Source organism: Calypte anna, chromosome 28 (assembly GCF_003957555.1).
Source record: "Calypte anna isolate BGI_N300 chromosome 28, bCalAnn1_v1.p, whole genome shotgun sequence".
NCBI classification, from domain to species: Eukaryota; Metazoa; Chordata; class Aves; order Apodiformes; family Trochilidae; genus Calypte; species Calypte anna.
In genome coordinates, this window is record NC_044273.1 from 4,006,492 (window position 1) to 4,071,875 (window position 65,384).

The following is a 65,384-nucleotide window of genomic DNA, read 5'->3' on the forward strand; positions in this document are numbered from 1 at the left end:
ATACCAGAAATGTCACGGTGGTGTCGTGTGACAGGTGGTATTGATTGAGCTCAGGCAGTTTAATGTCACTCCCGTTCAGCGGGAGCACACGGCGAGCGCGCACCAAACCTCAGCAATGTGGCAGATCAGGACAAGAGCTCCCAGCCAGCCCTGCACTGGGCTGTGGGACTCTGGAATGGCATCAGCACTCTGCTGTTGACCAAGGAATTGGGTATTATCATGGCTAAGGTTTTTTTAATTTTATGATTGTCAGTATTAGTTGTCAGACTTGGGTTTTGGGGTTTCAGGTCAGATTTATAGCAGAGTCAGAGAGAACGGAGGTGACTCGTCTGGGATCAGAGAGGGAACTGTGAGCAGCAGAACCCAGGTCTGTCCACCCCATTGCTTTTACACTTTTAAGATACCCCTTTTTGGCAGGAAAACTGCCAGTTTTGGAAAATCTCTCACAGCCTATTAAGTGATACACAGAGGCTCTGCAAACTAAAGCCAGGGGAACATTTGCCCAAAAAGAGCTGATACCACCCAACCACTGTATTCAGTGTTCTGCTCCTGCCATTCACACATCCTTACAACTTATTGACTGAAAAAAAATCCTTCCAAAACAACAAATCCAGCTGTGATTAAGGACACTGCTTAAACATTAAGTATTATATTATAAGGAGCCTCTGTCACCAAGGATGCTTGCCAGAAAAGCTTAGAACAACCCATAGTTACTGTTGCTGTTGCTGCCAGGCTTGGAAACAGTGCATTCTCTGACCTGACGTGACCCAGGTCTCTAAAAGATTTTTTTATTTATTTTTTACTTGCTGTCTGAAAGTAGGTAGTCTGCCAAGAGGCCAACCAAAGCCCAGCCCCACGTCTGATAAACATCTCTCCATCTGGATTGCCCAAGCTTTGGGGAAAGTTAAGCAACTCTTACAGAAAGCTATTTCTATATATAACATTATTCTGTAGAAAGAAGCACATCAGAGTCCTGGGCTAGGAAATGGAGCTGAGGGCTAAACAAGCAGAACATACAATCACCACTACCACCCATACAAGAGTCCAAAATAAAAACTGTCACTCTGCCTACGAAATGTCACAAAGCCTCAAGTGACTGTTCATTCTAAATACTACTGACACTGATCTTCAAAGTGTTTTTGAATGACTATAATTACTAAATGAACTCCAGAAAAGCAAAGACTGCAATTGCCAATTGACAAAAACAGTCATTGTGTGTAGGGAGACTGCTGGCCACTGAGGCAATTAATCCCTTTGGTTTGCCAAGGCAGAAGGTAACATTCTTCCAGCAGGTCAGAGGTAACCAGGAGCTGGAGGCACTGTGCTCAACGGTCATGGAAATATCACACAAGGTGTTGGTAGTTACAGGATTCAGTCTCAGTTCTGGCAGTTCAAACTAACAAACACCCATGAAACAGCAAAGAGTCAAAAGTTAAATGGCATGTGTTTCTAAACTGATTGCCTAGCAGGCTTCTTTGTAAAGGAATCACTGTGGACTTGGAAGGGTGGGTATTTTCTTGGGGGCAAGCTATCACTAGTAGTTCCCTTTTAAGTCATATCCAATGCAACTTCTAATTTATAAGTGCCAAAAAGGTACAGGCAACCTGTGGCTAACAGCAAAATTCAGCTTTAGATTGGTTTGCAGCATGCACCAGGTCTCCTGCAAGCTGTAAAAACATTTTATTCCAAGTCATAAAGGGGAAAATGTGATAGATGATAAAGAATGAATGTTGCATCAATCCAGTATCTCACACAAAAAACCTCAAAACAATCCAGCACTATATTCATCCTCTGCTCTAAGAGGAGAAGCACTGAAATGCCTGCAGAGAAAGTAGTAAACAGTAAGAGTTTAAAAATAATCTGGTGACACAGCATTCACTAATGAAACACAACAAAATGGCAAACATTACAGCTGAGGAAAAATTCCTGGGAAAAGTAGAAATGTTCATAAATGGATTGCTACAACTGTAAATTTCTATAAAGTTCCAGGTAAGTAAAAAAATTTGCTCAAATACAACAAGAATGTTGCATAGATGAGTAGCTAGAAGAAAAACCTGTACTTCCTACTGTAATTACTCAATTGATCCATAAGTGAATGGCATACTAGCTTGCAAACATCCTGTTGCATGAGAATACTTTAAGTAAAAAAATGTTAACTGCCTTCATAACACAGCTGCTTTTGTAAATAAAGAACAAAGAACAATTCTGAAACAGAGCCCCTTACTTTGGGGTGTGCTCAAACCAGCAGTGGCATTTTCATAAGAACTAAACTGCTGGGAAAAGCTTTTCCCCGGCCACCTTCCTCTCGCACAGGGCTGCAACAGATCAGCTGAACACACCCCATCTAGCGGTACCCACCAGCAACACAAACAGCAAAGGAGCACTTGGGAGTCACCGGCTGCTCCTCACCCTGCCGGTGAAACCCTGCACACACCCCAACACCAGCATTTCATAGAATCATAGAATTGGCTGGGTTGGAAGGGACCTCAGAGATCATCAAGTCCAACCCTTGATCCACTCCTGCTGCAGTTCCCAGCCCATGGCACTCAGTGCCACATCCAGGCTCTTTGGAAAGATCTCCAGACACGGAGAATCCACTACTTCCCTGGGCAGCCCATTCCAATGCCTGATCACCCTCTCCAGAAAGAAATTCTTTCTCATCTCCAACCTAAACCTCCCCTGGCACAACTTGAGACCTTTTGTGCCCTCTTGTCTTGCTGAGAGTTGCCTGGGAAAAGAGCCCAACCCCCCCCTGGCTCCAACCTCCTTTCAGGGAGTTGCAGAGAGTGATGAGGTCTCCCCTGAGCCTCCTCTTCTCCAGCCTCAACACCCCCAGCTCCCTCAGCCCTTCCTCACAGGAATTCTGCTGGATCCCTTCACAGCCTCCTTGCTCTTCTCTGGACCTGCTCCAGCACCTCAATCTCCTTCCTGAGCTGAGGGGCCCAGAACTGGACACAGGATTCAAGCTGTGGCCTCCCCAGAGCTGAGCACAGGGGCAGAATCCCTTCCCTGGACCTGCTGGCCACGCTGTTCCTGATCCAGCCCAGGATGCCATTGGCCTTCTTGGACACCTGGGCACACTGTTGGCTCATGTTCAGCTTCCTGGCAATCTCCAGAAACCACAGCACTGATGTGGGATGGTTTGTTTTTAGCTTATCACAAGCTTAAAAATGGTTCTTATGTTGCCACAACAAACCTTGCTTTACTGCAGGCTCTGCATTTTTCTAGCAGTGGTAATGTTTTAAAATACTCATCCTCAGAATTCATTCTGCTTTACTGCAGTGACCTGTTAATACACGTTTAACACAAACACTCTGTGACCAGAATAACTTGTCTCAAAAGGTAAAAGGACGAATTTTTAAAATTATTATTATTTCTGCCTTGAAGACAGACACCACTTTGCTTTGCCCTCATATAACAGTGAAAAAAAATGTTTATTCAGGTGAGGTCTCTACCATACAGAGAGCTCTGTGTGTACAGTTCTGCCATGCCAGGGTCACAGTGTTTTCTTGACACAACAGCATCAACAGAAAGACAATGAGTGAGAACAATTATGCATACAAAAAGGGAAGCAAACACTGCAAGAGCAAACAACTTCAGCCTTTTTATAAGTCCAAACTGTGGAATATTGCCAAGTCCAAAGGCCCAAATACCCATCAGGGAACAAGGTGAGCCCGAGAATAGTTTTACCTGTTGATATTCTGAATCTGAGCCAGGCAAGCACCTCAATGGCAGCATTCTCTTTCTACACCCTACAGCTGCATATGCACAGATCTTTGTAATTAAATATCCTGTTGGCAGCAAGGTCCTACTTCAGTACAGTAAAGCTGTAAAGACAGGAAAAATTGTAAGACTTCAACAGTTGTATTTATATTGAATTAACACCTTTTAGGAGTCATTAATAGCAGAACTGTATCTATCCACTAAGTAACTTGTTAGCAACTCCATGGTATATATCTTTATCCCAGTTCTCCCCTCTATAAACAATATTCACTAAGTGAAAAAAGTAACCCAGTATCCAAATGGATACTTTCTCCAAGTGGAGAAAGCCTTCCCCATGAAACCCTGCACTGAATGCAGTGATCCCACAAGAATGAGATGCAAGGGGAGGCTGCAGGCAGCCTCTTTAAGGGCATGATAGGTGGCAAAGAAATTGATTGCTGACAGTCACCACACCTGCTAAAAATCATTTTAGTTTGGGGAAAATTCTGATAAAGAGAATCATGCTGATGAATATAAAACAAACTACAATTAACATTATCCATAACAGCCAGTTGACTGATTTCTTTGCATGCTGTTCAAGGCGGTCAGATTCATCCCTGAGCTTCTCAAAGTTCTGGTCTGCCATCCTCAGGGAATGTGACAGTGTCTGGGGAACAAAGAGAACAAACAATTTCAAACTCAGACATGAAAGCTCTCAGCACGAATTTCTTCCAACACAGAAAAGGTTTGATTGCACTACAGAAGCAGACAGGTATTGCCTCCAAGTCTCCCCACTCTGTTCTCACTTGGAATCAAGTTATAGCTATAGTATTTATAAGGTTAGTACTTATAGAGATAGTACTTTTAGGGGTAGTGCTTTTAGGGGTAGTATTTAACATTCTAGGCACTTTAACCCTCTGGGTTGCAAAACTGAGGTGAACACTTCAACATGTGCTACCTGGTTATCTTGTTTTATCACGTTCTGTGCAGCCAGAGTGTTGTTTTTCAGACTGCGAGCCAAACTTAGCATTTCTTCAGCTAACTTCTCCTGCATCTCCTGATGGTGCTGTAACACAGCATCCAGCTCAACTGCTGACTGCTTCCCATCAGATGAAAGGCCTCTGCAAGAGGATAAAAGGAAATCAAATAAATGGGATTTTTACTTTCTTGTGGGTTGATCTCCCAAAGGTCTGCCCAGACTTGGTAACTCAGACAAGACAACAAGAGCAGTTAAATTAGTTGAAGTCATTATATTTAGGTTTCTATCAGCAGGCACTTCACCCAAATAAGTACATGATTTAAGCTTACATTAAAGCTATGATTTAAAGGTCATTGGGAAAGCAGCTCCCAAAACACTGAGCATCAGAAGGAGAAATTCTGACTTACTTCCGTTTCCTTATATTTAGCTCCTCAGCATCTGCAAAAAGAATTAAATTTGTGTTTTAGCACGTTACAAATTCCCATGCAATCACTGCCTGAAGAAAAGAGTTTTCTCTAAGAGATTTTCAGATGTCCAAACCCTACTTGTCCCTCTAGCCTAGGGAACACAGACTTCAAATGCCTACCTGCTTTTCACAGGGAAAAGATAACAGGTAATATCAAACATATGGTGGACAGAAAAAACCAGATGAATCATACCCCTGAGGGCATGGTTTAAGCCTGTGTGTCTTGGTGTTCTCTTTCAGGACACGTTAGTTTGGCCTGGCTCCAGCCACTCTAACAGTAGCTATGGAAACAGCAAATTAATTCCTACCAGCTCCCTACATGAATAACATGGCTGTATAGTTAAGAGGAATTGAACAACGCCTACACTAAGTGCCTGAAATCAAATGATTTGCTCAGAGCAGAAGAGAACAGGAGCAACAATAAAAGGTAAATTGTCCTTGCTCGTTCTATAATTAGAATGTCTGTTTCTGTACAAATTCAAGAAAAATAGGTTCCTGCAAGTCCCCACTGTCATACTGATAACAGCATTTAGGCTTTTATCAATTAAGGTTCTGGGTTTTGTTTGGTTTTTAAATCTCCACTAAATTAAAGGTACCTCTTGACTGATCTCATTACCTGACCTTCCTCTTTCTCTCCCTGTAAGACTCAGGTTAACTGAAGTTAGAGAAAACAACAGATTAAACTCACCACTGATAGCCAAAGGATCCAAAGGGTCCTGGGAAAGCAAAAGAGAAACAAAACAAAATATTACAAAGAGACAAAAGACAGTCCCCTCCAGGCCTAGCACAGTGCCTGTGCCCAGTATTGAGACTGCCCAACCCACAAAAAGGTGACTTCCCCACCACTTCCGAGGCACAACCACCAAAGGTGGCTAAATGCAAGAAAAGAAAATCTATACAATAACAGGAAAGAAGGAACAGCACCAAAACATACTGTACCAAGCAGCTCACTCCTCATCTTGCCCGTGCAGCGAGCCTTTGTCTGCAGGTGAACTGTTTTAGTAGCTGGGGTTCTCTCTTTGGTTGTTGTAGGGGTACGTCCAGGGGCCAAGAACTGATTTGCCAGAGCCTTTTCTGTTGATGAAGACTGTGAGCAGGCAAAAGCAATGAAAAGTCATGAATATCAAATTCTGCAGTGTGAGGACACCTGGATGTGTGACCAACAGGGCTGCAGGGAGCACTTCCACAGTTGCTTCCCACAGAACAAAGTCAGTCCAAACAACAGCACTGATTGTACCTGCACTAATCCTGGTACAGTACACAATTCTGAAGTTGGCATTTCATAGCTCTCCAGAGACACGTGGTACTGTCCCAGAGAGGTGTTAGACTTAACAGACAGTACCTGCCTCTGTAACTCACAGCAAAGTGAGAAAGCTGTAGGCAAGATGCACTTGGCTTTTGAAGATGAGGAAAGAAGATTCAGATTTCACATATTACAAAAAACCCAATGTAGTTTTTCACAGTTTTACAAGTTCTGCCTGAGAAGATTTTAACCAGTGTGATTTTGAGACATACAATAAAGGCAAAAGTAGGAACCAGGCAATGGCATGAACACAAATGAATAATACTTAAGTCTTTTCAAGCTGAACTAATAGATCTTACCAATTTTTCAGCTTCTAAAAGCCCCTTTAGGAACTCCACTTTGCGAGAGTATTCATTCAGCAGCTCTGGGGCAGGCTTGCTATTGGGATTAAGTAATAATATGAAAAAACAGAAGTTATCAATATTTTCTATTGTTCAGGTGATTTTCTACATAAAATATGCAATAATCCCAACACCCAACTCTTTAAAGAAGCCTCTTTTAACAGAAATCACCTCGGGCTAGGAATATGCTTACAAAACTCAGCAAATCACCTTTTGATAGAATTGTCAGGGCTGGAAGGGACCTTGAAATTCCTCGAGTTCCACCCCCCCTGCCATGGGCAGGGACACCTCCCACAGCTCAGGTTGCTCAGAGCCCCATCCATCCTTGCTTTAAAAACTTCCAGGGATGGATGGGGATCCCACCACCTCTCTGGGCAACCTGTGCCAGAGTCTCACCACCCTCATGGGGAAGAACTTCTTCCTAATATCTCATCTAAATCTCCCCTCCTCTAGTTTGAATCCATTCCCCACGTCCCACCAGAGATCCCCAAGAGTCCCTTCCCTGCTGTCCCCTTTGGGATCCTGTAAGGCCCCAAAAAGGTCCCCTCAGAGCCTTCTCCAGACAGAACCCCCCCAACTCCCTCAGTTTCTCCCCAGAACGTTTCCAGCTCTCTGATCCCATTCCTCAGGACAGGATCCTGGCCCAGCCTGGCCTTAAAAACTTCCAGGGATGGATGGGGATCCCACCACCTCTCTGGGCAACCTGTGCCAGTGTCTCACCACCCTCACGGGGAAGAACGTCTTCCTAATATCTCATCTAAATCTCCCCTCCTCTAGTTTGAATCTATTCCCCCATGTCCTACCAGAGATCTCCAAAAGTCCCTTCCCTGCTGCCTTGTAGCCCCCTTTAGGATCCTGGAAGGCCACAAAAAGGTCTCCTCAGAGCTTTCTCCAGACCAAACCACCCCAACCCTCTTCGTGTCTTAAAGGAGAGGTGCTCCAGCCCTCTGAGCATCCCTGTAGCCCTTCCCTGGACACACTCCAGCTCCTCCATGTCTTTCTTGTGACAGGGCCCAGGGCCAAGGCTGAGGTGCAGGGAAAGGTGTGTGAGGCCATGACAGCCCCACACAGCTCCTCACAGGGCAGTTCCTCCTTCCCCAGGAGACATCTCCTCAGGGAAGCGTACCCAGTGCTGTGCTGCTGCCAAGCTGTGTCTGTCTTACGGACAAAAGACCAAGGACAGCACAAAAGCCGCAGGGTTACAGAGAGGACTCACCTGGACTGCTTCTTCAGCTCGCAGAGCATGTCCTCAAGAGCGGCCACATACTGAGGAGAAAAAAAAAGCTTCTAAGCGACCGGATCAAGGAGACACATTCTGTCAAGCAGAGGCTGATGCAGGACGGAGCGCGGGGTTGGAATTTAATGCCCCGCAGCACTCGCTGCCTCAGTTTCTGCCGTGGAGCCGAACCGCTCTGCTGAGAGGGTACAGAGGGAGCTGGCTCCCGCGCTTTCCCCATCCCGTCTCGCCCCGACAGCGCGGGTTGCGCCTCACCTTCTCCAGCCGCCACTCCTCAGGGTCCCGCCGCTCAGCTGCCAGCGCTTCGCAGCGGCTCAACAACCGCATCAGGTTCAGCTCCAGTCGCGTCGCGGCCATTGCGAACGCCCCGGTCCCGCCGGATGTTGCCTCAGGGACACTTCCGAGCGGCGGCCGCCATCTTAGGGCGGGGCGGAAAGAGGCGGGGGAGATGCGGTACTGAAGCCCGCGCTCTTTCATTTAAATAAAAAAACCTCCGTCAAATCACAACAAAAACACCAACAGACATCCGCAGAGGTGGCTGCTGCTCGAAGCCACAGGGACAGCGCTGTGGTGGCATCGCCAGAGCTCCGGAAGCAGGCATTGCGCTTGCCCGAGCTGCGCTCGTCCCTCAGAGCGCGGAGCAAGGAGTGCAGGAGCGGTTGTGTGAAGGGTTGGGGCAGTGCCTGCTGCTCCGGAACGTGGAACTGATCCTCACCCTCAGGGTTTCACCTCACAGATGTGAAGCCTGGGGAGGATGAAGCAGCAGGGGCCAGGACAAAGACCCGAGCTGGGGTGTGTGTTTGCTCCGAGGTGACAGCCCAGCTTGCCAGCTTTTCTCAGCACTTGGTGAGGTACTGACAATGATACTCGATGCCAGTCACATATTTCCTTCCAGAGGAACTGATCACTAAGCCAGGCAGACAGTGATAAAGAAACACATGTATTTTTAAAAAGTGCAATGTATTAATAAACGTTTTTATATATTTTGGTCTCAGTTAAGGCTATTACAACATGAACAGTTCTGTAAACCACACAGAAAATTGTCATAAAAACATTAAAAAAACCAAACTTTAAGGCAACACACACTGACCCACACTCACTGTTGGTCCCACGAAAGTCCATTGTAAGGCAGATGGGAAAAGGCACGGCAGCAGAATTAGGGGACGTGGTTGTGTTTTTCCTGGACACTCAACCCAGGTTATTTTAATCAGTGTAAGTTTCATATTCTACTCTCTTTGCAGGGTTTTAATTTAAAGTGAAGAATATTCATTTTAAACAGCCTTGCTTAACCCTTACAGTACTGTACACATTTCCAGAATAAAGAACATGAACAAGTTCACAGCCTTCAGAGAGTTAAAGCCAAAGCTACAGTCAATGTCAAAAAAGTCCAGACAGCTGATGTACTTCACTTCTCCATGCAGGGGATGTGAGAAAAAGGGTCCGAAAACCTCCTTTTTATTTTTGCTGTGGGTCCATATTCTTCCAAGAGTTCCTGAGCATGGGCCATTGCAGACCCTTGTGCAATGTACACTGAGTGGATTTTATCAGTTCGCCTTGCTGGCTGCTCCCTTCTTCTCACCATTATTTGAGACTTAGCTGAAATTCTTCCTGGGGAATCTGTACATCTGAAAATCCCAGGAGGAAGTTTTATATTTGCTGTTGGCATCACTGGAGTACGACGGGGCACTTTAATCTTGGACAGTGTTAAAGACGATCTGTGTCTTGAAGCCAGGGATGCAGAGGAAGAACTCAAAGAGGTTTGCAAAAGAGAAGGCACTTTGCAGATGTCTTTGGCAGGCATACTGGAGCTCTGAGCACGGCAGTGTAATCCAATAATTGCTTTAAAGAAACAAGATACTTAGATACTGAATGCGTGCATAAAAAACATAACATGATACAAGCAGCTGTGACCAGATAGCATCTGGTCACCTGGCTGTATGCAGTGGAAGATGTAGAATAATAAAAAAAAAGCACACACTACCTTAATACTGACCTTCGGTATCCCCCCGTCCTGTTCTATCTTCAAGCAGGCTCTCTGTGCTTGCTGAGGTCTCAGAGTCCACATTTTCCTCATCAGAGCCTCGCTGATCAAGCTCAGGTAACCGGTAAGTTATATCCTCCCTACATCAAAACAGAAACTGTAGTACCCTAGCAAGACAATGTGATGTGAGCAACTTCATGCAGCTCAGACTCAGAGCTAAACCTTCCTGCATGCAGTCATAAAATATTAAAGCTCATGCTACTTTCTCTCACGTAGTCCTCTACATTTTCCTCTTCACCTTCATAAAGGCCTACAGAATGTAATTAACTAGAAATTTTGGAAAATAAGTAAATTTCTTTACTATCTGTATCACCTCTACCTGCAGAGAGAGGGTGGCTTGCTTACTTTTCCTCTTTTATGGACTGGATGCGATCAATGAGAATCTCCTTTTCCCGGTTATCAGCTTCAGAAACTTCCTCTTCTTCATGCAGTGAGTCCAGTTCTGAGTTGCCACTGTCATTCCCTTTGACCTGTGAGCTTTTATTCTGCAAGACAAATGTATGTGTAACACTTCCCAGCCTTAAGCAGCTACCCAAGTCTTAACTGTCCACTAGATGCAAAGTGGAAGACAAACAAATAGACCAAATGAAGGGCTGATGGAATTGATGAAGAGCTGTTAGTTATCCATACAAATGTTTCAAAAGGTAACAAATTTCCCTGTTCAGCTGAATTCTGGGGGTTTGTTACCTTTTTTTGAAGTGTAGTAATTTGATTTGTCAGCCTCAGCTTAATTTTAGTAGTCACTTGTAAGTAATATTATTACATCCAATATGGTGTCAGAATCTCTATAAAATATCAGTCGTGACAAAACAGGTCAGAGGCCCTGCATGCAGACTGGGGAGAAAGTTGCACCAATACATGCAGTCCTGATTGTTCCAACAAGTATTTAAACCCAAGTTACAATATATATAGTAAGTATTTTACTCATGCAATAGTATCAGAAGAGAAAAAAACCCCAAACATGCACTCTGAACACAGGCAATGTACATACCAGCATCCCCTCATAAGGGGAAGAAAACCCAAGTTTTACAGGCCAGAGCTACAGAGAGAGATGAAGACCAAATTCACTATATATGCATCTTGATCAGACAGAATTTGATTTGCTTTAAGCAGAACAACACAAACAAAACAAAAAGTGAATGCAGCATATTTTTGTCAACAATCCATCTCTGGAGTGATGGAGCTCCCTTGCCATGCCTCTTTGGCATGGAATCTTTGGGAGTCATGAGCTTGTATCTCATCTTAACTACTGTTATGTGAATTGTTGCATAAACTAACAGTGTTCTGTGAGTGTTTTTCAGGATGATTTTGTGATGATGAAACCAGAATTAGGTTCATTGGCTGGCATCCAGTAACTTCCTTGAAGTTACCATCTACAATCTGCAACTTGTGGACCATGGACATGGACTTTGAAAATTGCTCCTTGTTTTGAGAATCTGCTACAATAGATGAACATCTGCTACAATAGATGAACATCTGCAATCATAGACTGAATTACTTAGTGAATTTTAGCACATAGAGATAGTAATAATTTGTGTACAGATATGTTTAGGGATAAGAGATAATAATGATTGGAGCATGACACAAATGGTATGGAATAAGGGGTGGAATGTCCTGGTTTGGGCCAGGATAGAGGTGATTTTCTGCCATGCCTCAGCAATCTTAGCTCTACTAATTGAATAACCTGCAAATAGATTTTGACCACAAGTGCAGATCCCCTCCCCACCCCCTTCATCACACTGAGAGTTCAATATAGCTGTGTATGTAACTCCTACCTACAGATTTGGGCAACTCTAAGTCTCTTCTTATCCTGTAATGATCTTTTGACTTACTGGATGGGATGGACAGGATAAATGAGTAGTACATCCCTTCCCAAGAAACTGGTGGGATGCTTCCTGCTGGACTGTGTGGTTCTGTGGTTCAACACTCACCGTGTTCTGCCGAAGCAACGAGAGTCGTCGGAAAGCAATGCTCTCAGCTGCTTCCAGCTGATTTATTTCATCCATTTTAATCTTGTACTTCCTTATCTGCTCCTTTATGAGCATCTCTACACACCTGGACAAAAAGACAAGAGTTTGAGCTGCCTCATATTACAGAATGCCAGAATTTAGCAACTCGACCCTCATTTTCTCAGCTGATACAGGTATTGGTACTGGCCTTCCATCATATTTCAAAGTACTGCATGTTTGCAAAGACTGCTAAAACTTACATGGTTGTTTTTGAAACATCCTTCATGCTGGTTAAAGGGTCAGAGGTATCAGGACAACGCAAGAGGCATGGAGCAAAAACAATGGCCAAGGCATTGGGTGACATACGGTTGACATCTTCTATCAAAGCCACCCTGAAATTCAGGGAAAAAATGAAAGATTTGAAGCAAACTATGCTAGAATACAAGCAATCTGATCAAACTTTGCCAAAGTTCCCAAATAACACTTCAGGAGGCCTCTAGGGTACTAAGTAGGTACAGAAGCTCAAAGATGTTTTGAAGCTATTTCATGCTTACTAAGCAAAGTTTCCCACATCAGGAAAAGGAGCAGGAAGATGCCCTGGTTAAGCTAGTTTGGTAGCCTCTCCAAGTACATCTGGTGAGCCAGTACCTCCTCTTTAAAGACCCCTTTTATTCTGTGTTCAGAGGGCCACTTGGAAAATTCTCAAGTTCTTATCCCTGCTCCTAATAGTAGCATATGTACAAGCATTTATAGTCCTTACACAGTCCCTACCAAGTACAGTGACACCCTCAGCTCACTGTGTGTCCCTCTGGGGAAGCCCTGGTGCTCAGCTAACTCACTACCTTGTCTTTAAAGTTGTTCTTGCCTGATTTGATACCAAGACACGAGATGGTAGAAGTAAGCTTGTGTCTGCTTTTAAGCACAGCTATCAACTTCAATTTGTTCCTTTCAAAACCAGCAGCACAATCCCTGCATACTGACACTCAGGGGGTTTAAGATTTTAGAAAGCTTCCAAGAGGGACTCAAAGTCACATGGAGTTTCTCTCCAGATGACATAAATAAACTCATTACTTGACCAGATGGAAGATGAGTCGCTCCAAGGTGTTATGATTTGCTTGAGGAAGCTGTTCAAGGACACTGTAAATGGCACAAAGTTGCTCCTGTTTTTCTGGAAGTTCTGCACAAGAGGAGAAAGCACAAAATCATTATGGCCATGCAATGCTTGCAGAAAGTCATCAAGCACTTTCTAACATTGTTTCAAACTGTCTGCAATAGGCAGAGATTAGATTTTTAGAAGTCACACTGTCATTTCATTTATCAGTTGTTGTAATTGGGTATTAAGGTACCCCTCATGGCACTCCAAATTTCCTGCTTTTTGAGGTGCTGCTGCTATCAGCAACCACCAACTGACCCATCAAAACCTCCAATAAAATGTAGAGTGCTTTAATCCCCCTGAAGCTTAATGAATCTAAAGATGTGAGATATCTGGATAGCTAGATCTGGTTCAGAACACCAAGGAGAAGAAAAAGCCCCGCACAGAAGGAAACTGCTCACTGTTTCTAGAAAGAGCAGCTGCATAGTGACATGTGCTACACAAAAAAGGAATCCTGAAGCAAGGCCAAGTAAAGCTAGAGGAGAAATTCCTTGAGAGTGTTCAGTGTAAAATGTCTAAAATAATTGCTGGAAGCAAAAACTGGAAAAAAAGCTGTTTAGCCAGCATGAATATCTTGGAGTTTCTTTCCCCAAGGACATAAAGAGTTAAAACCATGGCTTTGAATTTCTAAAAACCTACCCACAGCTCGGAGAAAATCGTTGTACTGTGCAGACGTCATCAGTGGATCAGGCAGTTCCCTCAGCCACTGCTTGAGGATGCCTGTGATGGTGTGAATAGGGTAGTTCTCCAGCTTCACTGAGTTTGGATCTGAAAAGAAATGTTTTATTTAGAACAGTTTGTTCCTTTGACACACACAATAGGACCCCAAAGAACTAGGATTAGAAACGCTCAAAATTTCCTGCTTGCAGAATCCAAGTGGCAATTGGGAAGAAAGAAGAAGAAAAAAAAAAGTTTGCTGGTAGTCAATTATGTACTAAGCAGCTTTTTCCAGCCAACAAAAATAATGCAGCCTGCCTGGCCACCAAAAAGCTGGTTTTAAAGCACAAAAAAGTGCCAGATTCTTGCAGAGAAAGAAAAAAACCTGATGTCATGCAAAGAAATCAAAAGGACAGACAGCATTGCCTGACCTGCTTGCAGCAGCTGTTTCAGCTCCTTCATACGATTTGCTGAGCCTGATTTCCTGTAAATGCCTTCTGTGTAGAGGCCGTGCATCTCCACATACTCTAGCAACTTCTCCATGACAATGGGGACTGAATTTCTCTCACTGGTCAGGGAACTCACACACACTCCAAAATGCCGTGGTTCTGCATCCTGTTCGTTCTGGAATTGATACAAGTCAAGCACTGTCAATACCTGTTCCCCAAAATTCCATTGTTTCATGTTACAATTAGTTTATGCTTCCAGCTGAGTGTTTTATTCTAGCTTGCTACAAGCCTTTCATCATAAGGAAGATTTTCTGAGCTTCAGAAATGAAGAAGTTTTATGGCACACATTGAAAGATTTCTTTAACAGTTTATCCAAGACAGCATACATGCTCTAAAGGAAGGGTTTCCAAATTAGCTCAGATATCACCTCTTTTACAAGAACGTGCTGTTTCTGCAACTGCAGGGCCTGACTGTCTATATGCAGAGAGAGAAGGGAACATAACTGTTTAAGCAATTTTTATTCAGTGCCTGGACATCCATTGTTCATTTGGTGAGAAAAAAGGCACCAGTGTGCTGCACTGCTCATGGGATCACATCCCAGATCTCCAGTTCTTACCTTTTTGCCACAGGATGTACAGCTGCTCTGGATTTTCGACATGCATTTCTTGTGACAAGTCAACTTGCAAACTAGAGAGAGGAGGAATTGTTACAAACATTCCAAATCATGTGGAAATGCTGAGTATCTGTGCATACTGTTCACTACATCCCATCTGTACCAGCCAAAGTGAGAAGCAACCTGCACAGACTGGAAAGGATGTGGCAAGAAGGAGGTGTCCTGACTTACCACTGCAGAGACAGGCTTTCTCCATGGGCCAGATGTAGGATGAGCAGTGTTCACACGACTGCCTGATGCTCACTTGGTAGTTTGTGAATACATGGCCATTGTGTTCTTGAATCTGGTGGGAGACAGGAAGAAACTGATGACCTTTTCTTGCTTTTCCTATTATTTTCAATATCTACCCTTAGATTTTCCACTGTTATTTTAAAATGACAGCTGGGGGGGTTTGACCTTGAAACCAGATTTCTCCCTGTCTTAAGGCAGTTGGGTTTGCTGGATCATTTCATAATTGACTTGCCACCTTGGTTCAACTTCATCAGTGTAAAGCATAAGGTCTAGTTATTAATATTTAGTAGTTGCTTTCATTTAAACAGTCCTGTGATTAAAAAGCCATTAGGTTCTAAAAGATGCTACTGACAATCAAGAAAACTCTTGAGTACCACTTATCACCACGTAAGCAAGATCTTTGATTTAAGAAAGATAGTTCTGTATTGTGTCATATCTTCACTACAAGTGATCTGGAATGCCAAATTAAGTGTGTCTTTGTGTTCTGTGATTGCAGCTAAGAACTTGATTATTGCAAAAAGAAAATACTTACTGCACGGTCTTGTTTTCGTTTCTTCTTCTGAGCCTTGGTTTGCTGCAGAGAAATACAAAACTGGCATTAGTCTTTGAAATTCAGACATTCCATTCCCCTTTTTTTCCCTCTGCTTTATCTCCAGACATTTGAGACACAATACTGTAGCTGCAGCTTGGTATGAGGGTTGCTTGAGCTCACACTGCAAACTTCCTAAAAACAAACCAAGCTCACTGCCTGATGACAAAGCAATTCCCTCTCTAAAGCCTCCAACTCTTAAGGTTTCAAAGAAAATGTGCAATGAACAATTCCAAAAAGGTTTTTCATTCAGAACATGATTCATGTGTGGGAAGTGTTTCCCAAGTAATGAAGAATGCTACAGAAAAAGTTTGAGGTAACACAGGTTCCTTATCCTGAGGGGAGAAACATCATTTAATCATCATGTAAGCCAGTAACCAAGTAATTTCTCTACCTTGGGCTGTTCAGTTTCCTCTTTTTTTGTATATCCTCTGATGAATTCATCCAGAAGGGATTGGAAGAGATTCAAAACCAGCTTGACTTCTTTCTCTTCCCTTTTTTTGGCCAGATTTGTAACAAGAAGCTGGTAATTTTCCACCAGATCTTTGTAACCAACATGGATTTGTCCATTCTAGAGAAGAAAAAAAAATATTATTAAGAAGACTGTTTGGATACCACTGAGACAGCTTCATATTTTTCTGTGCTCAAGTTCAGAGGTGAGAAAGCATGCTCATGATTAAAGTAAAAGATAACAGCTCATGACAGAAACAAGTCAGCACAATTCCCTGCTACACTGTAGAAGGGCACTTGGCTCAGACAAGGCAGAAGAACACTGGAAAAGCTGTTGGCACCTCTCTTTGGTGTTTAAACACAGCAACATGAAGAGGCTGAAGGCAGCAAAATCTATCCATTTCTAAAAATAAGCTACAGCTGAGTGAATGGGAAAGGGGAAACAAACCAGCCTGCTTAAGACAACAACAGAACTGTGATGTGTTGTTTTCCAAGTCTAACGTTCAGCTTTGAATTCTATGCTAAGAATTGCTTCCTTGAGGAGCTGTAGGTCAGGCAATTAAACCACATACTCAATTTTATTTATTACCTATGAACTTTTCAATTAATTGAGACTTGCTACTTACAGGAGCAGAGTACATGGTCTTAATGTTTCCTCTGAACTTCTCTGTGGCTTCAAAAAACAAACATTCAACACCAGACTTTTGGGAACGCAAGTCATTGATCTAGAAGGCAATACATCTCCATCAAATTTCATTTAAACATGAACATCCAACTCATATGAATTTAAAACAACATTTCTTAATATACTGTGATGATACAAAACAGGTGAGTGAGGTGGCTCTAGAGAATTCTATTTCCTTACTACTTGTGCTTTGTTTTTTTAAGTACAGCTTTTGTGGCTCCCTTGTTTGTAAACTAATGAACTAACATGAATGCCACAAGTACTTCAGTGGTGTAATAATGCCTTCAGAGACTTAAAGGAAGGAATAGGAAAGGCCTTAACACTGACCTAATTCACTGAAGCTCTCAAATCAATTCCCCTTTCCTTTAAGTCCTAATATAAACTTGCAGCTAGGAAAGTAGTCTTTAAAATTCCATATAGTGAAGACCTGAATTTCATCCTAGGTGAGGGGCTTTTACCTTGTTTAAGAGGAACTCATCAAGATGTTTCAGTTCATTGGCATTTGCAATCTCACGGATCATGGAAGCTCTCCAGTTCTGGGAGACACTTGAGATCTTGCTGATCTTTATAGTGCGGTTCTTCTTGGTTTTACTGCTCTCCTTCACATGGCGCTCCCCGCCCTGGAGGCGACTTGGCTGTCCAGAAGAAGCTGGGAAATAAATGAGAGTATTAAGGCAGGATGACTGAATTCTGTTGTGTTTGTTTCCATGCAAAACATTACAGAAAAGATGGGGATTAAGCTGGGGATTAAGTCACAGAAACTCACCTTCTGAAACTTTCTGGGTTCCTCCCGTGTCTGAGAAGAGGACACAGGATACAAGGGAGAGGCCATCTCCTTCATCAATCACATCAGGACTCTCCTTTGGAATTTTCTTGTCTGGCTTTTTCCCCAAAAGTCTTCGCAAAGGACTTTTAAAAGCAGACCTGAAGACAAAAGCAGAGAAATTTGTCACATTAGTAATGGAAGCTGGGAAGCTGGCTCTGCTACAGGAAAAGGCTCTTTATAACAATAACCCACAATAGGATTAACCTCTCCTTTGCATATTTAAGGTCCAACCTGCAGAAAAACTGAGCAGAAAAAGGGCAAGACTGTGTGAGAGCACACCTGGGCATTCTGTTATTTACCAGATTAGAGCACTATCTGCAGCTGGAGGAGCTGAACAACAGCATTGCCTGCTTGCTGGGTTCTTAAACCTCTCAGTGTCTAATTATTCTCAGTCTGGATGACAGCACACTCACAGACCTTTGATCTCAACCCGTATGGTGGTTCTTAGGTTAAAAAGAACCAGTTCAAAGACAAGTGTTATGCAAGAAGAATGTGTTCCTCAAAAGGGTCACATATCTTGCTTACATCCATGTGAAGATCAAGTCAAGGAGCAACACAGCCACTCAGAGAGCTGATGTCAACACGTGTCTCTCCACACTAACAGTCTCAAGATGCCCAACTCAAACACCAGTAGGAATTTTTTTTTTTCCATTTTGATAAAGACAGACCAGTCCCACACTGAATACATACTTGGCATCTATTTGCTGACTTGCTGACTGCAGGGAAATGGCTGCATCTGAGGTAGGTAAGAGATCACTGGGCTTTTTCTGCACAGGATATTTCTTGTTGCCTTTCTCTTCTTCTATTGTATCTGATGATTGCTAGAGGAGAGGAGTAAAAAAGCCTAGATATTGAAACAGTTCTTTAAACTGTTTTTAAAACTAGGATGGTGGAAAAAGTTTGCTTCATCCAGACAAAACAACTCACCCAATAGATATTAGCTCACTAATATAAGACCCAAGTGTATTTAATGCTTTGATCAAGTGCTCATTTAAGTTTTCAAATTGGTGCATCTTTGTTAGTGATTTTTTTTTAACATTTTTTACAGTAAAAAAAAATAATCCTGGAAGGAGCATAGGTTTACAGAACACACTACAGCCAATTATTCACAAATTTCAACCTTCATAAACAAGGCTAATTAAGTATCAATATGCATGACAACATCCATACCTGATTCATAGCAACAGACTGTGCAAGTGCTGAGAGATCACTTAGTGAAGATGAATTCCCCTTCCTTCTGCAATGTTACAAGATTAGTTTCAGATTATGTGTTTTATAGAAGTCTGTAGCTTCTAACTATTTACCAATTTTTAAACAACCTGCAAATCAAAGCTGCATCTAAGAAATAACCCTGCTCAATTCTTACAACTAACTTTTAAATGCAAACTGTACTGGAGAGAAAAAAAAAAAAGGTCTAAGTCAGATTTCCTGCTATATCAGAGGGATGATGCTTGCAAACTGCAGGTCACTAAAACTTTTTTTTTTCAGTGGACAAAAAGCAGATGAAAATAGACTCCAGACACTACTTTAATTGAAGCCCTGACTCTTCCTTTTCATTATGCAAGGCAGGCATTGCATCTCTGGTTAACTTCTGAAAACCTTCTACCCATACAGACTCAACTGCAGGACTGGGAGCCAAGAAAAAGCACTCGTTCATAGTTCTGTTTTCTCCCATTATGTGGCCAGATGTACAGGCTATCCAGAGTCCCCCTTCTATTTTTAAATATTGCAGATACCTGTTTTCTGAACAAGTCAAAAGAATTAGGAAGATGCCCTTACTCTAGCTGGTCCTGAGGAGACTTATCCGTTCGTGTCCTTTCATCCAAGGACTGACTCAGCATATCATTCTGACCAGTATCATTCTGCCTCTTTCCTTTCCACTTCTCTCTCTTGTACTTTAGTTTCCCTGGGTCATCCACATATCTCTGAATTAGGGAAGAAGTGGGGCTCTCCAGGTCATTGCTTGTCTTCTGAACAGGACGTTTGTTTTTATCTGCCCAGCACTCAGATGGAATTTGAAAGCTCCTAGAAGCAGACAGTGTATTATGAAGATTCAGTGCAAGATTTGTTGGCCTTTCAGGGCAGTTAAAGCTTTGGCTGCCTCTTATTTGGTTATTTTGATTCCCTTGTGTTTTCATTCTATCAAATGCCTTATCTATTTCTGATCCAGGTGGCTGCTCAGGAACACAGATACTTTCTTGTCTCTTCCCTGATGGTGCCACATCTGAAAAACCTTTTTCTCCACTTGGACTTTTCTCTCTCTCGTTGCTTCCTTGAAGAACAGCATCTTGTGCTGGGGATTTCTCTGGCACTGGAACAGTTTCCAGGGACTCTTTAGGAGAGGTTTGTTCCTCGTGGCAGAGTAAAGATGGGCCTTCGAAGGAAAACAGGACATGCTTATTCTGTAACTCGTTATGTTCCAGCCCCCTCTGTCGGCGGGATTCACGTTTCTCCCGGCTGTTTCCTACTTTCTCAGAGCCCTCTGATACATTGGTCTGGGGTAATATGGCTTTTTCAGGTGAGCTCAGGTTTTCAGGTTGCTCATTTGGAGTCTGATCTCTGTCCTCAACAGCTCGATCCAGCTCTGATTTGTGTTTCACAGGCGACTGATCTGTTGCAGGTTCCCTGAGCTCGTCCGTGCTCTCATCCTTTGCTGGGTCTTGATCCTCCTGCATTTCTCTCTGCTTCTCTTCAGCTTTCTGCTTTTCTAGAGCCATTTTCTGAAATCTGGTAATTTGAAAGATGAGAATACAAACACCATACAGCAGCCAAGAAAATGACCAGACTATTTAAATGCAGTTTAAACAGCAATACAGACACAAAGTATAAATACAGTCCCAGTATGTCTGCACTGGGGTCTGTTTCTAACAACTGGCAGGCAGCTCAGCTCAGCTGAATAATGCTCAGGCACCAATTTGCACACACCACCAGCCCTTTGAGACTGACTGCAGCATCCTATGGCAATCACTACCTTTAACTTGTTTACTGTCAATGTAACACACCGAAACTGAGCTTGGGAGGTGAAGCCAAGGCACGAAGTGGCTAGAACACATGGTTTCACATCATATTACTCCTCTTTCTTTACCTCTTACGTTGCAGATGCCCTCTGACCATGGCCTGCACCAGACAAATTCTCCTCTTCTGCTGCAGGAAGCATTTTCGTGCCCTGTACCTTCGCCATGCTGACTGAATATAAATGGCAGCATTGCTCCTCTGCAGCGCCAGCCTGACACGGCGGGACCGCCAGCAAGCCTAGGGAGGGAGATTTCTCAAGGAAGGGAAAGTGGAATTCCCCACTTGAAGGTAGGGAATGTTACTTGAGGTGGTTGGTTTGATTGTTAAGAAAAGAGAATAGGCAAGTCTCAAAGTTACCTGTAACACAATGGCTGCCTGCCTTGTTCTGAGAAAGCGTTTCCTCTCCAAAACCATCCTGAGCCAGCTCTGAAGGAGAATGATTTTCTTGATCACTTCTTTGTGTAGTGTATCCTGGAGTACCTGTCGTTCAGCCTCCTTCATAAAAACCTGTTCAGTTAAAGACAAGATCATCAATAAATAGAAGCCTTTCAGCCCCCTCTGGAAGGTATCTTCACAAGTCAAAAATGAGAAGGATTTACTGAACCAAACCTTGAAAACTGGCAGCAATTAGCATGCCCAAAAAGTAAAAATCCTTTTGTTTTTCCGAATCTTAATGTTTGAGTTCTAAAACATGAAACTCCTAGAACCCTTCTAAAAATAAAAAAATTGACCTGTGTAATAAATGTCAATACCAACAGTTTCATTCAAGTATTATCCTTCTCATACAGAACTTTACCACATTGCCATACTACAGGTCTGCACCAAACCCAATAAAACAGGCAACTACTAAAGTCTGTGTCAACATTTCAAGAGTGAAAATGCCTAATTTAAATACAAAATGTAGAAAAGATTAACATCTGCAAATGAACTGCACTAAATTCTGCAGTGTACATCAGTATTTCTTATTGGCTTATGGAGAATTTCACACAGACCTTGGTCATCCCTATTTGATAGTAGTTTTCATCCAGTTTTAGTTTATTCAAATAAACACAAATGTCTTCCTTAGAGGCTTTGGCATTTTTGGGCAGTAACACTTGAAACTGGTCTATGAATTCCTGTGAAAAGCAGAGACAGCAAGAGGTCAAAGTTAAAAGGCATCTCAAAAGTTCAGAGCTTTAACTAGATTTCTAAAATTCAGCTAAAACACATAGGGGCTTGAAAGTTCTTATTTCTCATTCCAAATTGAGCTCTTTTTTTCTGCTGTCTAAAACACAGGCTTCATTCAACCTCCAGTTAATGGTAAGGATCACCTACCTGGAATGTGTATTTGGCACTGTAGCCAGATCTTCTGATCCTTACAGTTTCCAGCATGCCAGTGTACCTTAACTGTTGAAGCACCAAACCCTCATCAAAAAGCATCTCTTTCTGAAAAAGATCAGCAGTCAACAGCTAGTAAATGCCTCAAGAGTCCTATTTCTGCCCAGTAGAGAAAGTACATTGTTTTCTCACTTAGCTTTCACCTCATACAGAGTGACAGTGAACAAGTTGGAAGATCTCTTACAGGGCCAGGAGCCTTTGGTCCTCAGCACTCAGCTCAGTTCCAAGGCAGCTCTTACCTTCTCAGCATTGGAGCGGATGCAGCGGATGAAGAACGGCTCAGCTTTACCCAGGGTCTCCAATAACTTATTAAGTGAAGTCTGAAATGAAATAATCAGAAGTATTTTTTTTCCTCCCTCAGGTCTCAGTGTTTTGAACTGCATTTGACAGCAGTATAGCTTCTTCTTCAGAAAGAAGAGTGACCTACTCCAAATGCAGTCAAACTTCAATCAAGTAGTAAACCTACTTCAAACAAATCCCAAGAGGAAAAAACATTTTGTTTTTCAAGAAGATCAGCCCAAATCAGACCAAGGAGGTCTGTTCCCATGAGGCCAGGGTACACCCAGAAGTCTGTCCATCAGTCACTTACCTGGAACTGTGCACTTATGCTAGGAGGTTTCTTCTTTTTGTGCAAGTGCAAGAGGGATTTTGTAGTTCTATCATGCAGAGTCATGCTTACTATGAGCTTCAGTGATTTGGAATCCAGCAAGTTCTAGAAGAAAGGTTTCACAATCAGAGTCTTTTAACTGAAGAAGCATTTCCATTTGTATCAAAATAATTGAGATTGAAACAAACTATCTAGAGCTTGACCTGCAATGACATGTTATACTTCATGACTATCTATATCTTGGACCAAAGCATCCTCTTAAGAGTGAATTTTTTCCATTGCCCCATCCCAAGAGAATAAGGTGAACAAGGTGAATGACAACCACTGTGGTTGCCTTCTATGACTTCATTAAAAATGGCTTTATGTATTTATGACATCCCAGATGCCAATGCAAAACTTTTTCCTGTCAGCTCTTCTTAAAGGTGAACACCAACCTGTCCTTTAGGTGGTCAATAGGATGTTCTAAGGAATAAATCATACAACTTCCCCTATATCATGAAACTGTATTTTCTGTAGAGAGTTTTGTCAGTCAAGATGAATGCTCACAGTGCCAAAAACCCCCAAAAGACAAGAGAAATATAAATTTACTGAATCACTTTACCTTGGGAATGATCTGCTTTTGTTTGATACCTCTACTTTTCCTGTTAAAATATTAAAGAGCATTTAAGAAAAATAAACACATCTGATTTTTGGTTATTTCAGCAAGCCATAAGTTGGTGTGATTTATGAGGCAAGACAAAGGACAGAGGAAAATCAGCACAACAGCATCAGAGTGTGTTCATGCACGTCTCTAACAAGTGACCAAGGAGTGCAAACTGCTTTGCAACAAGAATTATTGGTTTTTATTTAAATCAACTCTGTAGGTATTGGAAGCTTTCAAAAGTGAAACATTTCCTAGAAAGGTAAAGCTATTAAAAACTGCACTGTTGTATAGACTATTTTTGTGCCATTTCTCATTATATTTCTAACTGTACAGTCACTGAACATCTGTCATACCACTAAAGCACTACTAAATCAAAATACTTGATTCAGAAGTCATTACTGCTTGTGCCAGAACCCCTGTGAAAGCACTTAACTGCTCACAGAAGGACACCACACACCCTAACACTCCACCTGGGAATTCTGATAAGTTTGAGATCATCCTCAGAACCTCCTGGGGCACTACTCAAACCTCAGGCACAACCCCCATCTGCATACAAACAAGGAACTGGAAGGGGAAGCTCTCAGAAACAAGGTTGGAGTTCATGTCCTCCTTGTTCTAAGCGTGTTAACTCCATGATGTGAAGTATTACTCCAAATCCATGCCACCCAGTTTACAGTTCCTCATTATGCAACAGATTACAGATTGATTTTCTTGCACAAACATAGCTATGCCCATGAAAAGAGTCTTCATTTAGGAAGATACACAGAGCACTGGCACCATGAATTTCAGGAAACCATTAGATGTAATCAGCAAGAGATTTCACTGTCAAATGTTTTGCAACAAGCAGCTTTTACTTTTACTACTTATTTGGTTTTAAGGCAAGTATGCATGAAAAGTAGGCAATGCCATCAAGTAATAAAGCACTCTCTACAGCCTTTATATTTGTAGAAGGAATTACTGTGATCTTAGCTGCCTTGTTTAGTATTTTTGATCTTAACTGCCTTCTTTAGTACTTTTGCAGAAGACAAACAAGGGAGAGGTGTAGTTCCTATGGCTTAGAACTGCTTGGGTTTTGTTGCACTCCCAAAGCAACACCTAAAGCACCAGAACTCACATGAAGTGGGAGCGGTGTTGAAGTCGACTGAGGGACCGAAGCAGCTTACAGGGATCCCCACCCTGCCAGGGAAGTCCTTTTATACTGGCGATGATTTGTTCATGCATGTCTCTAAAATGGTTCACAGCAGATGGCAAACAGAGAGAGACAGCCAAGAGACAGGGGGGGGAAAAAAAGGAGTTAAAAAACTCAAAAGATCCCATCACCACAGTGTGCTCCAAACAGCGACAGGTCAATCCCAGATTACTTTTTCATCAGCATACATGGTTCTGATGTCAAGCCAGCACTTTCTACTCTGTTAGTGCCCTAAATTTTAAATACCAAGGTCTTATATTAAAGTTATCCTCCAATTCTATCTTTTCCTGTAAATTCTTGAGCTATCAACTCAGAAAACAGAGGAAAATTTAGCGAAATGTACTTCATGTGTAAGGAGCATTTTTGTTAAGCTAAGTAGATATAAACTTATCAAACTTCTTTAAAATCAAGCAGTGAATGTTTTTATAGGCAGATTTGCCTACTAAAATGAGGCTGCTTAGGCAGATTGACATCAGAAAAGTTATTACTAGTATTAAAGTTAAATACTAGTTACTAAAAGAATACTTGATGAAATTCTGGTTTTCATTTCCATTTCAAACTTGTTTACATGTTTAGCTTTTCAAAGTAAGCCTGGGATGGTCCCTAATTCATGGCAGATTCCAATGCTTTAAGCATGCACCATGCTTGTGGAGCATTGTGTCTTGGCACAGAACTTACCTTCTTTACTCTCCAGAGAGGCACAAACCAAAAAGAACAGAAGTGTGAGAATCACTTCTGACTGTTAGATGCTATCACCATTCTGAGCTGCTCACTGAGGCAGCAACCTTACAGACAGCTGCCTGCTTCCCCTTGCTACCTCTGAACATTTTTGAACATTGATTTTGTTTGAAGGTGTGACAAGGAACAGGTATGTTAAGCTCAGGCCAACCCTTTCACTTGAAGTGTAATTTTCAGTTGCAACAAGTGACAGAGACTGCAGAACGAAGTAATTATGAAGCAGCATGGAATTACTGATTTATGTGTGTGTATTTTTACACAGAGCATGCTCAGAAGGTCAGTCTATCCAGGAATGTGCCTCCCTGGCCTGTAACTGCAGGCCTGTTTCTACTTACTTCTTATTTTCATAAGAAGAAATGATGTCCTCAAAAGCATTTATGTCAAAATCCTCAGAACAATCAAATGAGAAATCAAGCATTGAGCAGCTGCAAAAGGAACATGTATAAAACCTAAACACTCCATAGAAAGGCAACTATGCCTACACAGAGCAATGTGAGGAAGCAGCTCTGTAGGACTTCCCCTGCCTCCTAATCATGACATAAGGCTGCAAAAACCACGTGTGCTCCTGCAAATCCTTCAGTGACACAGACTGGCTGCAGAGGAACACATGATGCTGAAAGTAACATGCACAAAGGAGAGAGAACTCAGAACCCAGTGGTAAATGGAACTGAGCCCAGGACACTAGCATCTGGTAACACTGGGTCTAATATAAAATAAGCCAGAGTATTGTTTTGATAGTATTAAAAAGGCCAAGCAAAACAAGACAGAAGAAGTAAGATTCTATCCTTCTGGAAAGATCTAATTGACATTTGATATCATGCAATTCAAGTCTTTTATCTGATATTAAGTAAGTGTTTCTCACCGATAAACTTTTTCTACTGCTGTATTTGATCTCTGGAGTTCTCCAAGAGGAACTCTGGGTCCTTGGGGTATCACTCCTGTTATGAAATAATCAACAGGTTGAATTTTGACAAAGGTGTGAGCAGAAGAGACAAAAAATCCCCGCACCAACTATAACAAATAAAATATCCATCCAAGGGCCTGGAGGTTTTCTCTAGTTCATTTTAGCTATCAAGCTAGATCACTTTGTGTTTCAAACTCCCTACTATTAGAAAGTAAATTTCAGCTGCTCAGAAAAGCTTTTCAGAATCAGAATTTAATCCTGAATACTCATTTGAAAGTTCAGGGAGGTCTGAGAAGAGCAAAACCAGTGAGAAGATGACCCTACACAATATAACTAGTAGTATCTTCCCAAGATTTTACAAACAGACCTTGAAATTTGGCTCAGCCTGTTAGAAATGGAGAAAGAAGTTTGGATGATCTCAGATAAACCAGCAACAACTTCTTCAGTCTGTGAACATTAAACCATTTCCAGCAATCAGTTTCGTCCCGAGTACTAAAGCCAGATCACACCTGGACGACGATGCTTTGTTGTCAGAGGGTTCTGCCAACGAGCACTCTCTGATTGTACAGGATTTGAAAGTGGTTTCCAGGGTTTTCTTTCACATCATACCTGCAGTCTTCTGAGCTCTCTGGCGTCCAGCTTCTGCAAAGACAGCCATGGCCCGGATGGCCGCCCGCAGAACCGCCCAGCGGAACACGGCCACAGGGTCCATTCCTATCAGCTCCCGAACATAAGCACTGTCACTGCTTCGGAGTAAAGCAACAATATCTGGTCTCATGTAATCCATGTTTTTCTCTCTGAAATCCTACAAAATAGGAACACTCAACCACGAGCTCTCAGGAAAGCTGTGTTTTGACCCAAGAGGTTAATCCCTGCTCAGAGTAATTCATTAAACATTTCTCACCGTAGTGAGTGTTCTACTCAAGACCACCACAAAAAAAAAAATTTAAAAGTTTATAGGTCCAACTGAGGACACATCTATTCCAGCCCATTCCCAAGCACACCCTGACAAAAATGATGAGAAAGTTAAGGAAGTTTTTTTTTTGAGGCCATCAGATTTATCACCTACTTTTATCTGGTATTTCACTTTCCCAGCAAAGTGTCGAATAATAAAAGCAGGTTCCATCACTGGGGTTCCAACAAAAAACTTGTTCTCCTCATGCTGCTGTTTGAATTTTGCAAGTAGGGTTTGGTTGGTGGCATGTGGAAAGCTAGGAATAGAAACCAAAAGAGGTCAGCTGTTTTCAAAAATGGGTACAATTACAGAGGTATAAAGTGACAGACTGAAGAACTCCTACTGATCCTTGTGGAAAGTGCTTTATTATTGTCCAAGATAATTTACTTTATCCAAGTACTTTAGTCAAGACTTACACACCTGCTTTGATCTTAGAGGTGGGCTTAATTTCTGGACTGAAACTAAACAGCTCCACACATAAAATAATATCATGAAGTTTCAAGTGTGCATCAATGCTTCCTCCCACTACAGTCAATTTTTGTCAGCACCATGTTAACTATTTACCACATTTGCTACTTGATGTTCCAAAGACTTAGATACATACACTTTAATTGTAATTCCATGATAATACACAGAAATGAAGCTTTGCCTGTTTAAGGCAAAGTTTGATTTTAGCATCAGTTTATATCACCACCACATTGGAGCAATTTGAAGCAAACCAGAGTGTAGATCACAGTCACCAGATGACTCTTTGCTCCCAAAACATTCCTCTCCTTTTTAAAATGCTGTTCCCTTCCACAGTCCTTCCCTCCTCCCTGCCATACATTTTTTTTTTCCAGAAGATGTTTTTTTGCTTACTTGCTTTCTTCATCCAGAAGATAGAAGAGGCCAGTGGGCTTCTTGCTGATTAAGTGAATGCAGGCCACATTATCAGTATAGTCAATATTGTGCCAAGTGATCCCTTCACTCTTATATTCCTCCTGTGTAGCTCAAGAAAATTCCCTCATCAGTACAGTGCCCTGACCTTTCATGTCGTGTGGTCTAAGTGCTTAAAAGACATCCTTGAACAGCTATGGCAAGTTGAGTTTGTTAGTTCAGGCAGCAGAAACAAAAGAAGGGAAAATTTATAAATAAGAAAAGAACAGCAGGCATATTGGGTCAGATTAAAGGTCCACCTAAGGCAAGTCACTCAGAGGATGCTTGGGGTAAAACTATTTAAAACCAAAACATGTTTTGTTGTGCTTTCCCAGCAACCAGCAGTCTACAAACCTGGAGTTAAATGTTAGATCATTCCATTAAAACCTTAGGTAGACAGATATTGGAGCAATTTAAGTCTATTTTGCTCTTCCATAGTTCTTGTATGATGAGATATGACAAATATTCACTATCAAGTCCCAGAACTGCTAAGCTGCACTGTCAAAGTAACAGAAGTTTCAGAAGAGGTAGTTAAGCCCTACACAACACCAGAACTTCACTAAGGAAGCAATATATATCATTTAGGTTCAGAAAATTTGGAGCTTTCTGTCAAGAGAACACAAAGCTCTTCTGCTGAAATGACAATGCATCAAATGCTTGCCAGGACAAGTTTCCCATTAAGACAGATTATACATATATATATATGTTTTGGTTATATATATAACCAAAATGTAAGTTCTTCTTATGTAAGTTCCAACAGAATAAAAAAAAAAGATTAGTGATATGGTACTAATGTCAAAAGAGACACTGCACATAAAATTAAGTAAGATTTATTTTATCAAAAGACAAAACACCTCTCACTGTGCCATTTGATGATAAGAAATGGATTCTTTTAAAGTAGGTAGAGTTCTATCTGCCCAAGGACAAACTGCTCAGTCTGCAGGCCACATTACAGAACTGCAGTGCCATTTTCCACAGACAAAAAAGCCTTTATTTAAAAAAAGATATAGAGATCCCCCCTGAGGGCCCTCATACTGCAAGAGATACAGGAAATGGGTCATTCAGGGATTAAGCTTATTTGGAAAAATGGCATTAGAAAAAAAGAAAACAATCTAACTATTTACTCTAGTTAGCCTGCACAGCCACTTTGGCCATAAGCTACAAAACAGGGAGCTCAGCATTATGTTCACACACAAAGTTTGCATGTTTAGTCCTTTTCTTGTCTTTAAAATGCTTGTTTACAATTACCTACATGTTGTATCTTTCAGCAGATTAACCTAAGAATTACATTTTAGTACGAATCAGAAAAAAAAATAATAAAGCAAAACTACAACCTTCAAAAAATACCTAATAAGCAATAAGAAGAAATTTAAAAAATAAGACTTCAGAGATACATTCAAGCAAGTGTAAGAATTATGCTGAGGGCTTTTGCAGAACAGTGTTTAAATCTGCATAATATATGAGCACTTGATAAAAACAAGTTTTTGTTCCAGCAACTTTGGTTTCTTACCTGTTCCAATTTGAAAATATGCTGATTGAAATAATACTGAAGCTGCTCGTTTGCATAATTTATACAGAACTGTTCAAAACTGTTAGTTTCAAAGTCTTCAAATCCAAAAATATCAAGTACACCAATGGACAAACACTAAAAGGAGATGTGGAAACCTGGTTAAGCAGTCTGTCATACAGTGACTTCACCCACAACAGCCACCCATCCCCAAAGTGCTGCAGTTATGCTACGAGGTTTTGATTATTCTGTTGTGAAAAGAGATTAAATATTCCCAAGATACTTCTCATGGACTTCAGAAGACTCAAAATCTCTACCAAATATCTGACCATGTCATCTGTAGCACTCTCTGCTAGCTTGAAATCCACAGCTGTCTAACACAGCCTGGTTCTTGTGAGAAACTTACTGTAACAGATTCCTCCATGTCCTTCTTATTAAGGAGCGCATGATTAATTCGCAGAACAATCCAATCAAACAGAGCACTGTATAAAGACTTTGCCATTGAATCACGAGCTGTTACTGCCTGCAGATGAAACAATGTTCAGAACTTTGTTTAATAAAAGCATTTCTATTTCAGACCAGCCCCACTCAAAGGTTACAACCCTAGCAGAGACAAATAAAAACAAGCTTTTCCTTTAGTGCTCACTTCTGACGTTCCAGACGTGCCTCACTAAATGTGAAAATGCACTGGATTGGCTTTTTATTGTAGCCAGAGAAGTTGAATTATTTAAAAAAATATTATTTAAAATAATAAGGTGCTTTTACTCACCTCATTGAGACTATATGGCAGAATAAGCTTATCATTGGCAGTCACAGTTTTTCTTTTTGTTAGCACTTCTACTAGAATTTCTCGTTTAACCTTCAAAAAAAGCAAGAACAAGAGTTACTGTCATTGACAAACTCTCCAATGAATAATCTGATGGCAGTAATCTGACTTCCTCAGAGAAGCTCTGACTCTTTAATACCAGCCACATTTATCATCCATCAATAGTTTTACAAGTTTTTCAACTTATTTAAATTATTCTCAGATTAGATTCATTCAGATGTTTCCCTACAAAAGAACATCTCCACTCAAGTTATTCCCCAAATAATCACCAGAGGTTTATCCATCTCCCCTCCCATAAGATAAATGTTGTGGAAGTATCATAAATCAGATCAATAAATTGTGAACTGGGACACAAGGCATCCAGGTAAAATACTGAGGTGAAGCATGACAGAGAGATCTATCAAACATTGGAGCTATAGAGAAAGACTCTACTTTCAAAAGTTGGGAGAGAATGTCCAACACTTCTGGAGGTCCAACTTCCAACCCTTCCTCACGACCTGTAGCTTTCTTCTTGTATGTCACATTGCCCAAATACAGAATTGCTGAAAGTACTGAAAAAATCCTAAGGAAGAAAGAGGGAATTTTGTAAGAATTTTTCCTAGGAGTTCATTACAACACTTCAACAGACTTCATTCTACTTCAAGAATTTGTACAATTTGTACAAACCCACAAATACTCAGCTCTCCTTGCTTCTGACTGGACTGTGATCCCAACAACTACACAGTTCATTAACACTAACTTGCTATCAGTACCAAAGGCTGACAGGATCCTACTTACTGCTTTTTTGTTGCTGAAAGGAAGCCAACCATCTCCATGGCTTGTTTTAATCTTTCAAAGTCATGTCGGAGATCTTCCCCATCTTCAATTTTCAAGTTATGCTGTGAAGAGAGATCCATAATGAAAGGCAAAGAATGGAGCCCACACACCACGAAAAGCCTCAGTAAAATCTGTTCTGCTGTCTTTAACACAACAGAGACAACTCTTACCAATACATTGCTAAAATCACCCATTACCTGATTGAGGTAGAAATAATCTTCAGGTTGCTTGAGGTGAAATTCTTTACGCTCTTCCTCATTGACTCCAAGTAGCAAATAATAAAAGACATGGTAGTTCCTACAAAGTCAATACACCTCTCTTTAATGAAAACATAATGGTTTTTCTTTTATTCTATATACTTTAAAAGCTCTTGCATTGATTAGAATTAAGTCAGTAAACAGTACAGATCTCTTACCTTTCATCTTTTTCATGAGAAACCAAGCGAGATTTTTCAAGCAGGTATTTTTCAACTACTGCCCTAAAGAGTGGGAAAAAAAATGAAAAAAAAAGCATGAGGGCAAAAGAGAAGACCTCACAAAATATTAAACAGCATCTGTCAAGAGAGTTCAAATAATATACATGAGAATAGCTTCCTGACTACCTTAAATCTAAACCAAAAATGTCAGTATGCATTATATTGTAATTGGAACAAAGAGAAATACCCAATCAACACCTATCTTCAGGGCTTGGTTTTAGTAGACATAACTGGAAAAAAGTAGACAAAGCTAGAGAGGTGCTGAGGAGAAAAAGTAAGCAGAAACAAGATAAGGAGAGTGCTAGCAATATGTTATCTGCTATGAGATTAACAGCTACCTGACAAGGAATGCAAAGACTACAAAAAAAACCCAGAAATACACTGGGAAACTGTCTGATTCTCAATCTATTTTGCCATATTATGACAGTACACACATCACCCTAAAATGGAAGCCAGCCAGACAAAAAAAACCCTTACAGTTTGACAAAATAATGTAAATGATAACCTAAACTCTTTGACACACAATACAATGAACCAGGCCAAAGTCTGAGAAGCCTTTTTTCATCCTAAAGACAAAACAAAGGTATTTAACTTGAACCAATCTCCTGAGCTAGTGAGACTTCATCTGACAAGCATCAGAATAACCCTCCAAGCAAATGTGGTACAGAGTTCCTGGTCATTTATGTCATTGCCATTTTTTAAACTGCAAACACAGAGAAGACCCAAAGGAATGACACACTGGAGCATAAAAGTCAGCGGTAGCTGGTGACACTCCAAGGAACAGCAAGATCCAGCTTCAGGCAGAATTCCAGGCTAACACTGGGTGTTACAGCACTGAACCTGAGCTAGCAGAGGTCCACCTTGACCTGTGTGACATATTGCTGCAGATTTCACAGATACAAGCAGCAGATCTTCTCCTTCTTCTCCTTCAGCAGGTCCAGGGAAGGGATTCTGCCCCTGTACTCAGCCCTGGTGAGGCCACAGCTTGAGTCCAGTTCTGGGCCCCTCAGCTCAGGAAGGAGATTGAGGTGCTGGAGCAGGTCCAAAGGAGGCAACTGGGCTGGTGAAGGGACTGGAGCACAGATCCTGTGAGGAGAGGCTGAGGGAGCTGGGGGTGTTGAGGCTGGAGAAGAGGAGGCTCAGGGGAGACCTCATCACTCTCTCCAACTCCCTGAAAAGAGGTTGGAGCCAGGGGGGGGTTGGGCTCTTTTCCCAGGCAACTCTCAGCAAGACAAGAGGGCAGGGTCTCAAGTTGTGCCAGGGGAGGTTTAGGTTGGAGTGTAGTGTAACGAGGCAACCAGGTGCCACTAATTGCCAGGGAGTGAGCATGAGCTTGTGTCAAGCCCACCTGTGCCCAATTAGGGTGGGCCCCCACTGCGCATGAGCAGGACCAGGGGACCAATAAAAGGCTTGACACAAGCTCATGCTCACTCCCTGGCAATTAGTGGCACCTGGTTGCCTCGTTACACTACATTGGAGATTAGAAAGAATTTCTTTCTGGAGAGGGTGATCAGGCATTGGAATGGGCTGCCCAGGGAAGTAGTGGATTCTCCGTGTCTGGAGATCTTTCCAAAGAGCCTGGATGTGGCACTGAGTGCCATGGGCTGGGAACTGCAGCAGGAGTGGATCAAGGGTTGGACTTGATGATCTCTGAGGTCCCTTCCAACCCAGTTGATTCTATGATTCCTTTTAATCGCAAAAGAGAGAGGATCCCAGGCAATACAAAAAAACCCTCTTCAGTTAGCATGAAGATGCAGCAGTGATCAAATTCTGATCTGGTTGTACAAGGCAAGAGCACCACCTGATGATTTCACAGAGCTTAGTGACAACAACAGAAAAAACTCCTCCAGTACTTACCCTCGGACAATACCATTCTCCAAATAGTTAACTTGAATAAACTTTCCAAAACGACTGGAGTTATTGTTATGTGCTGTTTTTGCATTTCCAAATGCCTGTAACAAAGCAGAATGAGTTAACATTCAATTAAACTCAACATGCCAACACACAGCTTTTCAAGCTCTTCTGTTTTGTTATTCAGCCTCCTGTTGACTTGCAGAATATTCTTGAAACACTGCAGAAATACCAGCAGATAGCAAAAAGGCAGCTTAGTAAGTCCCCAGTGCTCCTCACAGTTTATGATTTGCTCCATGCAATACTATCTGAAGGACTAAGGCAGAAGAGTAACACCTTTAGATATTTCTAAGAGTACAAGAAGGGTGATAACAGACAGAGAGCACAAATTATCCTCAATGACTGATAATTATGACCTTAGAGAATGTTCAGTAGCAAGAACACAGCACAATTAACATGAAATTGCCTCTCCCATGGAAAAGCCACAAACTGATTTCCTCAGGTATTGCTCCCACTCAGAATTGTCACAAGAAACACAAATTTCTCTTTAAACAAGAACAGAATGTTAAGATCTTATTTAAACAGCCTATGAATTTTTCAGAGTTTCAGTGTACTCAAAAACCAGGGAAGAGACAAACAGAAAAAACTTTAGTTTACAGAACCACAGTCATACTCATTGGCTACTCACACTGCTGTGCAATACTGAAAAAATTCATTATGAGCTGGTAGGAAAAGAGAAAAAACCTCAGGCATGGCACAGATCCTGACTGTGCATCCTTAATACTGTTTTCATGACAGTCATATTGTCTGTGTATTAAAGCTCTTCCCTTCTCATTTTGTTGTTTCTGAATAACCTTAAGGGCTGCACTGTGACACCTGGATCCCAACTTCCAGCACAGGCTCTTAAAGCTCTAACAAGTGGATTGCTCTTACCAGCACGTGAACCTTCAGAGAATGAAACTTCTTCCAAACGAGGAGAATTTCCATAATTCCTGTTATATATAACCTAATGGTATAAGCTACATGAGCTCTTCCTGTGCAGGGTGCTAACCCACAGGGGAATTCTGATGGAACCTCAGAAAGGTCACTGGGTTTCTCAGGAGAGAGGATTTGTGTCCAGCAGTGCTCCCAGGCAACTGACATTGAGTTCAGCCTATTTTCTGGAGCCCATGTTCCATGTGTTATAAAGCAAACAACATCCCCACTCAGATTTTTCAAAGCCCTGATGAGAGTCACCAATAGTTTCTTTTTGTAGCTCCTATCCCACAATTTATCTGCCAGGTGAATTTTTTAAAGCTCATTTTGCATACACATACAATCCAGGTCAACTCCTTACACTTACCAAACACCACCCAACCAAAAGTGGAAGTCCAGAACCACCAGCACAGCAAATTGTTTGTTCCATAAATCAAAACCCCCTGTTCCTCTCCCATCAACAGCAGCTGAGCTCTGGCTCTGTGAATAACACCACAAACTTCTCATCTAGTGTGTCAAGACATTTGTTGTAGTGAACTTTGCCAGGCTCCAGAACACTGGACTTGCAAATTCTCTAACTTAAGCCACCAGTTAACTACCAGTCTATTAGTTATATATAAGGAACCCAAAGCTAAAATTGCCACCTTATTTTCTGATGATAAATACTTTGGCATTATACAGTTAAGAAATCCCATAACCCAAGCTTCCTGAAAAACTTTCCTTAGTGATTACTCATGTAAGTAATGAATACAGTTTAAAACTAAAGGCTCTTATGATCTCATGTGTCTGGTATTTAGTCAAAGCATACAGCAGATTCTTACAAGCTGATCTAATATTACCAGTTTTTAGGAAATTTTTCATGTACTGAATGGTTTTTCTCATAAGAGCCTTTAACATCTACAGCTTTATAGAGAACATTCCAAGTTGCTCAACATTTAGAGTGGGGCAATTTTCTGGGTAACAGTTACTCACTGCTACCATATTCTTCAAAATACTCTGATGAGTTAAGTCCATAGAAAGTGACATTCTTGCCTAACATCATAAAGGTGCAAAAATGCCAAGTGTTCAAGAATGTTTTTCTTGAGCAGTTAGGTATCTTCCTCCTACAGAGAAAGGAGTGTAGATAGAATTAGGCTGCCTTACTACCCAGCAATTGCCCAGCATGGAAAGCATCTTTCACAGAAAATTCTAGCCAGATACTCTACACACAGCACAAATTCAACTGAAATACCTCCCTGGTTTGCCTTTCCAGAAATTCACTTCTACCTTTACAAAATAAATTTAGAAGATGTGAAGGGAAAAGAGAAATACTAATTTATATAGCCAAACCCATACACTGTTTTCCTTTGTAAATCCCTGAGAAAACAAATGAAAAACTAAAACCAAACCTCTCCAATTTGGCAGAACACAAAAAGAGAGTGAGTCAAATATACTGACCAAGGCCAGCAGGAATCAGAGTTGGGAGAGACTATTCTGGGAGTCAGGAAGTCATCCAGCCCACCCCCTTACCTTGGAATGGCAAAAGGCATTAACTGGAGCCTGCTACTCAGAACTCCTTGAAAAGTATCTGGAAAAAAGCCAAATTCTCACTTGATTTACTGTAAAAAGAAAATCCCAACCCCCCATGCATGCTGCTATCATGCACCTCAAGAACACAACCAAAAATCTCACAGAATTCTTTCATAAGAATTGCCAAAACCTGAAAAAGGTATCAGTATTTATGTACACCACCCTAATCCATGGTTGAACCAACACAGACCAACCTTTTAATGTGCCAAATGACACCCAAAACTCTAATTAAAGGAGGAAATGACTGTTTCAGAGTTGAACACAGTGTAGTAGTGGTGGTCCTCAGGCTGCAAACATGCTGCAAAATATTCATTATCCCCAAAGTTGCAGTGTTCAGGGTTCTTTTGCAACTCTGCAGGGTGGGAAATATCCTGGGGAAGCCTCAGCAATCCATGTGATGAGAATGGATTCAAGGACAGTGTGATTTTTCCCCAAGAGATGGGTGCAGCAGGGAGAAGTATGCCCCAACACATACAAATCCTACCAAAAAAAAAAAAATCTACCCAAAAAATCCTGGTAGCAGCCAATTGAATGGAAAAAGGAAGTGTCATTCCTCCTCTGATCCTGATTCTTAAAACAAACACATGCAGATAATAGCCTCAAAACAACTACTCTCCCTTAAATAGAACAGGCTACACCCACTAAATATGTATGCAGACTTGTATGGCAAATACAAATGAAAACCAGAGTTGAAGCACCACTCAGCTGAAATCCAACTTATACCAAAGCCACAAGCACAATGGTATTGTAATAAAGGAAAGGGTTGCCAACAAATTGCTTCACTCTGCTTTCCATGGTAAAGGCATAAAAGTTTACTTTCCACAATCAAATATTATGCTGAATTATGGAAAACCTCATCCCTCTCTCCACCTGACTGTGCTGTCAATATGAATTAACTGCTATTTACACCTGCTTTCTTTAGAAGGCCACTTAAGGAAAGCTTCCTGATGGATTCTGTTAGGACAATTCTTTTCTAAGAGAGGATCAGTGCCACTAAAAAATCTTCAAGAACCAAATGGAAACCCCAGCATTTCCATCTGTCCTGCTGCTCCTCAGCTTCCACTGCAGAGGCAAATGAACTTTCAGCACACTAAGAGAATAACTTCTGTAATTAACCCCAGTCCTAAGGGTTACAATTTCACAGCAGCCAGCAAGCCAACAGGAGCTTTGCTGCCAGAAGAGGAAGCTCCAATTCCCTTTGAGTCCCTTGTGACATGATCCCACCCCCTCACTCAGTTTTCTGCCACTTTACTAAATTAATTGGCTTGAAGAATCCAATAATTAACTTCATGTCTCCAAAAGAAGTTGAAAAAGTCTCAGATTGCACACTGTGTATTTTGTACCTGAAACAGGTGTTTTAAGACACTTTTGCCTGATGAAAAGAAAATCTAAATTTCTTGGAAAATTCTTAGAGGTTTAAGAACCAAAAGGTTTAATCATCTTGTTCAAGACTATAAAATATACAAAGATTTGATTCAGTATTCCAAAATTAACCCAAATAATAGTTCCCATGTGTAAATTCTATCTTAGGACTTCAGCAGTGAGTGAACTTTACAGTCAATACAAGAAGGCAGAACTTCAAGTCAGGAGCTATACTTTTATCACTAAATTTAGAAGAGGATGAAGGAATCAGGACTATCTTAAAACAGAGCCTATCTTTATCTTCCCTCCAGTTTTTAAGAAACTGCCCTTCACTAGAGATGATCTATCTTAGCCTGGAGAAAAGATTAAAAGAAAAACAATCTGAGAGCAATTCCTAGCCAGCTAAAGCAACAGGATGTCTCCTGGACTGCTGAAAACCAGCACAAAACTCAGCTTTAGCCTCTGCTTTTCATTACTTCCATTACATGAGCATCACTGTCACATGTAAATAGCCAGCTTTTCAGATTCCTTTGCTTCACAAAGCTGCCAGCAGTGCCAAACATAATCCAAAGTACTGCAAGTTACCTCTGCTTATTAGATCCCCAACATAGAACCTTATAAACAGCTCAGCCTCTGGTGCAGAGATTGGGCAAGAAGCAGAGGATCAGACTAACCCATGACCAGTGCTCCTTTCACTGGCACATGTGACAGCAACCGTGGTGGTGCCACACTTGATTTGTAACTACACTGCCTCAGTATCATGTGTTTTGTTTCACTAAGTATGTGATGATAAAATTATAAACCATCTCTGTAAGATGCTAACACTGCTCACCTCCCTGTGCTAGAAATGTTTAACTCCTTCAGCTTCTACAAAAGGTCTGCCAATGAAGACAAGTTTTACTTAGGTGACAGGAATGCAAGAGGTCACTAAAAAGGGGAAGTTCTGAGCCAAAATGCAACCAACTTCTACATCATAAAAGTCAGGGAAACAGACTTCAGTCAAGAGGACATTTTACATTTTTAGGAGGACTCAAAATAAAACAGCACATTCTCAAATAGTTTAGGCATGGTACAAAACTGTTACTGAGAAAAAAAAAAAAATCCCCTGAAACATCCATTTGAGAAAGATTCCCTTTTACCACCACTTCAGTTCCCCTAAGTAAAAACCCAAATGAGTCACCAGGGTTGGATTTAGAAGTGGCCAACTCCCGATAGAAAAGTCTCTTGCCAGTTTAACTTCCACAAAGCACAGTAAGCTTTCCCTGCATTCCTCTCTAAGACCAAGACCTGACTTGTTGTTTGTTGTGGTGTTTTGTTTTTTTAAAATGATGCTTAGTGACTGGAATGGAACAAGAGCATCCACAGAGGGAAACACAGAAGCTTCACTGTCCACCAAATGTGCTCCACAATACCCAAAGTAGAATGGTTTTATTTCACTTCTCTACATTCTAAACCTACCATAGCATCACTTTGATGTAAGCTGAAGTTATGTGAAGAGAGAAGTGTGTTTCCACCACCTTTGAGTTGTGCCAAAATAAGAGCTGCTCCCACGATTTATATCAGTGGGAAAAAACCTCAGTGCAAGCCTGAAGAAGCTGCAGTACTCATGACAACAAATCTTACTGTAGAAAAATCACAAATGTCTCTTCCTGAACATTCCCAGAAATACACAACATTTACCTGTGACTCCATAACTATTTATTTTTAGTTTGAATCGAGAGATAAAGTACATTTCTCATTTGATGGACAAACCACAAGATTTTACATCTTCACCTGGTGTCACACAGCTGTATCATGTCCAGCAGATTAAGGTCTGAAACAGTTAATTCTATCAAAGGCAGAAAGATCATCTGATCAAACAGTGCTTTCCACAGTGACCCCTTCCTGTTTTCTGTTTAGAACTGCAAACTTCAGCTCCAGCAACCAACAAACCTCAAACAATTTTACTTCTTCTTTCAAGCAGCAGAAAGCAAGGCAAGAAAGAACTTAGATATATTCCTCATTCTTTACAAAAAAAATTTCAAGTCACACTTAAAAATGTAACAGATTCTAAACCTCAGCTTCACTACTTCTTCACCTTACTTAAATGTTTAAAAAAACAATTAAAAAAACCCCAAACTATTATTACATTTGAGAATTTTTTAACCTAAACAATTACAATGGCTGTGTTAAAAGTTCCATGCTGTTGATGATGTTATTGGTGAGCATTTCAGCCATCCAAATTTTCAGTTTCTTCTGTGAGATGAGAGATGGGAGTCTGAAATGTAAAAGATCAGTTTTCCTGCCATTATCTCATGCAAGACCAGCAGCACCCCCTCCTTCTCTCCCGTCTAGTTTTGCTTTCTGTTGGAAACACTGTAGTAATTAAAAGCCAAAACTAACTGACACTTTCTCCCCAGCTAACAATATTGCTCCCTTCAAAACAAACAATTGTAGAAAGGAAATAACTCCCTTAAAAAATGAGCTCATAAAATGCCCCAGGACATGCTTACACACAGAGCCATGATTACACTGAGCAGTTACTGTTTCAGAGGAACAATCTTTTTCTGAAGACATCTACTCACGATTTGATTCAAATGCCACCAAAACTTTAAGGTGGAAAACACAGGTAACCTCTGTCCCAGAAAACTAGTGGTGGAAAGTTAAGTCAAATATAAATGAAAAGCAGCAGGAAGTTGGCTGAACAGAAGGAAGAATTAAGGAAAATCAATTAGAAGCAGTTGAGTAACACAGCCAAACACCAGCCCAGGGATATTTAAAACCTCAACCAAGTAGGTGACTCAAAAGTAGCATTCAACAGCAGTTACTTGGAAGTTTTCAAGAAAGCATTTTCACAGAAGGCAATTTTAGCATAACTTTACCTCCAGAACTGGTCCAGCTCCTAGAATAGTTCTCTCCACACCACTTGCGTACCCTTTCTGGCTCAGTGCTGTGAGGCAGTGAATTAAGAAGTTTGTGCTTTGAGTTTTCCCAGACCCACTTTCACCTGAGATAACGATGCACTGATTTATATGTTTTTTAAGCATTGTGTGATAAGCCACATCAGCAATGGCAAAAATATGAGGCTCCAACTTCCCAAGCTGATGATTCTCATACATCTTGACGTACTTAGGATTATAAATGGGCAGGAACTTGAAGGGGTTAATTGCAATCAGAATACTTCCTGCATAGGTATAGATTTTGTGTTTTAGAAAACGGCACTTGAGATTCTCTAGGAGTGTTGTCTCTGTTAAGTTGGGGAGATTGCATAAGTCATCAAAGTCTTCCTGATGCCAGGGAAGAAAACCCCTTTCAACCAACCGCCGAGCATCCGTCTCCTTGGAAAACAGCTGCATCTGGACATATTTGATGGTCCCATCAGTGTTCCTTTCTTGCAAAAGAAAATAGTACCCATCCTTCTGTGGATGCTCATCCTGAGCACGACGAGGCCAAAGTAAAACCCTGTGAACAGGAGAATCATTTATATCAAGTACCCATTCTTCACCACCTGTTTCTTTCACCTCCACGAGCACGTAATGTTTTGAGACATCCAAGTTTAATATATTAATCACATCCTTGATGACATCTGAAGATGTACTGTCCTTGGTTGCTGTCACTTTGCAGCAGGGAGCACTTTCTGTTGAGAGTTGGGGATAAATATGAAGATTATAGGCTGCCTTTGCATGGCAAACTGCACTGTCAGCATCTTTTAAACTCATTCTGTCCCCAAATGGGCTTCAGTCTTCCACTCCTGCTTAATATGCAGTGCCCATTGTCTAAAAGAAAAAAAAAAAAGTCAGGTATTAAAAAATGTGTACAAGAGGTATTAGGGCAAGGTGTTATTTCTGGAGGATGAGAATAAAGTTACTAAATAGAGAAATTAAAGAACAAAAGTACTATTTATGCATACAGTTGATATTATTTTAAGCAGTCTGATGAGCCTGCCCCTTGGACTGGGAAATCCATCCCTTCTTCCCTGCTATGGCAGCACAAGCATTCATACAGCCACAAAGCAAACTGACCTGGGAGAAATGTTCAAAATAAAACTCCCTTTTTTCCCCAGGTTGGTTTTAACCCAGAAAACTGTATGGCTACACATTTATCCATCCTCCCACATCAATGCTCCCTTAAAGCTGCACAAGCAACTTGATGTAGAACCAGGGTTAGATTTCTTCTTAAATCACCAATGACAGCTCAGAGCAGCCATGATCAGTGGCAAAAGGAGCAGCAGGTGGCTGCAAGGAGGAACATGGCTCTGACACCAAGATCTATGTGTAATCTTCATTTCCCCCAAAATGGCCTCTCTTCATGAAAGGTACAAGACAGGAACAGCATTCACCAAAACCAACTTTAAGGAAGCAGTGCCCATAGCTGACCAATGCAGGTACTGCTGTCAGCTCCTTCAAACCCTGCACACACCATAGTGACTTGTTTAACATGCATCATTTACCCAGACAAGAGGCTGTTAATTTCACTTGAGTGAACCACATCCTTGCCACAGAAAGGTTTGCATGTGCTTTTTATCTCCCATTTCAGGAAACAATGTAAAATTAAGTCTTATTGCTGCTACTTTTCAGGTCAGCCAACAAGATCCCAAATAACCCACTCCATTCACAAGCTCTTATACCCAACACATCAACCCTTTCCTCACTAAGTCACAGGAACCTCATGGATGAATCTCCAAAAATCATTCACTGTGATTATTTTTTTCCTCCTTTCATCCCTGACACAGGCCAACAACCCAACTTCAACCTAACATCAACCTCATAGAAATCAACTTCCTCCTCAAGGCCAAGTTAAAAATCTCTGGACTTAGTAACATCCTGTGCCTTTGCCAGTGATTTTTCTCTCAATTGCAGTTCAGTACAGCCAGATCATCAGCACTAGGGTTGCTTATATTGCTTTAGTTCAACAGCTTGTTAGCTTATCAATGGTAGTAAAAGGAGAAGGATAATGACTACTTGGTTTGAACAGTGTAAAACTTCATATCTGGAATATCAGATCAGTTTTTGTTTCAAGAACAAAGTCCTCTAATTATGCACTGACATGCTGAATACATAAAAAGAAGCAGAGAAATGGCAATGAAGTTCCTTTTTGACACTGAACTTGCATAAGGGCACAGAGAGCAATCATCTCCAATGAAAATGAGTGGAGCTGGAAGCATTTAGTTGCCACTTCCACTGCAAATAATGAATCACTTCACAGAAACACGTGACACAGTTCTGCCTCATGAAGAGCTCAGAGTCCAGAACTCTGCTTTAAAGGAACTCTGAATACTAAAGATTACAGCAGATATTCGTTATGCAAGCTGGGTTATTTTTAATGACTAGTCATCAAAAGAAAGGCTGAGCAAGCCAGAGACAGCAAGACAGACCAAAGCACATCTCTAGTCAAGTTCTGTGATCCCCCCAAGAATGGGAATTTTCCCAATTCAATTTAATTCTTCATACATTAAGGAGAGTTTATTCCAAGAACTTGGTCAGACAGAAGGATGGACCAGTGAATTCAAAGCCTCTTCTCAATTTCCTCTAATTACCACTGAATGCTGGCTACCTTTGAAGTAATTATGCAAGTGTAAAGAACTCTTCATCTGCAGAAGCTCAAACACCTTAAAATACAGAATCTACAGCTGCTCACAGGGCAGATGAATCCAGAGCACAGACCACAAAAAAAAAAAAAAAAAAAAAAAAAAAAGGAACAAGAGTGACCATTTTTCTCTTAAGATAACCAGCCAGTTCAAGGGAGGCAGTCTTGTGTAGACTTCCTTCCCCCCACCCCCAACAAGTAGTTTCAGACACACAGTCTGGTGTCACAGAGGAAGTTCCCTCACTCAGTATTTTCACCAAAAAATGGCACCCTAAGAAACACAGCACCAACTTTTTGGCCACAAGAATAGCTGAGCTCAGGTCCTGACCTCTGGCTGTACACATATTTCCTAACCTCACATCAGCTACCAAGAGCTGGTACATTGCTCAAGACTCCCAAAGCATACTTTCCAAAGAGGAAACCAGAAACCAGGTCTCTTCTAGCAGTGAAAACCCCAGGGCAAGAAGAGTGGCAACGTGACAGCTGGTAGTGTCTTCTCAGGGGTGTGTGACTGCAAAACTAGAAAGAGAAAAACCTCTTGCCCTGAAGAAGAGAGACTTCTGGCACAGCAACAGCCATATTACTCTTGTATTCCAAAGGCACGTGACTAATACTGCATTTAAAATATATCTGAAATTCAATTAAACAGCTGAGATAAGAACAGCAACAGATCTGTTAGAAAATACCCTCTGACAGCCAAAATACTCTGGAAGCTTTGTCTGTGAGAAACACAGAGTGGACACTGGTATCAGTTTAAGTCCTTGCATGGTTAATTAGAGTTTGGTAACAACCAGGAATCTGGAAGACAAAGCTGTAACACAAGTCAGTGGCTGGAATTCAGAGCTTGACAAATTCAGGCTAACATAGGACAAAAATGTCATCAGAAAGCCACCCCACACTGCAAAACTTTGCCATTAACCATGAGGCCTGACTGCTGAAGTTCTTTCTAGAAAAGCAGCCAATCCCCAGATACAGATGTGCCTCTTCATGAGAAGAGTTAACAGGGTACCACCCTCCCATTTATGTCAAGAATACTCTGAACAGCTGATAAGAATTCCTTCTCATTTTATTACCTCTAATTTAGAAAATGTTTTAAGCATTTGAAATATTTATTCTGTGTAATTTGACTTATCAAGGAAACACAAGCCTGAATTCAGGTGCAGAGAATACTGGAAGAAAAAGGAGAAATAAAAGAGTAGAAGGTAATAATGAAACTGTAAAGGTCAGCATGCAAAACAACAAGCTCAGGAAAACAACAGCCTCTTGAGCTCTTTCTGCAGAAGGAAATTCTGCAAAGTTACCTCAATTTCTTCAAATATACTTTCTTAAAAGAAGCTCCTTTCCAATACACAGAGGGAAAAAAACAAAGCTGTGTTAGAAAACTTAGTAAGTGAGAGGCAGAAGCTGGACTAGGTGCACATCAACTAATTTTAGACTTCAGACTCCTTCCTGTTTTCCTTAAAATGTTTTACTTTTCACAAGCCCTTTGTAGCAGCAGTGTTCATCATTCCAGCACTTGCAGTTTTTTGAAGTACAGTCAGCAGCATCTACAAAACAAACTTATTTTTCACCATTTTACATATACAAACACAAGAGTTAGGGAAGCTGGGCAAGAAAAAGAAGTCAAAAAAAGTTAAACATGAAAAGTTTTTGATTCTAACATTTTATTCCAAACATTAGTGTATTAATTCTGTGGGCATGAGTAGAGCAACAGCTGCAAAGGATTAGTGTGTTAAAGGATATGGTGATATATGATTTGCACCCTTGTGACAGTGCTTTCATTGTGCCAGTGTAACATACACAATTTAATGGTATTTATTTCAAGTCAGACTGAAGAGGACTATATCTGAAACAGTGCTAAACAAATTGAAGTATAAAGGTACAAGTCATAGGACAGCTTCACTCAACTACTCTTAAAGGATAATTCCAACAGGTCTAGAAAAATGAAAGCAAGTCTAACCAATCTAAAATACCAATGTATTGAGGTATGTTTCTTCTACCAATGTAGAAGAAATGTGGTGTGGTATGCTACACAATTGACCAACCTGTAATTTCTACTGTTTGCTCAGTGTTCACAGAACTAGCAAACAGAAAAATCCGATTCTAGAATGGTAATTTTGATGGTATTTCCTAAGTGTTTTCAAATCATCACTAAATCAATTAATTTTTTAATATCCATTAAAGCCAACATTGTCCACAGATCAAAGTAGTAAAATTCTAGAAGAGAGCTTTGCCCCACTCAGCACAGAGTCTCTGTTTAGTTTAAATAAGGCCATAATTTGAAGCCACATTTTTAGTCAATGAATCACAGCAAAGCTAAAAAGGGAAAGCTACCATTACAGCAAAATTGTTGAGGATGAACTTTATAATATTCCAGTTCTTCACATTTTCATGTACACTTCCACTGCTGCATTCCTCAAGTGGAAAAATTCAAGCTTCGCCCACTGCTCATGAAATAATTCTCAACAGAGAAGTAGAAACATATCACAAGTACTTCACCTCTAGTATTCCGGAGTACCAGAATTGCCAATGACCATCCCCAAAAGAAACCCCACTCTCTGTTCAAACTGAAAACATCCAGCAATTTCAAAAATATTCACCTATTACCTATCCTTGCATTACACAGCAATTCATTTCCAAAAAGGCAATAGGCTACAGAGACACCCTAAAATTTCCACAATGAATTGTGCATTACTGGTAGGGCAAGTGCCTCAGTCCTTGCCTCATGTCCTAAGGACCAAGAGCACAATCAAACTGAAGATTTTATTCCAGTACTCGGACTTTTCTGCTCCAAAAAGGGGTAGTTCTTCATCATAGAAACGACTGGGTTGGAAGGGACCTCAGAGATCATCAAGTCCAACCCTTGATCCACTCCTGCTGCAGTTCCCAGCCCATGGCACTCAGTGCCACATCCAGGCTCTTTGGAAAGATCTCCAGACACGGAGAATCCACTCCTTCCCTGGGCAGCCCATTCCAATGCCTGATCACCCTCTCCAGAAAGAAATTCTTTCTCATCTCCAACCTAAACCTCCCCTGGCACAACTTGAGACCCTGCCCTCTTGTCTTGCTGAGAGTTGCCTGGGAAAAGAGCCCAACCCCCCCCTGGCTCCAACCTCCTTTCAGGGAGTTGCAGAGAGTGATGAGGTCTCCCCTGAGCCTCCTCTTCTCCAGCCTCAACACCCCCAGCTCCCTCAGCCTCTCCTCATAGGATCTGTGCTGAATCCCAGCACCAGCCTCCTTGCTCTTCTCTGGACCTGCTCCAGCACCTCAATCTCCTTCCTGAGCTGAGGGGCCCAGAACTGGACACAGGACTCAAGCTGTGGCCTCACCAGGGCTGATGGTGTATGGAAATTCACAACGCATTTGCTACTTACTCTTTGAAATCACCTCTGCCAGAAGCTGCTGTCATAGGCTGCCTAACAAAGGAGAAGCTGGACTGCAACACAAGTAATGCAACAGAACACAGGAAAAAGGCAAAGCAATTACCCTCATTACAGGCAGTTCCTCCTCAAGTTACCTCCTGCCTACAGCCCTTGAGACCCTGATCCCAATCTATGCCCTCAAAGCACTTAGGATGCAGACCTCTACTTCCTTTTAATGACTCAAATGCCCAACTCAACCTCAAGACCAGGACACCTTATCAGGCTTACAGTGATATTAAAGGCCTACAGCATGTTATTACCTTGCCGAAAGAGTGATGTCAGAGGGCCAGATGAGTGCTGGAGAGTGATTCAGAGGAAATGAAAATGTGGCTCTGCTGAGAAAATAAGGAATGAAGGCAAAACAACCCAGAGTCTTTCACACCAGGAACATTAGCCAAATGAAACTTGGGAGAAAATTCTATCACCTTTTGTAGTTTTCTTAATCTTCTCCTTAAATTAACAGCATTGCAGCTGTCAACAACAGCAGTAAAAACTTCCCTGGGCTAATGCTGCATTTACACTGATAAAAAATTTTTTCTTAAGCTTTAGTTCTGTGTGAATTAAAAGGGATAAAAAAAAAAGGGGGAGGCTAAGCAACAGGACATGCATTTGTCAAAATAAAACCATTTTTATTGTTGTCAGTCTTTAAAGGAAGAACATATTTTTGTAGGATCTGCATTGAGTTTCATTTGGTAATCAGATACAAACAAGACAATAAAGTCTAGATAAGAGGAACTCAACAAGCCATACTTAAGTCACTTGATACATCCAGAAAACATGATATACTGGAGACAAAACCTCTGAACATTTTCTGTCACAACAACACTCCCAGCCTTTTCAGAAGGCAACTCATCCTTTAAAATAGCCACCTACTTAGAAAAATAAATCTTTATCAACATGTTAGGGTGAACTTCTTGACATTAGAATGTCTTGTTTCCTGGAAATGTGATTAATAAACACCTACAGCCTCCAAATTCACAAAAAGGTACAGAAACACAGACTTTCTCTTGACTCAAATTTTTCCACTCCTAGCCTTGGTGACTGAGATAGCACGGTTGCATCTTTTAGGAATTTTTCCTTTTTAAAAGCCTAAGACATGTGAATGATGGTATTTGACCATCTAGCTAAGGAAAAGCCATATTTAGCACAGAAACACTGAAGTACGTGCATATGAGTCAAACAGTTATTCACACAGAGGATTATTCAAGAGGTCTGATGTTTGAATCATTATTTTTCAGAAAATTCAGTCTGTACAAAGCATTACTTCCTAGGTGAACCTCACTTCGATTTTTCTCCAGCTGCATTTTCTCTGAATTATTTAGTTCTATAAATGTTTTAGGTTCCACTGAAAAACACAACCCTGTGAGTCTTCCTGCTCTGAGTAGACTCTCCACTTCCACAGACAGCTGAACCCTCACCTCACAGACTACAACATTCAGCTACCAAAAAAGCCTTTTGTTAAGAAAAATGTTCAAGCATAGACACACACATAAACTCCCAACAACACCAAACAGTTCTACAAAAACTGTTTCATCATATAAATGCATTAACTCCTGAGCTTTATGCTAATAAGTAAATGCTAACAATTAAGAAATCATTATATGCATCATCCTGAAAAGCTGAGACAATGTTATTGGACTTTAAACCCAGTGAAGGATCTTGTTGTTAGTTCAAAACCAAGAAATAATCAAGATTAATTATTTTCTAAAAAGAGCCCCAAATGAATCTTGAAGCAACTCTGATTCTACATAGCACTAAAAGTTCCCTACATTGCTTCTCCCACATCAAACGGACTTGTTCCTGAAAAGATTCCAAGTTAAAGACACCAAAGGCTTACTAAAACTTGATGGGTGTGACACTAACACACTAAACCAGAATGTAAGGTTGCCTCACACAGCTCCTTTAGGGCAAGTTCTTCACTTACATATTCCAGCCAACAGACCTGAAATCAGAGAGCTTCTAATTACCCATGACAAACTCTTATTTGCAAACACCGAGGCAGACACACCGATACCAACCCACCTCTAGGAGTAATGTGGGAGGATGCTGATGACATCTTTAAAAGGCTAATTGCCTTTGCCAGAGGCCTGAGATCATCTCCAGACCTTTGCTACACTGCCACCCATTTCCAGAGGGTGAAATCAAAGAATACTGAACTCATTAGCAACTCAAGTACTTCTCACTTTTCACATACAGGATTTGCAAACAAAGCTGGTGAAGAATTTTGCCAAAATACTTACGGAGTAATATAAAACAAGGCTAAAAATTAGACTGAGAAGTCATCTTGCATTAAGATCACACAACTATATGGTCACAGGAGTCAGGAAGCAGGACAGTACTTTGCTACTTTTCATCTACAAACATGAACAAAAAGACGTTTCCAGCTTGCAAAAGTTTTACATTACAGAGATTGCAAAACCAAACTTACCAAAAAGACCCAACTACCAAGATACAAACAGCTAGAGGCATACATCCAGCAGGCAACGATGGTCACCCTGATAAAGCACCAACTCAACACAGCAGCAGTACTGATACTGCCAAGAGTTACCCCAAACCAAAACAAAGAAACAAAAGAACCCAGAGAGTTCTAACAAGTTTTTTTTTGAAAGATGCTGAGCTACTGGTAGGAAAGTTTACACACTGTTCACTCCGAGAGCTACAGACACCGTGTGAAAAAGCAGAAGTCTGAGGGGCTGGGAGAGCAATAAGAAGATGGAAGTGCCCCCCACACATCGGCTGAGAGCCGGGGGCTTCCGAGGGGCGGCATCACCCATCTCTTGGGGCACCTCCAGCTTTGGGGGCACATCAGACACAAAAAGAGCGGGCACCAAACCCCGCTGCCACCCCACTCAGAAGCCCAGGCACCCAGCACAGTACCAGCCCGTTCCTCCCCGAGCAGCTTCACCGCCCCGAGGGAGGGACGGCTCCCGAGGGACACACAGAGCCCCACGCCTTGCTCCGCACCCCCCGAACCCCTCAACCACACCGACCCCGACGGAGAGACCCCCCGTCCCTCTGAGGCGATGCCCCCACAGAGTTCAGTCGCCTATAGAAGAGGAGAAAAAGAAGGAAGGACCCACAGAGAACGAACTCCAACCAGAGGGAGCGGCAGGGGGAAAGGGGGCAACAGGGTCGCGTTTGACCGCCGTTTACCTCAGCCGGTGGGTGAAGCGCTGGCGCCCCGCACCGCCGCCTACCACAGGCCCCGCTCGCCACTTCCGGGTATTGGGGGGGTGGGGGGGGCAATAGGGCGGCGCCCATTCAGCACCGCGCGCTCAGGGCGCGTGCGCCGTTCCCGCAGCGGCTCCGTGAGGGGCGGGAGGCGCGAAGCCCCCGGGCTGGGCTGGGGTTGTGGTCGTCTCGGTTGAAACTGAAGCTCCCGTTACGGCTCGGGTGCTTTTAGAGGCAGTGAGAAGCGAGAGGGGGTGGGTTCCTGTCAGAAGGAAAGGACCCAGCGCAGCCTCTAGGAGCTTCACCTCACGGTGCTGTGAGGGCTCATGCTGTGGGGGTGCCGGTGCTCGCCGCTCTTCTCTAGCGATTCGTTTTTGTATTGAGTTTTTTTTTTTAAATTTATTTTTTAACATTGAGGCAGGCTATCCCTCCCGTAACGTTCTTCACGTTTACCAGCTGAAGCTGTCGACAGTGGTTACCTCCCACCCAGGGGCTTGGGGAAACAACAATGCTTGGGGTTTGCAGGCGTTGCCAGGCTCTCATTTCTCCGGTTTTACCCCGGTGCCGAGGGGAGCGGGGACTCCTCGAGCGACACAGCCCAGGTGGGTGACATCCCCCCGGCTGGGGAGAGCCCCGGGGGAGCCCCCGGGTGTACTGGCTTACGTGGGACCTCCGAGCCGCCAGGGGGCGCGCTGTCCCGCCGGCACTGAAGGGCGGGGGCGGTGCTGCGCCTGCGCTACCGTTCGAACGGGATGGCGGCTGAGGCGGCGGGAGGCTGAGGTGTCTGTGAGGGGTCGGTGTTTCTCGTCGCCCGCTGCCGCTGTCACATCCTTCTCTTTGCAGTATGTCCGAGCTGTCGAGCGATTCCGCTGCTGCGGTGGCGGGCGGAAATGTGCCTCGGCGGAGAGGTAGCTGTGGGGTGAGGGGGGAGCCCGCTCCCTCTGAGGAAGCGCGGTGAGGCGGGAAGCGCGGTGGCGGGCCCGGCTGAGCTCTGTGTGCTCCTTCTTCAGGAGGAAGAATCGTGAAGTCTCGTTACCTGCAGAACTATAAGGACGCCGCGAATGTAATTTTTAACCCTTCGCTTTCTGGGCTCAGGGGCCGCTTGGCAAAGGTTGGAAATTGTGTGAGGGGGGGGTGTGACAGCGAGACCCAAACAAGAAATGACTCTGCTGGGGTAATGAGGGAGTCGTGGTGTGTTACTTTGTGCAGACTGGAATGGGAGTTTAAGGCTGTACTAAGGTGACTTGCAAAGCACCAAAACGCCTTGGGGTTATAGTTGTTTATTGTCTCTGTTCAAGCTGCAGTTAAGATATATTTCTGGTGACAGCTCCTGCTTGTGTTCCATCTATGCTGTTTCTTGGTTGTCAGGTTGGTTCAGTGAACTTATTTTCAACGTCTACTGTTAAACCATCTTCTGCAACTAAACAAAGATCAGTTCTTCAGCGGAGCTGTAAAACTCCTGCTGGTAAGTTTTACCAGAAGAAAGCTTTTCTTTTGTGAATTTTTATTACCAATGTATGAACGCTTCCCAAATCTAAAATGGTGTTATGAGGTGGTTTTACTTGCATCACTGCCAGTTATTTTCTGCATACAAAGGGAATTAAGAAATTTGATGTGAGGTTAAGGGGTGTAAACTGGAGTGCACTGAATTCTTGTGTGGGTATTCTGATAGAAAACTAATCTGGAATTCAGTCATTGGGTTGTCTGAAAAAGTGTAGCTCTTCCCTTCTCCACAAGGCTTTGAACTACTTTTTTTGCTGTGCCCTCACCATTCCCCTGCTTTTTTAATTTAATCTTTTTAATAAATGCAGTATAAATAGTTGAAACTGCCCATCTGCAAACCAACCCATTTTTATTTCTTTTGTGAGAATTGCAAAAGAATTTTCCTTTAAAACCTTAACTTGAAAACCCTGAGGAAACAACATTATTGCCTTTTGCATCAAAGTGGTGTTGACTTCTGAAATGTTTAAGAGGATAACATCCTGAACTAACTTATCTCTAGGTAACTTAGGGAGCATACAAATGATGTGTGTAAAGTAAACGTGTAAAAGTTTCTGGAAAGCTACCACATTAGTGAAAACGTGTGATTGTGAACCTGTAAAGAATCTGCTCTAATTCTTTTAGTTTGATAACAGCTTCTTTCTACAGACACTGCCTCTGGCTCATTAAATCACTATAGTTTTGAGAAAAATGACTTGCAGTCCACTTTATTAGATGGAGATAAAGTTGGTCGACCAGACCTTGATCTTTCAGCTATTAATGGTAAGCTCTCACTCATTCTCACTTTCATGTGAAATGATTTTTAACACCCATGCTGTAACTTGTTGCAAATAATCCTTGTATTCTTCTATATTCCCAGAAGGGTTTTCTTAAATAAAGTCAATGTTATTTCCAGTGTCTTTAGGCAGAGGTATTCAGACCTCCAAGGTTTGTTCCTGTAACAGATGGAGTGTCATTAACAGCTCTTCTGAAACTTCTATCCCAGACATCTGTAGTGGTCCCTTAAAGCTAAATGCTTTTATGATCTGCTCTTCTCATGTGCCAGAAATAGAGCACAAGTCACCTTTACTGTTACACACAGGAATTTTGAAATTATCTTTGCCTTTGGAGAACCTGGTGGTGTGTTGGCCCACCCTAGCAGAAAGCAGTAACTTGTCTCTTGTGGTACAGATAAAATTGGTCCCCAGAATGCTCCTGATTCAAACTCTGAGTCTGATAATGCTTCAAAGACATCTGAAGACTCCGAAGAGATGGTGAGTTCACTGCTTTCCTTTGCTAGGCTTTTTATGTTTGAAATGGGTGCAGTTAAGATTTTCTGTTTGTCTTTTATCTTTACCAAAACTTTTTGGAGCTGGGCTGATCTAAAGCCTTCTAGCAAAAGTCAGAGGGTAAGTCCCTTCTACTGCTAGCAATGGTTGTTTGTCAGATGTCTGAACAAGAACCAAAGCTTTTCTTCCATTTCCTGAGGTAAAAAATCTCCTCCAATTGTAGCATCTCCTCAAAGTTATTTTTTTGTATTTCTGCCCATACTTTTTAGTTGTACTACATTATCTTTAGCTATTTTCTGAACCATTCAGCTTAGAAAACTAACAAAAAGTGCCTTTTTTAAGAGTCTCATTCGATGTCACACTGAAATTTCAAGTTCTCTACCAGTTTTACTAAAATCTCTTGAAAATGTTTTAAACAATGCTGGAATACAGACGTGTATTTAGTTGTTTAAAACCCCAAGCTGTTTTCATCAGGCTGACTCATGATGATTATGGTGAATCTTGCACAAACTGGAACCTCAGTAATTTATCTGAACATTGGAAAAATAATTATTTAAATACCAAAACTATTTGGTATTTAAATAGTTTGATATAAATATAAAAATATAAATATATATAATAAGTATATATATATAATATAATTTTTTTAAAAATAGTTTTTGTTATACTCTATTCTTTTGTTTTCTGAAGGAAAATGATTCTGATTCTCAAATGAGACAGCTGGAATCTCAGACAATGCTTTTAACTTACCTCAGAGCAAAGGTGAGAGCCAGTTAAGTATTTGGTGTTTCAAATAGAGGGACTCTGTATTGAGGAATTGTTTAGTTCCTTGTCTGTATTTTCTGATGTGTAGAAGTTGGGTTTTTGGGGACTTTATGAGCTTATGTGCCTGGCTTTCAATATTCAATTAATTCAGTGCCAGGTCATTAAGCTGCTGCTGGTTCCTTGTGAAGCAGGGTTATGTAAAACTGAGTGTGTGGGGTTTAAGGCTGTGGCAGTGACTTTGTTCTTTGCTCACTTGGAGTTGTAAAGGTACATTTTTCCTTTGCAAAAAAAATTAGCAAGGGTGGAGAAAGAAGGTGGAGGGGGCTTCAACATTACAGTCTCTGATTCATTAATTGAAGCTCTGACCTTGTCTGAGGCTTCCATTTCTTTCTTCAGAGTATTTTAATTGCTTAAATGTAGTGTTACTTTAGCTGTGAATTTTTTTTGATGTAATAGGGAGGAAAAAATCTTGCTGAGCTGGAGGAAAAAGCAGAGGAAAACTTGCTTAGGTTGTGTGAAGGAAAGGAGAGACAACAGAGGAAGTTCTACAAGTTGAAGCGTGAAATTCTGCTCAGAGAGAGAGACCAGAAACTTGGTGAAGCATTAGACAAACAGGTAGGACTTTGTACAGTTTCTACTTTTGACTTATGAAGTAGTGAGAAGGTTTCTCTGGTTTGGTGGCCATCCGAGGTACAGTTTTAAGTTTTCTTAAAATATCTTCTCCCTCTTGTGGCATGTAATGCTCTTTAATAACCTAAGCAAACACTTTTGTCCCTTTTTTGCTGTCTAATGTGGAAGGAGAAGTTGGAGCTGTTAGGCAAAGTTGCTGCACAGGAGAGAAATGTCTTAAACCACATGAACATCCTGCAGTTCCACTTGTAGCTAGAGCTGGAATGCTGGTGAACATTTTTTTTGGCCTTGTTTTTGTCTGTTAGACATCAATAGTTTTGGCCTGGTCGTAAGAAGGAAAGTTTCTAATGAATAATTAGTTTTTTGAGTGAATGGTTTCTCAACACTGCAGCTGTGTTTGCTTTTAGCAAATATGCATTACAAAAATCAAACAAGAATTTTTGTCTTTTGGAGAATCCATTGTTAACTATCAAAATACCAAATATAAACCACTTTGACTGCTCTGTCCTCTGAGGAAACTGGTATTGACCCAGGCATTTTGAATCATAGAATCATAGAATGGGCTGGGTTGGAAGGGTCCTCAGAGATCATCAAGTCCAACCCTTGATCCACTCCTGCTGCAGTTCCCAGCCCATGGCACTCAGTGCCACATCCAGGCTCTTTGGAAATATCTCCAGACACGGAGAATCCACTACTTCCCTGGGCAGCCCATTCCAATGCCTGATCACCCTCTCCAGAAAGAAATTCTTTCTCATCTCCAACCTAAACCTCCCCTGGCACAACTTGAGACCCTGCCCTCTTGTCTTGCTGAGAGTTGCCTGGGAAAAGAGCCCAACCCCCCCCTGGCTCCAACCTCCTTTCAGGGAGTTGGAGAGAGTGATGAGGTCTCCCCTGAGCCTCCTCTTCTCCAGCCTCAACACCCCCAGCTCCCTCAGCCTCTCCTCATAGGATCTGTGCTCCAGTCCCTTCAAAGCCTCCTTGCTCTTCTCTGGACCTGCTCCAGCACCTCAATCTCCTTCCTGAGCTGAGGGGCCCAGAACTGGACACAGGACTCAAGCTGTGGCCTCACCAGAGCTGAGCACAGGGGCAGAATCCCTTCCCTGGACCTGCTGGCCACACCGTTCCTGATACAGGCCAGGATGCCATTGGCCTTCTTTGAAGTGGCCTTCATTGAAGTGGCAGAAGAAAACCTATTAACCAGCACAAAAGGAATATCACAGCACAAACTTCTGGAATTCTCTGTCAAGGAGAATTTCAGGTTGGGATTTGGGCTTAGAAATTCTTTTTCTGTAACAAGCCAACTCTGTACTGATAAGATGGCTGCTTTTGAAGAAGTGTTGGTTGTCTTTTTCAGATGGAAGTACTTTCTCGCCTTGTTCCTGTTTGTGAACAGTTTAAAGAGCAGTATAAAAGCTTTGCACATTCCCTGGATGACACTAGACATGAATTACCCATGAAGAATATCCACATAGAAGGAGACACACTGACATATTTGGGTATGAATATTTGATTAATAAAATTTACTTTCAGAAATAGTGGGGTGTGGGATGTCAAGTTTCTTACATTGTTATTGCTGGATTTAAGTGGCCACTGGAGGGAATTGTGTGTGCTCTGGGAGCTTGACTGAACACCAGGCTGCAACATTAGTCACAGGTTTTGCTATGAATAATTCTTAGCTCTGTTAACCACTAAACTGCACTTGAACAGGTTTTTTATCTTGCAGCAGGAAAAAAATTCACTTTCTAATCTAGGACAGTGATCATATGCACTTTCTTTAGCAAGTATTTTATATATTTCAACTGAATTCATGGCATTACTTCTCCTTTCTTCTTCCTAATGGGTACATACTTGTGTACTCAGGAGCTGGAGAAATGCTGTGATCTCTTCTTGTTCCTGTGTTTGAGAGAGAAAATCACCTGGGCAGACTTGGCTCACATTTCCTGTAGAACCAGAGCTTAAATGTATTGTGTGATGTCCTGAAGCAGAGAATATTTGTTTAATAAGTTAGTACTGGTGCTTTGTATTGAAGTCTAGACCAAAAGCTACATTTTTCAACTGCTGGTCTGCAAGAAACAAGATTCTTAAACCATTTAGAATACTCTTGCTTGCACTTCCAAACAAATGGAAAAGTTTTATTGAAAAACATAAAATTCTTGTCAGGTCTTGAGAGGAACAAAGAAGGAAGGAAGGGAAGGACTAGTTAAATTTTGTGTTGGGGGCACATGCCAATAGCAATATGTGTAACTGATTAGGGAAATCTGGATGTTTAAAGCTTGTTTTTTCTCTTGCATTTCTATCTTATAAAAATATTTGACTAGAGAACCTGATAAGGGATTTTAAGAGCCTGTTGCTGGTGTTAGTCACAATAGCTAAAAACAATTTGTCTTATTTTGTTATGGTGTGTTTGTGAAAGCTGATCAAATGGGGGTTTTCCATCATCTTCTTCACTTGTCCCTGTAATTACTCCTGCTAGTAAGTAATCTTGTATTAACTGCTGTCACTGCATGCATTTGTAATGATACCTTTAACATCTTATATTGTAGATGAGCTGCAGAAGCAGTTAACTGTCACACAGGAACTTCTGACAGAACTTATGCCAAGCTACTCAGAAAATAGTGCAAAAGCACCCAGTCTGCTCAAAGAGCTCAAAGAAGTGTCTCAGAAACTGGAGAAAGAGCTTCAAAGGTATTTAAAATACTCAGGTGAAAGGACTTGTTGGCTAAATACTCAGAGAAAAATCTGTAGATCTTGCCAGAATAGATCCAGAATGTATTTTGGAGGAGAGTTAATTGAGAGGATAGTAGCACTTAGTTTAATTCTCTTTGTGTATTCCTATCCCTACATTATCTACAGAAAAAATAAAGATTTTGGGGGGGTTTTGTTTATGGATTCTAAGTGAAGTACTTTAGTGTCAAGCAGAAGTTGTTAATCCTGCAGAGTAACTGTTTTATCTTCCTTTTGTTCCAGGAGTTTCACACAAGTACAGAAGCTGTCATTTGAAATTAGTAAAGAGGTTTCTCTGCACAACCAAAGAATATGTGAAGAGAATCATGGACTAGATGTTGTCAAACACTGGTACTTTGACTGAATTTGTGTCTTGTTTTAGTAATGGGTGGGCACAAGATCAACACCAGCAGGCTTGTTAACTTTTTACTTATTCTAGGAACCCAGAACTTGTCCAGTTTTTGGTAACATCAGAATATGAAACCAGCAGTGTTTATGCTTACTAATTTAAGAAATGGAGTATGAATCTGTGTGCTGTACCAGGAAACAACTTTTTTTTTGTAACATGAATTTCTGTGGCACTTTTTTCATCACTTTCTCAATCACAATAGTGAAAGGTAGATCATAAGGAATGTTATTTTTAGCAAATACAACCTAAATATTCTTAAAGTACTTGGTTTAGTTTCTTAGAACTGGCTTCAAGTGCACTGATGTGCATCTCTTTCCAAAGCAGTGTTCCTTAGAGGGCTACACATCAGAATATAGGTGTGGAATTGTGTAGGTGGTGCTGTGCAGGTGCTGATCTCATCAGGGATTTGAAGGAGTATGCAGAGTGACCTCTGGTCACTCAGTGAGGAATTTTTAATTGTCCCTTATTGTTGGATTTGCTGAAATAAAAAGCTGTGTGGGTAGCAAGTAATGAAGCTGACGACTGGAAAGAGCCTGATCACTTGTAACAAGTGAAAAGTTTTGGTAATTTGTTGCCTAATTACAAACAAATTATTAAATCCTAAATGTTTTTTTATTAACCTGACATCTTCTCTTTAGGAACTTTATTTATTTTTTTTGTATAATAAAGACTGTGCTGTATCAATAGTCTTCATGTCTGAATATCTTCACTGATCTGGAGAAGCTTTTGTTTCCATCTGGGCTTACCTAGGGCTAATATTCCACACCATGTGCAGTGATGGACTGACAGGCACTACCCAGTGGCAAGCCAGAAAGTACTGACACCCAAAGTGCTGAGGTCAGAAGAGTGTGAATGTGGAGAGAAACCTCCAACTTAACTACTGAGTAAGTGCCTGAGAAATGTGGCAGGTTTTTTCCAGTGTTGTCTCAAAGACATGTAGTATCCTGTATTTTTCACCTGTGGAACCTCTTTCTGTGAGGGTGTTATTTTAAGGTATTTATCTGTTATTTCTTATTTAAAGATGTTTAGATGACCTGCACCTACTAGTTCCCTGTGTGTGCTGCCCCTGAGCTGTGAGTGCTGCACACAGGAGATGATGCGCAGGGCCAGGAACATCAGCTGCACCTTCGCAGTTGGCCACTGGATGGGGAACTTTGCTGAACAGTCATAGAATCATAGAATGGGCTGGGTTGGAAGGGACCTCAGAGATCATCAAGTCCAACCCTTGATCCACTCCCGCTGCAGTTCCCAGCCCATGGCACTCAGTGCCACATCCAGGCTCTTTGGAAAGATCTCCAGACACGGAGACTCCACTACTTCCCTGGGCAGCCCATTCCAATGCCTGATCACCCTCTCCAGAAAGAAATTCTTTCTCATCTCCAACCTAAACCTCCCCTGGCACAACTTGAGACCCTGCCCTCTTGTCTTGCTGAGAGTTGCCTGGGAAAAGAGCCCAACCCCCCCCTGGCTCCAACCTCCTTTCAGGGAGTTGCAGAGAGTGATGAGGTCTCCCCTGAGCCTCCTCTTCTCCAGCCTCAACACCCCCAGCTCCCTCAGCCCTTCCTCACAGGAATTCTGCTGGATCCCTTCACAGCCTCCTTGCTCTTCTCTGGACCTGCTCCAGCACCTCAATCTCCTTCCTGAGCTGAGGGGCCCAGAACTGGACACAGGACTCAAGCTGTGGCCTCACCAGGGCTGAGCACAGGGGCAGAATCTCTTCCTTAGTGATTCAGTCAAGTCTTGGGTTAGCTGCAAATCAGTCTGTTAATTTTTGATGACTTGAGATCTGGGTAGAAAGGCTCCTAGGTGATGAATCTGGTCAAACAACTGGTTTTCCTAGGTTTGGATGGTTGTGAGGATGTGTCCCCATGCCTTTAAGCTGCTTATTGTTACTGTGTTATTAAAAGACTCAAAGTTCAGAGGGCTGGTGTTAAAAACAGCAGGGAGATGAAACAAAAATCAAATTTGTTAAGCATCAGTAGTTCTGTTTCTGCACAAACACGAGTCAGTATGTTTAGGAGGAGTTCTGGATAACATCTCTGCTGGTCTAAAAAATTATTTTTTAGGAAATACTTTTAAATCAAACTCATCCTTTTCGGTTGAGTGGCTTTTTACTACTGAGATACTATTGTGTGTATATATATATATATATATATATAGATACATACCCAGTGTTCCCTAAGCAACAGACAGCAATGCAGATCTTTGCTAGCAAGCTGTTGGTTCTCTTCCCTGAAGAAGGGTGGTGGGGAAAGCTTCTGCTTGCTGGATAAAAGCTCAGGATCTTGTGGGGCTGTAGTTCATCCCGAGTGCTGCAGGCGGCAGTCATTACCTGTCCAACAGGCTGAGGGCACAGTCAGAGTCCTGGAGCTAAAGGGCAACTGCTTGAACCAAATAATAAAGTGCTCCAGGATGTGCACTTGTTTCAGAAGAATCCTGGGCACTGATCTGAGCATTCTGGCCATTCTTCTCTTTAAATTGAGCACTTGTGTAGCATTTGAGAAGGGTAGAACAAGGGTTAGATGAAGCAGCTCAGCTTCTCCAGGAAAGGGTTTTAAACTGTTCTGACCTGACTTTTACATCTTGATTTTCCTGAATATTTTTTTTTTTTGGCTCTCTGCAGAACAGTTCTGGGCTTCTCCACCTTGAAATACCCCCAGACAGGAGGTGCTGACACATTTAACACTGTACAAACAACAACAACAAAGAACTGCAAAATCACTGGAGCAGGAGCTAAACAGATGTGACACCACTTATTTTGTGTTTTCCACTCGTTTTCTGACAATGTCACATGCTCTGAATCTGGTTGGAGTCCTAAACAAGTGAAAGGCTCTTTTCATTCAGGTTATCAATATCTTCTTGGGTTTTTTTGTTTAGTTTTTAACTTAGAATTAATTGTGTTCTCCTTCCTGTAACTTTTATCAATGTAGATTTATTTTCTATCTAAACTTGTGCAGAACTTAGATAATAAGTTTAACTTTTTGACCAGAAGTTCTTTTTGACCAGTTGTTATCATTAATGTGCACTAAGGTGCTTGGGTTTCTTGGGGAAAAGCTTTTTTTATCTTCCAAAATTGGTGAGGCCACAGCTTGAGTCCTGTGTCCAGTTCTGGGCCCCTCAGCTCAGGAAGGAGATTGAGGTGCTGGAGCGGGTCCAGAGAAGAGCAAGGAGGCTGTGAAGGGATCCAGCAGAATTGCTGTGAGGAAGGGCTGAGGGAGCTGGGGGTGTTGAGGCTGGAGAAGAGGAGGCTCAGGGGAGACCTCATCACTCTCTCCAACTCCCTGAAAGGAGGTTGGAGCCAGGGGGGGGTTGGGCTCTTTTCCCAGGCAACTCTCAGCAAGACAAGAGGGCAGGGTCTCAAGTTGTGCCAGGGGAGGTTTAGGTTGGAGATGAGAGAATTTCTTTCTGGAGAGGGTGATCAGGCATTGGAATGGGCTGCCCAGGGAAGTAGTGGATTCTCCGTGTCTGGAGATCTTTCCAAAGAGCCTGGATGTGGCACTGAGTGCCATGGGCTGGGAACTGCAGCAGGAGTGGATCAAGGGTTGGACTTGATGATCTCTGAGGTCCCTTCCAACCCAGCCCATTCTATGATTCTATGAAAACTGAAAGTAATTGAGAATAGAACCAGCTACATCCTAGAGCCTGAGTGGGAAGTGAGGAGCACAGAAATAAATTCAAGTGTTTTTCCCCTACAAAATTCTCTTAACTCCCTGAAAAGCTATTGGAAAAGATAATTTGAAGCTAGGTTTGCCCTGCCTGGATTCTGCTATTTCTTGGGGAGCTCTGACCACATTTTCTTACATCAGTGTTGCCTGAGTGTTTTGACCACCACCAGCTCAGGAAGGCTGAGTCAAAGCATTTTTTTGCTGTAATTCCTGTGCTCTCTGCCACAGGGTCACCAGGGGTCAGTGTAAGGGAACATCCCTCTTGCCCATGGCCACTCTGGCAGAGCTGCAGCCCAGGAGGGAATCGAGGCCCATTTGTCCTTCACCACCCCCCCCCAAGCCTACAATTCTTTGTTCACATTAGCTTCAAATGGAGCTGATTCTCTGTTCATCATCAGCAAGTAAGCAGCTCATGACCCCAGCAGATGTTTCTGCATTTTAGGCTAATGAGAATTTATTGGATTACTGCAGTCTTCCCTACTTCAGAGTAAATACCACTTTGTTGGAGATCCGGAAACTTGTACTGAATATGATAAACAAACTGCTGGCTGGGCTCTGATTGCCAGGGCATGAAAGGAGTTCCACAGCAGTAGAGGATCTAACAGCTCTGAAATGCACCACTGAGCCACACCAATTAAGAGCATTTCCAGTGATTATGTGAGCATTCCTGTTCAACTCACAGAAATTATTGTTTTTTAGGTTGTTCCGCTGCATTTGTGTGTGTGGTCTGTAAAGCAAGCACGAGGACTGAGGAGGAGGAGGTTTGCAGAGTGCTTTCAAATGCCTCTGATGAGTTTTTTTTTTTCAAAATACTTTTGTGATGAAGTACATGCAAGATGTATGGAGTTTCCTGCTATTTCAAGATCTTAAATTTCATATATTAGGGAAGCAAACACCATTTGCCTATTAAGACATAATTCTTTTTTGGTTGCTATAGAAAATGTATGTGTGGAGATGGCTTGTAGGTTATCAAAACTTAATTCCTTGGTTTAGTATCTACTGCAAAAGGGAGGGTGGGAAGTTAAACACCTGATGGAACAGAAGAGTTCTCAAGACTACTAACCAGAAAGTCTGTGGCCCTTAATCCTTTCAGCAGTTCAGTAATTAAAATATTACACTACTATGAAAGATCAGCTTCTCTTGTAGTTGATTAATAAGCACTTTTATAGAATTATCTGGTAATTATCATCTATACCATCCTGCTTTATGCTACCCAGATTACATTCTTATTTTTTATGTGCTCTTTAATGATTCTTGCCTTGTAATTTTATTCTAGATGTGGTTGTTACTACCAAGAGACAGGATCTCTTCTTTCTTCCACTCTGTATCTGGCCTGATGTAGTTCCTGTAAGAGTAAATTCTCCTCATTGCTGGTAAGCTTTACAGCAGTATGGCAAAGCCAGGGGCCACTTGCTTTGCAGTTATCAGTTTCTAGATGAAATATCTGTGTTTGGCTAACAGAAAATCTGTTGCAGGAACACAAAGGGAGAACAAAACTGGGAGTTAAGGAAACAGGCATGGGTTTTTTACCATTAATACAATACTGTAAAAATTAACTAAGATCTTCTTGTTTGGTGGTATTTAATAACTGACACCAACATTTTTTTGTTGGGAATTGGGGACAAATGATTCTGGCTTCCCTGAAGCTGGTGAATTGTCTGTTGTTTTTCACCCACCTTCTGCTGAAAGCTGGTGTGTAAAAAATTAATGCAAAACTAAATAATTCCTAGCCTTGATTTTACTGCAACATCTGTGCACAACTTATATATTCTCCAAAATTTTAAATAAGTGGGTATTAACTCATGTGCCTTTAGGCCTGGTCATCTGTGTGGCAAGTTATATTCATTATACTCATGCTGAAGCAATTAAAAAGGGCTAATTATAAATGGCATCATCCTACCACTTGATTCTTGTGAGTAGTCTCACTAATTTGAATTTTGCAGTTGAGGGGGAAAAAAGCAAATGGGGCACAGCTGAGAGTAGCAGCACTTGAGAACTGGTATTTCTTAGAGTTCAGTGTTAAAGTGGTTTTTGACTGATCATCTTAACACAGCACATTATTTACTAGTGTGGGAAATGGCCAGGGGAGATTCTTTCTCCTGCAGATTAATGATGAGGTTGTAGAAGCAACCAGGATGTAAATTAGATCTTATAGAACCAATCTATATTAGAACCAATCTATTAGATCTATAGAACCAATATAGGTGTATTCACACCTCCTGTTAACTAGGGTCCCTCCCTCACCTTTCTGACACATCAGTCCAACTGTACCAATCCCCACACACACTTCCAACTTGGACAAGTTCCTGAGATTCCTAAAATTTCACGAGGAGCAGAATTACGTTTTTTGTAAAGGAAATAAAAATCTGAGCTATGCACAGTGCAAGGGGGTGGCTGAATATGGCCCATAGATCTGACTGATGAATAGTTTTTATACATAAGCAGTTCTTACAGAACTTCCTTTAAACTCCTAACTGTTACCAGATGTGGATTGCAGGCTGCTGCTGGAATTCCAACACCTGTTGCATCACACTGAATAGGATTCATTTTGGCAGGCACAGAAAATTCCATTTCAGTAACTAAATAGTTTGAAATGATATCTAAAGCCTCCTTTTTTATTTTATTTTTTTTTTCTTTCAGACCAACCTGATTCTAGCTTTATTTACAGGCTTGCACATACTCCCATAATTAGAAGATGGGTTGCAGTCTTCAGAGACTGCAATTGCCTGAGATTTCTTGTAGTCAGTAAATATCAAATAGAAGCTCCTCAACCTGGAAGAAATACCTCCTTTTAAGAAAGCTGACAATGTTTTAAAAGGGCTGTACTCCACATAATGCTAATTTCTAGCTGGGATTTCCAAAATGCAGAAATGTACTGGTTTGTGTTATGCTGAAGATGCTGGAGCTCCATTTCTGGAGTGTGCTCTACTGCATTCAGCCATTAATTGCTGAGTGATGTTGCTTCTGTGAAGTCCCTAAGATGTGGATGGATGTTTAGTGGTTTGTTTCTGGTGTGAGTCCCTAAGGGAACATTTGTATGTCTACTCTGTAAAGAGGTCATGAAGTGTAGTGATAATTATTTTATCAAAATCATGTTGTTTCACCCAAAACATACCAGATCTCTGCAGGACTGTTACCAAAATCACTGGGTTTTCTTGGTGAGGTGTTGTGTATCAGTTATGGGCTGCTATACCATGTGAACAGCAGAAGTGCTTAATTTTCATTTTTTGTCTCCTAATTGTCTTCACTCAGATGATTCCAAGATGCTATTCAGGATTGCAGACAGGAAAGTGTTGAGGTGTGTAGAGTTCTGTGGCTGGATTTAAGAAAATGATCATGTTGAGAAAGAATTTGCAATTAGCAGATTTTGCTTCATCTTTGCATGTTCCAGGTGGTCTCAGAAAACCAACTTCCCACTTTAATGGACTTCTTTTATAAGTTGTTTCTCTTCAAGCTGAGCTGGTTTGCTTGGGAAAAAAAGACCCTCTGTGGTTCTAGAGTTTGAATAAACTGAAGGAGAATGCAGCAGCAAGGAAAAATCCACTCTTAAATTTAGATAATCCAGTTATTTCTAGTTAAGCTGCAAAGGCCAAGCTGTGTTATAAAGCAGAGTTGTTTTAGTGAGAGTATTGTAAACTGTCTGAAGTGCAAGTGAGGTTTGCAGAGTTGGTGCAAGTTAATGTTGATCTCAGCTGTGCCCTTGTTCCCTTTAGTATGGAGAAATGACAAACAAATGCTTTAGCAAAACATTTGCAGAAAAATCCAGCTATTCTTACAGATTCTGCCTCACTTACATCCTGGACCATCATAGCAAGTCCCATTTGAGTGCAGTTATACATTTCTGAGAAATAGGAGATCAGAGGAAAAAACACAACATGCTTTAAAGATGGAGAGAAAAGATGTATTAGGAGGGCCTCTTCTTGACTTTATGCTTTCTTGCATGTGTCTTCAATTTTGGGCAAACAAAAGAGTCCCCTGGTAGCTCTCAGAGTGTTGTTTTGTCATGTGAAGATACATGAGCAATGAAGTGAGCAGGAGAGGAGCAGTTGTGCTCAAATAGCATGGCAGCAAGCAAAGTGGATTCAACTTGTATAAAATTAAAAGCTGAAAGCTGCTGCAAGATGTTCTGCAACTTCTTCCCCTGATGAGCTATAGCTAGAAAAATCCCAGTAAAAATGAATAAAAATAATCTTTCCCAAGATGGTGAATAATCTTAAAAGTTTTTGTTTGGTAGTGAGAGCCTAATTCTGTTCTTAATGTATGGAATAAAATGGTTTAAATTCTCTGCCCTGGTCTTGACAGGGCAAATCTTAATATCTGTAGACAAACATTAGACAAAGATTGGTGATGGAATAAGTAGTTTAAATAGGTGATTTCTTCTGAAACCTCCCAAATCTGTTTAGCTGTCACTTTAACCTTTTTAAGTAGGAAAATGTAGCTGTTAGCCATTGCTGTGAATAATCTGAATTTATTAAAAAGCAACTGAACTGATGATTTTAATTTCTTTAAGGGAAGTCATATTAAAACTTGATTAAGTTTCAAACAAGATATAAAATTTAGGCACCATTTTGTTGCTTTCCTGGCGATGGACTGGATCAGGCTCTGAATTCCTGTTGCTGAAGATACTCAGGGAAACCTCACTTATTGTGATGACTTTTTGAGGGAATGGACTGACTTGCAAAAGATGTGTTAGCTGGTGGTGATACTGCTAAAATAGGTGGTGACTGAAACAACTTTTAAGATGGAGAGAACTAATTTTTAAAGTTTAGCAGCTTTAGCAAGTTGATTTGCTGTTTTTTTTTCTGATCAG

The 65,384-nt window shown here is 41.5% G+C and overlaps 3 protein-coding genes across 7 annotated transcripts; 1 reads left to right on the forward strand and 2 right to left on the reverse strand.

Moving 5' to 3' along the window:
* Positions 1–3,358: 3,358 nt before the first annotated feature.
* Positions 3,359–8,450, reverse strand: USE1 (unconventional SNARE in the ER 1). The gene is made up of 8 exons (XM_030466312.1): positions 8,284–8,450; positions 8,008–8,057; positions 6,750–6,828; positions 6,082–6,234; positions 5,836–5,863; positions 5,089–5,119; positions 4,661–4,823; positions 3,359–4,369 (listed from the first exon to the last, which is right to left on the reverse strand). Exons 1-8 carry the CDS (start codon positions 8,383–8,385, stop codon positions 4,187–4,189), a joined length of 789 nt encoding a protein of 262 aa, XP_030322172.1. The 5' UTR covers positions 8,386–8,450; the 3' UTR covers positions 3,359–4,186.
* Positions 8,451–8,984: 534 nt separating this feature from the next.
* On the reverse strand, positions 8,985–49,688 carry MYO9B (myosin IXB). 4 transcript variants are annotated; one of them, XM_030466162.1, is made up of 42 exons: positions 49,596–49,688; positions 40,317–41,210; positions 33,556–33,650; positions 31,639–31,701; positions 31,421–31,520; positions 31,185–31,285; positions 30,840–30,969; positions 30,351–30,440; positions 29,988–30,104; positions 29,585–29,719; positions 28,018–28,139; positions 27,274–27,415; positions 26,814–27,009; positions 26,163–26,238; positions 25,636–25,725; positions 24,488–24,598; positions 23,332–23,371; positions 22,713–22,835; positions 22,363–22,443; positions 22,061–22,171; positions 21,739–21,861; positions 21,104–21,253; positions 20,817–20,983; positions 19,511–20,458; positions 18,902–18,968; positions 18,422–18,552; positions 17,672–17,829; positions 17,364–17,554; positions 16,847–16,945; positions 16,165–16,341; positions 15,714–15,755; positions 15,122–15,233; positions 14,894–14,964; positions 14,260–14,452; positions 13,811–13,939; positions 13,090–13,195; positions 12,279–12,410; positions 12,001–12,124; positions 11,061–11,108; positions 10,415–10,554; positions 10,022–10,149; positions 8,985–9,867 (listed from the first exon to the last, which is right to left on the reverse strand). In XM_030466162.1, the coding sequence occupies exons 2-42, from the start codon at positions 41,151–41,153 to the stop codon at positions 9,434–9,436; spliced, it is 6,630 nt and encodes a 2,209-aa protein (XP_030322022.1). In that variant the 5' UTR covers positions 41,154–41,210; positions 49,596–49,688; the 3' UTR covers positions 8,985–9,433. The 4 variants fall into 4 exon arrangements, with proteins under 4 accessions (XP_030322022.1, XP_030322023.1, XP_030322024.1 ...); XM_030466163.1 differs by lacking the exon at positions 11,061–11,108; XM_030466165.1 differs by lacking the exon at positions 11,061–11,108 and having other exon boundaries at positions 9,785–9,867; positions 10,010–10,149.
* On the forward strand, positions 49,169–57,533 carry HAUS8 (HAUS augmin like complex subunit 8). 2 transcript variants are annotated; one of them, XM_030466292.1, is made up of 10 exons: positions 49,169–49,664; positions 50,624–50,676; positions 50,982–51,078; positions 51,762–51,875; positions 52,284–52,366; positions 53,072–53,143; positions 53,603–53,761; positions 55,131–55,272; positions 56,320–56,461; positions 56,744–57,533. In XM_030466292.1, exons 1-10 carry the CDS (start codon positions 49,466–49,468, stop codon positions 56,862–56,864), a joined length of 1,182 nt encoding a protein of 393 aa, XP_030322152.1. In that variant the 5' UTR covers positions 49,169–49,465; the 3' UTR covers positions 56,865–57,533. The 2 variants fall into 2 exon arrangements, with proteins under 2 accessions (XP_030322152.1, XP_030322153.1); XM_030466293.1 differs by lacking the exon at positions 49,169–49,664 and adding an exon at positions 50,347–50,521.
* The last annotated feature ends 7,851 nt before the right edge of the window (positions 57,534–65,384 follow it).

Excerpts from the sequence above, each read along its gene's own strand:
- USE1 (XM_030466312.1), bottom strand. The coding sequence starts at position 8,385 with ATGGCCGCGACGCGACTGGAGCTGAACCTGATGCGGTTGTTGAGCCGC. Across the intron at positions 8,058-8,283 it reads AGGAGTGGCGGCTGGAGAAG|TATGTGGCCGCTCTTGAGGA; the intron begins GTGAGGCGCAAC and ends TTTTCTCCTCAG. Across the intron at positions 6,829-8,007 it reads GAGCTGAAGAAGCAGTCCAG|CAAGCCTGCCCCAGAGCTGC; the intron begins GTGAGTCCTCTC and ends TAATCCCAATAG.
- MYO9B (XM_030466162.1), bottom strand. The coding sequence starts at position 41,153 with ATGAGTTTAAAAGATGCTGACAGTGCAGTTTGCCATGCAAAGGCAGCC. Across the intron at positions 21,254-21,738 it reads ATCAAATAGGGATGACCAAG|GTTTTTATGAAGGAGGCTGA; the intron begins GTCTGTGTGAAA and ends TTAACTGAACAG. Across the intron at positions 14,965-15,121 it reads GAAAGCCTGTCTCTGCAGTG|TTTGCAAGTTGACTTGTCAC; the intron begins GTAAGTCAGGAC and ends TCCTCTCTCTAG.
- HAUS8 (XM_030466292.1), top strand. The coding sequence starts at position 49,466 with ATGCCCCCACAGAGTTCAGTCGCCTATAGAAGAGGAGAAAAAGAAGGA. Across the intron at positions 51,876-52,283 it reads TGATCTTTCAGCTATTAATG|ATAAAATTGGTCCCCAGAAT; the intron begins GTAAGCTCTCAC and ends CTTGTGGTACAG. Across the intron at positions 52,367-53,071 it reads CTGAAGACTCCGAAGAGATG|GAAAATGATTCTGATTCTCA; the intron begins GTGAGTTCACTG and ends TGTTTTCTGAAG.